General features: G+C 43.2%; 1 protein-coding gene across 2 annotated transcripts; it reads right to left on the reverse strand.

Annotated features, from left to right (window-relative positions):
* Positions 1–23,907: 23,907 nt before the first annotated feature.
* On the reverse strand, positions 23,908–60,430 carry GAL3ST2 (galactose-3-O-sulfotransferase 2). Of its 2 annotated transcripts, XM_069083356.1 has the most exons (4): positions 60,316–60,430; positions 36,333–36,419; positions 34,036–34,294; positions 23,908–25,692 (listed from the first exon to the last, which is right to left on the reverse strand). In XM_069083356.1, exons 1-4 carry the CDS (start codon positions 60,342–60,344, stop codon positions 24,883–24,885), a joined length of 1,185 nt encoding a protein of 394 aa, XP_068939457.1. In that variant the 5' UTR covers positions 60,345–60,430; the 3' UTR covers positions 23,908–24,882. The 2 variants fall into 2 exon arrangements, with proteins under 2 accessions (XP_068939457.1, XP_068939458.1); XM_069083357.1 differs by lacking the exon at positions 60,316–60,430 and having other exon boundaries at positions 36,333–36,448.
* Between the last annotated feature and the right edge of the window lie 8,631 nt (positions 60,431–69,061).

Genomic DNA, 69,061 nt, shown 5'->3' on the forward strand with positions numbered 1-69,061 from the left:
CTTGGGATATCAGAGAAAGTTAATGAAGGAGATTTCACTTGTGCTTGGCCTTTAAAAGGTAATAATTCCACATGAGGAAATGGGGGTAGGATATTACAAAAGGAATGAAACAGGTAAACAAAGTCATGGAGGGTTGAAATTGAATTCCTTTTTGCTGTATTAACTTTTGCAGGGAGGGTGTCAATTTCTCAAGATGTAGAATTGAGAAGCTTCAAGGTACCATTTTTCCACACCAGAACTCCATTCACAAGACCAGCAACCCAGGGAGAGAGTTCTCAAGTTTGTTGAATGGGTGGGATGTGATATTTCTCCTCCAGGATCAAATATGAAACCCTCTGTTGGACTTTCAAAGCGCTTCATACACTGGCCCATTGCTACCTTTCTAATATCCTACCCTACCTCCACCCTCCCCTGCACATTCTGTGATCCAGTGACACTGACCTCCTTGTTTTACCTTAATCATGACACTCCTCTGCCTAAATCAGGTCATTTTCCTTGGCTGTCCCCCATACCTGGAACTCTCTCCCTTCTTATCACCACCTGTCGGCTTCCATCAAGTCCCAGATAAAATGTCACTTTTTGCAAAAAACTTTCCTGGTTCTCCTTGATCTTAGTGCCTTCCCACTAATATTATCATACGCACACACACACACATGTATATGTTAGTACAGTCTTGTTTAGACTTTGAACTTCTTGAGAGCAGGGACTGGTTTTTCAAATTTCCCTTCTTTTGTGTCACTTGCAATTAAGATAGTACCTGGCACATAGTAGGTGCTGAATAAATGTTAGTTGACTGACTACTATATCCTGGGCAATGGATAGAACTGGAATGGAGTGGAATCAGAAAGACCTGAATTCAAATACAGCCTCAGACACTTACTGGCTGTGTGATCTTGGGCAACTCACTTAACCCTGTTTGCCTTCAAGAAAACCCAAAATGGGGTTACAGAGAGTCAGACATGACTGAAATGAAATAACAGCAACAAGATTGGGCTTATGCAGTCAAAAGATTCAAATCACAAGATTCAGAGGTCATATAAGTTAGGGCTTCTTCCCTTTTTTATTTTATGAACCCCATAGCTGGCAATCTGGTGAAGCCTATGGATGGATGAATTATGTTTTTAAATGCATAAAGCAAATTATTTAGGATTATGAAAAACAAATTTTAGTCATCAGTTAAAAAAAAAAGTTTGCAATTAAGCCTAAGGGGCAATAAAACTGTAGATATCATTTGACCACTCAGCAATACCTCTAATAGTACTGTACTCCAAAGAGATAAAAGAAAGAGGGAAAGGACCCATATGTACAAAAATATTTATAGCAACTCTTCTTGTGATGGCAAAGAATTGGAAATCAAAGGGGTGACCATTCACTGGGAAAGGGCTGAACAAGTTGTGGTATACAATTGTAACAGAATACTATTGTGTTGTAGGATAGGAAAAGGTGGGTGGGTTCAGAAAAACCTAGGAAGATTTCTATGAATCAGTGCAAGCTGAAGTGAGCAGAACTAGAACAATGTACACAGTAACTATGAGCAACCGTGAAAGACTTGGGAATGGAGTGCCCATGGACAGCTGGGTTTTGCAACAAGCTAAGAACTCTAAGAGATTCATGCCACCGTGGTGGGAGATGGCATATCCTGTACGAGGGGGCAGGAGGGGGGCAGCTGAGCTGGAATGAGGAGTTTGTAAAGGGCAGTAATGGGTAATACACAGTACCCAGACTGGCAGGGATTTTCAATGCCAAGCAGAGAGGTTTGTAGTGTTGCCCAGAGGCAAGGGGAAGCCCTGCATGGTAGAAATACACGGTCAGAGCTATGCTTTAAGAATCTCATCGAATTATAAACTCAGAGCTAGAAGAAACCTGTCGGATCACAGGATGACCGTGTCTTAGATATTGAGCCACAAGGAACCTCGGGGGGTCATCAGAGTCAAACTCATTGTATACATGAGGAAACTGAGTCCCAGGGAGAGAAAGATTTGTGGTTTTGTCATTGGTAACTTAGAGTCAGAATTCAGACCTGGGTATTCTGACTTCTAGCTCAGGGCTCTTTCCGCCGAATATTGGGGGAGCCCCCTTGCCAGCAGCCTTGACACCGCAGTTTAGGTGGCCCCAGGACACTCTCCCTTCCATGGGTCTAATGCAGTCACTGTGGCCAAAGTCCAAGGAAAGTCTCAGTAACCCTTGGGGTGCCCTTCATCAGCTATGCTAGGGAAGCTCACGTTCCTCTTCCAGAGGCCCAGGTTTTCATGAACCAGTTCTTCTACTTTAGCCCAAACGCTGATACCAGATCCTCAGGGCCCCTGCCCTGAGGAAGAAAGAGGCCCTTTCATCAGTGACTTCCCAGTGCAGCTCCCTTGTCCTTCGCCTTCTGGCATGGCTGTAGCGAGCCAGTTTTCTTACGTGTCTGGCCCTTTCTATATCATGGGGATCTCACACTCCCTTTTCTTTCATTGTCTGACCCAAGATGATAGTTGCACAGGTCTAACAGGGTGGGTCTAGCCCATGGTCAGGGGAGCTCCGGTCCTGGCAGCCACTACAAAAACCCTTTTAAGTTCCAGCTGAAATACAGATGATCTGGGGGAGGGGAAGAGGAAGTCCCAGCTCTGTGATTGGGGCGGGGGGGAGGAGGAGGAGACACTGTGGGGAGAACTTCCCTTAAGAAAACAAAGGGTGTGCTCCGAATCCCAGAACTGTGTTATAATGATCCAATCCAATTTTAAAAGTCCTTATAAAGCTCTACTAGGTCCTTCACGCTGGGAATACAAAGGCAAAAACAAAACAACCTTTGCCCTCAAGCGCCTTACATCTTACTGGAAGGAAACAATGTGTCCCCAGATAAAGACACACAAAACATACAGAACAAATACTCAGTAATGGGTGAGGGACAGGGAGTATGAACATCTTTGGGGAGGGGCATCCCATAAGGCCTTCAAGAAGAAATGGCACCAGAGCTGAGGCTGGCAGGAAGCTGCTCTGGAGCTCCAAGAAGGAGACTCAGAGGAGGTCTTTCCAGGCATGGGGGAGTGCTGAGCAAAATTGTGGCTGCAGGAGATGGAAGGTCATGATTGAGAACAAGGAAGGAAGGGAAGGGAGGGAGGGAGGAGGGAAGGACGGAAGGAGGGAGGGGGGAGAGAGGGAAGGAGAAAAAGGTGAGAAGGAAGGAGGGAAAAAGGGAGGGGGCCTGCACCAGGGTGGCAGCTGTATGACTGGAAAAAAAGAGGCATATGGGAGAGATGCGAGAGCCTGAAGAAGAAGCTACACATCCATTTGTTGATGCAAAAGACATTGGAAGCAATGACTTCTGCGATCCTCTCCAGCTGCTGCTCCTGGGCAGCTCCTGCCCTTTCCCTCTTCTCCATCTTTCCTCAAACACAATCTCAGAGCTGCTCGGGAGCCATCAGGGCAACGCCCCACATGAACAAGCAACTCCTCGACAGACAACATCACCTGTGCTCATCCAGCCACTGCTTGGTGGCCGCTAGCGAGGGGGAACCAACCTTTCTTGTAGCGACAGGCGGCCCCCAGCTTAACGTCTGCTCTACCAATAATGCGCTGTCGTCTAAAGAAAATTGTTTACTTGCCTTGTCTCTCATCTGTATCAATAAGGTGTACAAAGTTCACAAATCAAAAGATCAAGCAGGTGCAACAGTCTCCACAAGACACTTTCAGATGGACTGGTCCTAGCCCCTTCTCTTGAAAGAATTTGCTTTCAAAAAGAAAAAGCAGCTGTATTGTGCAGCCCCTCCTGAGAAATCTTCCCTTTTCACATCACCGCTGGATTCTCTACATGTACTCACTTGATCCATGAAAGCAGAAACTCATCCAATGGCAATCTTGTCAAATCAATCTTGTCAAAAAGTGATACTTGCAGAGCCCTGGAGAAGTGAGGTGAATATGGCAGGGGAGTGAGAGGGCATCAAGAATCTATTACCAGTGTGCGGAAAATCAGAATTGCTGCCTCTTCAGGAAGGGATTTAGGGCTTCCACTGCCCCTGCTTCCCAGCTACCAAAGGCTGATTGTCTGGCTTATTCCCCACACAATCACAGACTATTTTGGGTCAAAAATAAAGGTGATTTAATGGAACGTTGCAAGCATGTATATACTTCCAGAAAAAAAATGTGTACTTCAGTAAACACATGCAAATCCATCCATAATAATTCTAGAAATTGAGAACAAAATCCTTTTAAACACAAATTCACTGACACCAATTGAATGTAAGTTCTTTGGGGGGTTTGTGGGGGTTTTTTTGTAAATTTGTAAAAAGAATTATTTTAAACTTAAATACAAAATAAGAAAATTGAAAAAGCATTGCCATGTGCAGAGTAGAGCATAAAAGAAGATTCAGAATATAAAGCAGTAAATTTCCACTTCAATAAAGCCTATATAATAAATACTACCCATTGTGTTCAGTTGCCCATCTTTTCTTCCTTGTAGGTTTTATTTTGTTCTCTGCTATGCATTTTTTACTTTGTTTTTATTTTCCCCCTTCCTCCCCTCCCCACATCCCCCACACACATACACATGTGCATATGAATTTAAGTTCTTTGTAAGCAAAAATTGGTCTGTTTTTGTCTTTGTACCCTCAGTACCTAGCCCAGCCTCTGGCACACCACAAGCCTTTGATAAATGCTTACTGATTGATTGAATGATTAATAGATATAAAAGCATTCCTACAAGGATAACAGAGGACGCTTACTAAGAGGGGCCTGGACTCGGCCAAACCATTAACACAGTTGCCAAAGAAAAACTGAAAGAAAAAGTAGAAGCAGACTGTTTATTGCTTACCAAGAAGGAAGTGAAAAGGAAACTGGAAGCCGAGGTACCCGTGCATATCAGACACGCTCCCAGATTCAGGGAGGAGTCTTGGAGGGTCAGTCAGAGAAGTGTCCTCTTGATGAATTACAGATACAGTCTCATTCCAAATCCACTGTGCCAATCCAGCCAGGTCACAAGTAGTAGCTTTCCTTCTTGCTGGGCCCTATAACCTGCTCTAAACAGGTGAGTTAAAAGCAACATTATGGCTCTGTGTTCCAAGCCCAATCTGAACACCAGTCAAGGTACCCCACCCTTTCAAAGATCAAGTCCATTTTAAATCAGGGATATCCAACCCTACTAAAACAAGAAAGACAGCTCCGTCCTGGCCTCATTTGCTGCTGCCATCACTTTTCCAAGATCAAAATAAATGGGAGCAAGGCACCTCACATTGTTCCAAGAAAGCATCAAGGATTCCATTAATAGTTGTTATGCTATGCTAAGGCTACCCAAGCAGATTCCTCACACAATAAATAAGCCTTCTCAGGCCTTGGGTAATCGTTATGGAGACTTGGAATCCCCTGTTCTATGAACTGGTGTTTCTCTAAGTCTGGAATAGACATTCTACGTCTACATCTCTTATGTCAAACCAACATGTTCCCTCAAATTCCTGAGACAACCATGGGAATTGCCAATGCCTCTGTGGGATCCCAAGAGGAATATAAAGCCCTGGGGATTTGGGATTACATACAGAAGCAGGAGTGATAGTTACTATGTAATCCATTGGAAGGAGTCTGCTGCTAAGATAGTCACAGATGTTCACAGCCACCACACATTGAGATTCTGCTAGAGTTATCCACAGAGGCTTTTATGGGTGGCCAAACACCTTCCTTCCCTGGGTGGAGAAGAAAGGCATAAAGAAGTAAGAAGTGTGCCAGGAAAAGGCTCGCGGAGGGGGTGTTTTTACCACAGCTACCTAGGGCATTTTACCAGAGTGGAGGGAAGAAAAGTTAAGTGGTTTAATGAGCAATCGTACCACCATTTCCATGATCCCTTGCAGGCTGGGGCATCCAGAGGAGCTGCAAGAAGGGGATGGACCTGATTTGACTTTCCATGCACATCAAAGAACAAAACTGCAGCCTCCATGACCCAAGGCTTTCTCTTCTATTTGGAGCTAAGCATATTCCACTGTGGACAGCCCTAGTGGGAAGACAGACGAGAAGGTAAAGGAAAATTATTTGGGTTTGTCTGTGTCTCCTGCCTCACAGGGGTACTTTGTCCCCACCCTCCCACAGTCACCCTATTTGATTCAGTCATTAGTGGAATATTGGAGGAAGCCTTTGAGACTCCTCCCTAGACACGCCTAAGGGTCATTGTTTGTGATATTGCCTGGTGCTCAAGATGGTCAGTGCCACCAACTCCCTCCATCAAAAGAGGACTCCTGCGAGACAGGCAGGGGCTTCTGAGCAATCCAGGAGCCTTTGAGCTAATTCCTTAATCCCAAATCATATTTTATTTCATTTTTCTTTTCAACATTCTCCTCTCACCTATGCATTGAAGTCACCAAGAAGCAGCAGAAATGTTGACTTAGATTAAAGGATCTGGCCAAGCTTTTTGTAGATGTTTGTATGAAATAGCATATGGGGGGAGTGGGAGGGTATACACAGGCACATGCACATATGTGTGTATGTATGCATGCAGGGTGTGAGCCTAAATATGCACACTGTACTTTTATAGATACATGTGTCTGTATAACCTGTAAATATATATGTAAGTGTGTGCATGTGTATGTGTGTAACATATATGTACTGTTGCACTTTTATGTCTGTGTATACATGTGTATGTAAATGTATGCATATATATTACGTATATATGCATTGTACACTTATATATGTCTGTGTGAGTGTTTGTGCTATCTGGTGATTTAATTGTTTCAGGCAGGTCCTAGCAAGGAAACTGCTCCTAGAAATACAGGTCCCCAGCTGCCTTGCTGTTCTGCCTAAGGCACCCAAAGCTTCAGGGATTTTCCCAGGATCACACAGTCACTGTATGACATAGGTAAAGTGTGAACCCAGGTCTTCCAAATTTAAGGCTAGTGCTCTATTCAGCAAACCACACATGTCTCTGTCCCCTCTCTCCTTCCTTCTCCCACTCTCTTCTCCCTTCCTCTCCTTCTCTCTCTTCCTCTCCCTTTCTCCCTCCCTCTCCTTCTCTATCTTTCCCTCTTTCTTTCCCCTCCCTTTCTCCTCTCTCTCTTCTTCTCCCCCTCCCTGTCTCTCCCAACTCCTGTCTCTTTCTCTCTGTGCCTCTCCAAGTCTATCTTTTTGTCTCTGTCCACACTCCTGTGTCTGTCTCTCTCTCTCTCTTTTTGTAGGTATGTTTGTGTGTATATATTTATATGTGCGTATATACATATAGAATAACTCCTTCGCATGACTGCCCCATTTCTGAATCTTGCTCAGTCTCACTGTAGAGAAGCCCTATCTTACAGAGTTGTGTGTACAAAAACATTGCCCCACCCCCCTGGCCAAGCCACGTCAGCACATCTGTGCTGTGCATGGTAGCCCACAGGCTAACCTTGGGCTGGGACAGTCCCCTTTATCAGCCCCTTAACCCACTGAGCCACGCGAAAGCTCTGGGGAATACCTCCTGAAGCAGGAAGGTGAAGAGCGGCCCTCCGAAGCAGACTCCTCACGTATAGAGCCCCAAAGACCAGACCAGCCTCTGGCCCATTGGTGCTTCACACTTCAGGCTGTCACTGGACTCCCCCTTAGGAAACTGGACTGAGCACAGACTGGTTGGTGGAGGGGGCAGAGCCAAAGCAGCCCCGTCTCCTTCTGCACAGGACTGCCTGGCTGTGGGTGTAGACCTCTGCGGGGATCGCTGAATAAGAATGAAACCATTAGACACGTATGCACAAGCACATTATTTCCATGCTGAGGTGAGCAGTGCTTTCACTGCCACGGAAGCTACTGAGGTAGGAACAACTGCTCATTTCACCGAGATGTGATGCCAGAAGAACCTGGGTTCAAATCCCACTTCAGACACCTGCTCAGTATAAATCACTCTAGTCTTTGACTAAGCCCTCCTTGGTCACTGTTCGGGCCCTGATTGGCTCAGAATGAATGTAAATAACAATTGTTTCCTTTTTTACCAGAAACCCCAAGTGTTTTCCCTTCCCCTAAAAAAAAAAAAAAAAAAAAAAAAGGTCCTTCTTTGCCTCATTTTTATTAAGCTGCCATCACTGCATGGGGCTGCCTCAGTCAAACTGAGACCTGTTAAAGACCTGAGCTTGAAAAGTCCTGAAAAAGCTTGAAAAGGTTGCCCACTGCATCCAGGCCCATCTCCAGGCATCCTGAACCATGTCTGACCACTGAACCCAGATGACCCCAGAGGAGACAGTGAGGCTGGTGACTCTGCCCAGCCCTATCTCACTTAAATCCAAGTCACTGCCATGTCATGGCATCCCCTCCCTGGTGTCATGGTCCTGGAGAATGAAGGACAAGCAGCAGACACTTACTAGAGGTGTGACCTTTGGAAGTCACTTGATCATTCTCTGCTTCAGTTTCCTCATCTGTAAAATGAGGGGCATCAGAATAGGTGGACTAGATAGAACAGATCTTTCCCTTATCCTTAGTGAAAGCTATTCCTTCCCAAGCAATGTGTTCTCTTGTCCCAGCCTAAAACACCAACTTCACAGACATGACTTTCCCTGTACTTATGCAGAAGTACATCTGAGATCCATAACAGGGCAGAAGTAGTCACGTTTTCTCAAAGATAGTAAGTGGAGGATATTCGGGTTCTACCCGACTCTGTTCATCTGGAAAGACTCCAGGAATGAACCAGTCAACGGGCAGTCCAAGAAGCAGCTTAGCTCAACACTGGGCATTCTGGATAGGGAAAACAAATTCATAGCACTGTCCTTAACACCCCTGAGCCCCTCCTTTGAGTGGAGAGAAAAGAAGCAACCACATGAAGCCATTATGAGCAAGACAGGATTAGAAGTCAGAAGCAGTGTAGATTAATGGGTTACCATGTTAAGCAATGAGAAAAATAGGACAATAAAGAAAAAAGTGACAGCTTAGCAACATGAACAATGAGAAAATAGATCACCTGTTTCGCTTGGCTCTTCCACAAGGACTGGAGATCCAGCTACTATTGATTATCTTTAAGTCTTTAACATGTTAAGGGATTAACAGCATTCTCTGAAGAGTCTATATGGACTTAGGAATGCAAGGTGTGTTAGGAAGACAACCTGGGTTCATATCTTGTCTCTGACACATTCTCTATGTGAGTTTGGACAAGTCACTTAATTTCTTGGGGCTTCATTCTTTGTAAAATGAAGGAGTTGGAATTGATGTACTCTAAGGCCCCTTCCAGAAGGGACTGCTTTCTGGTCATGGCTGGAGGGAAGGACAGAGAAAAAAGATGAAGGGACTTCTTTCTTTAGAGAAATGTTTTGACCTTTATTTTGCAAAGAAAATTTTAAAAATTCTAGTGAAGAGACTTCATTTGGTATCTTGAAGTAACTGGATGTGGTAGGGCTGTTTTATATGACTGAGAAGTCAAGAGTTACAGATATACAAAGATGAATTTAACAGTAACCTTTGTTATAGCTTAAACTTCATAAATAATTGCCTGTGTATAGCACCCCCCAAAGGACAATTCCCAATCAGATTTGTCGAAAGTTCTCTACTTCCCTCCTCAGGGTGATAAGGGACTGGGTTTTCTTTTACTGTGGTTCACAAGCCCCCATCTAACATGCTCTGCATTAGCAGTCAACCAGCTCTTAGAAAAGCAATTTAGTAAGAAATACAGCAAGGACAGTTATTACAGACATGCCTCCCCTGAACTCAGGAGAAATTCTTCTGTTGTACACAAAATGTCCCTGGGATCAGTAGGTTCAACTCAAAAAGCCCATGTGGCCAAAAGGTATACACAGCTCCTGGCTACTGGAAGCCTTTTTCCCTTTGTGAAATCTTTCTAAAGTTCCCCTTCAATGTGACTCTCTGGATACAAGGACCAGTGTCCTTGCCAAGGCCAGAACCTGTATTAGTATATTTGGTTTTTCTTTAATATGTCTTTCAATCTCCTAACACACACTGCTGTTAATCATGACTGCTCTGGGGACACTGATTTTGGCCTCTGACAGACATTTCAAATATTTTGAGCTTTTTAACTTCCCAAAGTCATCATCTGATCAATGAGGAAAGGAGAGAAACAGAGTGGGGGAGGGAGGGGAGGGCTTTAAGTTTCCCTCCTTTCTTGGATGCTCTAGGAAATTGTGTAGAATTGATAAGTAAGTGGACACATTATCTTCATACCACTCCTGGAGTTTCCAGCCTTGTGACCTTTGCAATTCAGGAGTATTAGAAAATGCCCAACTGAGTGTCTATTTGGTCCCTCACGGCTTAACAATCTTCGGGTGATAAAATAACAAAAATGATGCCATTTCCACAGAGGGTATGACTCACCCACATCCAGTGGGGTCAATCCTCAGATGACAATGTTGTAGAAACTCTGAAGAGAATCTGGGCCTACAATTCATGACATGGGGATTGAACTCGGAATTCCAATAGACACGGGAGAAGAAACATGAGTAATGCCAGTTATGTCCATTTGAGGAAAGTTCTCTTGTTTTGATCCAGAGCTATGGTTTTATCGGCATAAGACCCCTCTGGCATCTATGGATACAGACTGGCACCTGATTTGCAACTGAGAGGCACGGAGAGTTGCTTTGGGGAAATGAAAGGTGATACAGCTTGCCCGAGGTTGGGTTGAACTTTCCAAGGTAGTTTGTTTATTGAGAGAGGTGTAATTTAACCAAACATTAACCCAGATGGTGTGAGGCAAAGGCAGGAGAAAGTTAGTGTGTACAACATCACAATGGCCTGGGAAGTTCCCCAGACTACATGAGTCCCTGCAATGGTTAACTTTTAGTGTGTGCCCAGCATAAGGTAGGTGGTTAATACATTTTTCTTAATTATATCAGTAATCTCAATCACCCTCCTGCTCCTCCCAAATTAAAACCTATGATCCTGTGAACTAAAAATCACTTCCTTATTACTGAACAAAAGATAACCAAATCATTTCTAAGGGCAAGAACACAAGAATTAAACTTTCTGTGATGTGGTGACAAATTTGTCTGTGCAGATAGAAGAAATGGTAAGCAATGGAAGCAGGTACCATCTGTGAAGCGCATGTAAAGACAAACCTGCCCCCTGCCCCTGATAGACGGCCATTACTGGCAGCCCTTCCTAGTTCCTTGGTCCTGGGAATGGGAGGAAGGGGTATATCAGAGAGGATTGATATGGAGGTGGGTAGATTCACTCCCTCACTAGCCTTTAAAAAGAAAATAAATTGGGGAAAATACTATTAAGGAAAAAAAATAAAATAAAAAATATAAGCCCTCCCTTGGTGAGTTCATTTTAAAACATGATTGATAGTCTATCCCAGTTGATGTTGTTTATGACTGCTCTTAGAAAGGATTAACTGCCATACCCCTTTGATAAGCAATGATAGAAGCTGTATCTACAGCCCAACGTATAACAAAGAAGCAGAGAAGATGATTCTCTTTTGTCCAGAACCAAAGTTAATGACACCCATTGCTACTTAGTAAGACAAAGTTACTAAATAAAGAAAGGAGATTTCTGACCAAAAAAAGGAAAGGAAAATTCCCATCTTCAGGGTGATTGGGGGGTTGACTGGAAGATGTTCCCTTATCCTCACGTGGGAAATCAAGTGTTCTATATGCCTCCAGTATATAGGACAACTCCTAAGGTCTCCAACACGTCCCTAGTCAATGCATTAGTTAATGCAAATGGAGAGTGGCATTCTTGTTATACATAAGGCACCTAATTTTCCTCCATTGGCTCCCTGAAAAACCATAGGGCATTCTAAAAGGAGAGTCAAACTCATCTGATGAGAGGACAAGCAGGCTAGATCAAAAAGAAAGAAAACAAAAGCAAATGAACTCAAAGCACGTAGAGGGGTCCCCAAAAGGAATTAAGCACTTGTAGTTAATGGGAATCAGCCTGTAATATCCTAAATGGGTCCCCAAGATGTCACTCTTAGCTGGAAGGCCACCTTTCCCCTAAAGGAATCATAACTCTGGATCTATATGGAACCCAGATTCAATCTTGGGGAAAGCTTGACTACAAAACGAGGACACTCAAGCTTTTTCTCTATTTCTCTGGTTCATTATTCCCTCATTCCAGAGTCTTGAAATTTTTTTCTAAATAAAGGTAAAGAATGTAAAAGGTAAACACATGTCTAGGATATCTCCAAAAGGGATTAACATGGATTAACATCATATTTTTAAAAAGTTATTCAAGGTACAAAGTAGTAAATATCAGCTATAGGATAGCTATTTATTTTCTCTAACACAAAAGAGGGCTGCTAGGTGGTAGAGTGGATAGAATGCCCAGCTCAGAACCAGGAACACCTGAGTTCAAATATAACCTTGGTCACTTACTAGCTATGTGACCCTAGGCAAGTCACTTAACCATACTTGCCTGCATTTCCCTATTTGTAAAATGAGGTAGAGAAGGAAATGGCAAACCACTCCAGTATCTTTGCCAAACTCAATGTGGTCACAAAGAGTCATACATGACTGAAAATGATTGAACAACAACCATCACTAAAAATATATAAGACTCATAAGTGAGCATAGTATATACTTAAAGCATAAATACCCATCACCTCTATTAGATAGGAAAGATTCTTGGGAGACTTGTGAGATTCCAGAATAGGTTATACTTTAACCTCAGACTGTACCATCCCAAAAGCAACTCAAGGCCCGGGTCTTCTAGCCCGTCAATCAGGGCATGGCTCATCCATCCTCCAATGTTGCTTGGGAATTTTTAAGGATCAGTGTTCTGTCCAGACTGATGTGAACAGCACTTCTGCCTGTGATTATAGTCCCATTTTCAATCATCTTATTGTCTGAATTCTCAAGGATATTTTGGGGTTTGTTTTTATAGTGCAGGGATTTGTCATCTGAACATTTATAAAGGATAGTGACCTTTTAGTGTATAATCTCAGCCACGTGGGCATGTCTTCAAGGTATCCAGTAGATTCTAAATTTTTGCAACCTGTAGAGCTGCTAATCGCCAAGTAAGCATCATCTCTGACAAGAATTATATAGTTACAGGAAGCACTATCCACTGAGAACTCAGGTATTCCTGACTCTAGGTCCACTGCTCTGTGCCACATCATTTGAGATTATGAGCATTCAGCACAGTGATATCTATTTTTAAATGTCATTTTGGAATTTTTAAGGGTCAGTATTCTGTCCAGACATTTGTGAACAACAATTCTATCTGTGATAATGCTCCCATTTCCATACAGCCTATTGTTCTCAAATTTCTTCATTCCAAGATGCCTTTGCACTCTTACAAATACCTGTGGGCTGCTCCCCTCAAAGAGCTTTGGTTTTTATGAGTTAGAGAGATCGATATTTACCTAATTAGAAATTAAACATCAAGATGAGACAGTCATGAAAATGGAAGGTTAGGGGCAACCACGCAACTGAACTCCCCCAACATTTCTCTCCAAACAACTTTAAAATAATGCCTCAAATCAAATATTAGAGCAGTAGAGACTTTTCTAGCCTAAGAAAACTTGAGAGAAGAAGTCCGTGCCCCTCAGGATGGAAGCCTGTCTGCAGTCCACACACACGGCAATAACGCAGCAGCTTTGGGATCTCTCAGTCCAGAGACAGTAAGAGAGTTAGATAACTGATCAGAAAGAGATTACAAGGGACCCTTTTCTGGCATTAGGTACAACTATCACTGACTGACAAACCTGTTGCCAATATGCAGTTCCAGGGTGGAGAGGAGTGATGGGGGTCAGTCCCAAAGGAGCAGAGACCCTGGTTATAGTTTCAAGGAAAAGAAAATACTAATGTTTGTGGCTGCAGGAGACTAAGGACCCTCCCTGGGTACAAAACAGACCAGAAGAGCAATGACCACACTTCTCCTAGGACCGCACCACCTTAGAAGCATGAAAAACTTGTAGACTCACAGAGCTAACTCTGAAAACAGCAACACAAAAAAGCCTGAAGCTTGGGACAATGCCTTCCCACCCCCAGGTGAGCAGAGCCCAACTTTAACATAAAGTTCAAAGTCAAGGAATAGCTAGAATAAATGAGCAAACAACATAAAAAGAACTTGACCATAAAGAGTTATTACGGTGGCAGGGAGAACCAAGATATAAACTCAGAAGAAGACAACAACGTGAAAACAGCTACCAAAAAACCTCAAAGAAAAATGCTAATTGGACCTACACCCAACAAAAATTTCTAGAAGAATTAAAGAAAGAGATTCTTATCTCTGACTCAGAGGAAAAGTTGGGGAAAGAAATTACAATGATGCAAAAAAATTATGAAAGAGAATTAACAAGTTGGTTTAAAAAAAAAGGCCCAAGTACTGAAGAAAATAGCATCGTAAAAACAGAATTGACCTAATGGTAAAAGAGGCACAAAAATCCACTGACGGGAAGGACTCCTTAAAAAGTCGAATTGACCAAATGGTAAAGGAGGAACAAATGCTCATTAAAGAAAATAATTCCTCAAAAATCAGAATTTGGCAAGTAGAAGCTAATAGCTCTAGAAGATACCAAGAAACAACGAAATCAAAAGAATGAAAAATATGAGAAAATATGAAATGTTTAGAAAGACGGGAGTTTCGAGCATTATTGATGAAAAGACAAAGATGAATTTTAGAAATGGGAATGGAAATTCAAGAGAAGGAAAAAAAGACAAACATCAAAGAAAAATCCCAAGGGTCTCAATGGAGCTGAGCCGTCTACATCCCTGCGCGGGACGGTGCAGCCTCTACTGGCTTTGTCATCACGAGGGCAATGAAAGAGATTTACATCAAGGGCGCATTATGTTGTAATGATCTCCAAAAAATGAGGGAGGGAAAAAGGCATGCACTAGGAGAAGAAGAAAGAGATAGGATGGGGACATTTTTTCTTACACAAAAGAAGTGCACAAGGAAAAGTTTTTACAATGGAAGGGAAAGTAGGGGGAGGGGTCAGACAATGCTTGAACCTCACTCTCATTGTAATTGGTTCAAAGAGGGTAAAATATATATGCATAGTCAGTTGTATATAGAAATGTAACTTACCCAATAGGGAAATAAGAGGGGAAAGGGATAAAAGAAAGGGGAAGTGGGTGATAAAGGGGGGGGAGAAACAGAAGAAAATGGGATAGAAGGAAATATACAGTTAGTGATCAGCTGAGAAGATGATTGGGCTGAGCTCACCCATAAAATGGAAGCAGATAGCAGAATGGATTAGAAAGCAGAATCCAAAAGTATGTTGCCTACCAGAGAAAAAATTGAAACAGAAAAACACAGAGAGAGGTAAAATAAAGGGCTGGAGCAGAATCTAATATGCTTCAGCTGAACTAAAAAAAAAGGCAGAGGTAGCAATTGTGATCTCAGACAAAGCAAAAGCAGAAAATAGATCTGGTTAAGAGGGATAAGCAGGGAAACTACATTTTACTAAAAGGTACCATAAACAATGGAGTAATATAAAGGAAAAAAATTACAGCAAGTTTCTCTGTCAAAAGGTCTCATTTCTCAAATATATACTGGGCATAGAACTAAGTCAAATTTATTTTTTTTAAATGAGCCATTTCCCAATTGATAAATGATCAAAGGACATAAACAGGCAATTTTCAAAAGAAGAAATCAAAACTACCTATAGTCACATGAAAAAAAAATGCTCCAAATCACTGTTGATAATCTAATTTAGAGAAATACAAATTAAAACAACTCTTCAGAGTTACCACTTCACACCTAGCAGAAATGACAAATGGTGGAGGGTGGTAAACTAATGACCTGCTGGTGGAGTAGTGAAATGGTTCAGTCTGTAATTATGCCCACAACACCATAAAATTATGCATACCCTTTGACCCAGCAATACTACTACTATGTCTGTATCCTAGATCCTAGAGATCAAAGAAAAAAGAAAACGCCCTATATATACATAGATATGTATATATACAAATATATATATACAAAAATACTTTATTATAGTAGCACTTTTAGTGGTGGCAAAAGATTGGAAGCTGGAGGGAGGCTCATCAATTGCAGAATGGCTGAACACATTATGGCTTGTGATTTTGATGGAATATTACTGTTCTATAAAAAATGATTGGGGTGATTTCAGAAAATATGCCAAGATCTATATGAACTGATGCAAAGTGAAGTGATAACTAGAAGATCATTGTGAATAGTAATAACAATGTTGTAAGGATGATCAACTATGAAAGACTTGGCTACTCTGATCAATATAATGATCCAAGACAATTCCAAAGGACTCGTGATGAGAAATGCCATCCACCTCCAGAAAAAGAGAACTGAGTGCAAACTGAATTATCATTTTCTCACTTACTTTATTTTACTTGCTTTTTTAAATATGGCTAATAATGGAAATATGTTTTGCATAATTTTACACGTATAATTGATATTATATTGCTTGCCTTCTCAATGGGTTTGGGGTAGGAGAGAGAAAATCTGGAACTCAAAATTTAAAAAGAAAAGAACATTAAAAATAAATTAATTTAAATGTTAAAAATATTTAAAATATCTTAGTATTACAATATAAATCGTTCTGACCTCATAGACGCCATGAAAGGGTTTCAGGGATCTCCAAGGTTCTCCAGACCACGGTTTGAGAACCACTGCTATAAATAGTTCTGCATGACTCAGCCATTCAATCAATGCTCCTTTGTTGGTTGAGTTTAAGTGGATATCACTCATGGAGAGATTCCACCACCACCACCATCATCATCATCATCATTATCCCTGATTCCAGCATCGCCCCTGAAGTCATCATTCACAGAAGTAGCCACTGTGGAAGCCATCCCCACCAAAAATGGACTAACTTAGCACCTGTGTGGCAGGCAAGCCAGACTAGCTGAAAGAGTGAGGCACCATGAAGGAGGGACCCCAAATGGCTTGTTTCAAAGAATGGATGCCGTCACCACCAGCTCAACTCCTGACCAACTTCCACCAAAGGCAGAGCTGTAGCCTCTTTCTCCTTAGTAGCCACAGACCAGGGAATGAATGCCCCCAAAGGAGGCGTCGAGGAGGTGATGGCTCAACCTCAGAAATGGAAATGTTTTTATCGGCAGAAACAGCACTAAAGATGAAGCACTATCACCCACTGTGTGGCTGCACCCTAAGAATCATCAGTCAGTCTGTCAATAAAAGTGTATCAAGCCCTTACTATGCACCAGGCACTGTTTTACGAGCAAGGGGTACAAGAAGAGACAAAAGACAATCCTGCCCTCAGGAAGCTCACAATTTAATAGGGGAGAGAACACGCAAACAAACATACCAGAAGTGACCTGTACACAGGGTCAACAGGAAATAATGAACTGTCCAAATAGGAATCATGAACACTAGAAGTAGAGTGACTGGAAAAGGCTTCCTGCAGAAGATGGGGTTTTAGTTGTGATTTAAAGGAAGCCAGGGAAGGCGATAGGTGATGAGGGGGGAGATCATGTCAGGCAAGGGGGACCATCAAAGAAAATGCCTGGAGTTAGAGGATCTGATTCATGAAACCTCCAGAAGGCTAGACTGAAGAGTGTGTAGCAGGGAAGAAGGTGTACGAAGACTGGAAGTAAGAGGGGGCTGCTTTTCCATCTGACATGCCACTAAAGCCTCCTATTTGTTCTCTCCCCCAAAAAAAAGATGTCAGTCAACAAGTAATAATTAATCACTTACTGTGTACCAGCCAATACTGTGCTAAGTGCTGGGGATATAAAGAAAGATAGAAACATAGTCCATAACTAAAGAGCTCACATTCTAATGGGAGAGAAAATACGCCAACAACTCTGTACATGTTAGATTACACATGGCTATAGAAGGTATTCTCAGACAGAAAACACTAGTGGGGAGGTGTGGGCAGCTAGGTGGAGCTGCAATGGATAGGTCAGGAAGACCTGAATTCAAATTTGACCTCAGACACTGATTAGCTGTGTGACTCTGGGCAAGTCTCTTAACCCTGTTTGCCTCAATTTCCTGATCTGTAAAATGATCTGGAGAAGGAAATGGCAAAACACTCCAGTATCTTGGCCAAGAAAACCCCAAATGGGGTCACAAAGAGTCAGACAGGACTGAAACAATTGACTAGTAATAGTGGTGGAGAGATGAGGGTGCAGAACTAGGAAAAGTGTTCCACAAGAAGTGGAATCTTGAAGGAAGCCAGGGAAGTTAGGAGCGAAAACTGAGAAGTGCACGCATGCCATGCATTGGGAACAGCCCAGGAAAAGGTAGGGAGTCTGCAGATGGAAGGACAGCATAGCTCAAGACAGAAAGTGACCGCCTAGGGATGTAACCTCCCTGAGGGCAGGAACTGTTCCACTCTTTGTCTTTGTAACCTAACACCTTTCACAGTTCCTGACGCAGTGTAGGTGCTTCATAAATGGTTATTGATCGGTTCATGAAGGAGTCACGTCAGATTAATTTCATTTCCTTCTTCGATGGAGTTAGCAGAGGTAAATACAGAAGTGTAGTTATAAGTCCTTTTCATCATGGAGGCTGCTGGGAAGTGGAATTTTTCCTAGCTGGAAGGAAGACATAAAGGATCATAAGAATCAGATGCCATGAAAAATAGGAAAAGCCCAGCAATGTTGTCACCCTGGGGTGCAGACCCCTGCCAGGTCAGCAACCAGTCAATGGCAAAGGAAGGATGCTATTCCTTCCAACTAAATATGATGAGTTTGTCTGGCTCACCAACCCCTTTCAAGAGTGACTCATTTACACAAAATTTGCTGCCACAAAAGATGGTGAGGTGCAAGCTAGTACAATTAGAAAACTTAAAAATAGGTTAAATGACCAGATCCAAAGAGTTATCACTAATGGCTGCAGGTCAACTTGGGAAGAGGTCTCCAGTGAGATGCCCCAAGGATCTATTCCTGTTATTGCTGTTTGGTAATGTCCAACTCTTTGTGATCCCATGGACCACAGGACTCCAGGCCCTTCTATCCTCCACTCTCTCCTGAAGTCTGTCCAAGCCCCTGAAGTCTGTCATTGCTTCTGTGACACTATCTCATCTCATCCTCTGCTGTTTCCTTCTCCTTTTGCCTTCAGTCTTTCCCAGCTTCAGGGTCTACTCCTGGCCCTGTGGTATTTGATATTTTGTCAGAACTGTGCAAAAAGGCCTATATGGCTTTTTTGTCTAGAAAATTTTCAGATGATGCAAAGCGGTAAGAGAAAGCACTTACACCCCTAATGACAAAATCAGGATCCAAAAATATCTCGACAATCTACAACATTGGGACAAATCAATTAAAAACTTAATCGGTTAAAATAAAGTTGCTGTTAAGTAGTGTCTGACTCTTCATGACTCCATTTGGGGTTTTCTTGGCAAAGACACTGGAGTGGTTTGTCTGTCTCCAACTCATCTTACAGTTGAGGAAACTGAGGCAAAGAGGGCTAAGTAACTTGCCCAGGATCACACAGTCTGAGACCAGATTTGAACCCAGGAAGATGAATTTTCCTAACTCCAGGTCCAACTCTCTATCCACTGCAACACATCCTCGAGAGCAGGGACTGCCTTTTCTTGTCTGATTCTACCCAGGACTCAGCATGGTGCCTGACAAATAGTAAGTACTTAATACAGGGATTGGTAGTGTGACATCACATACTGTTAATACAATCTTTGGTATCACTAGCAGAAGCCTAGCCCTCAGAAATCATGAGGTGATGAGCTCTGCATCTTGATCAGCCCCCATCTGAAGCAGTGTGTTCCAGATCCCACCATCAAGAGCAGAAAGACCTTGAGGTCTTGCCATATGAAGAGAGGCTGAAGAAATGAGCAATGTTTAGCCAGGTGAGGAGAAGACTTAGGATAACTAATTGCTATATTTAAAGGGCAATACTTAAAGAATTAGACTTCTGGTTCTTGTCCCCAGAGATCTACTCAAAAGGGAAATGAGCTCATTTCCTTGGGGGCGGCTTCCAGAACAGCACACATTTATGGAGAGGTTTGAAGTTTGGAAATTCACTTTGCAAGTACTTGGTCCTCATCCCTGAACTACTCCCACTCTCTGTCGCCTTCATTCCTACCCACATGCTGCTGAATTGGAGGAAGTCACCCAGCCATGCTGACTAGATCCCCTCAATCCACTATGATTTTATCTAATGCCAACTGAGTCCTCATTGCAGCAAGGCAATGTTTTTTAGTCCTAATTGATTCTCTACCCCACTCACCATAGGAATTATTATGAACCTTGACTTTTTCTCAAATTTCCCATATGCTTCCTACCCCCACACTCTCCATGTGGCTGAAAACTTTGCCTCATACTTTACTAAGAAAACCGGAAGCATTAGCTCTCAGCTGCATCTACTGTCCTCTTCCTCTCACATCCCCCATTCTTTCCTGCTCTGGTCTTTGATAAAGAAATGGCCCTTCTCTACCTCACAGTCAGTGATTTTACATACACCTTTGATCCCATCCCATCTTCCTCGCCAAATTGTCCCCGATATAACTCCCATTCCTTCATTATCTAATCAGCAATTTCTCTCTATCTATTGGTTCTTTCCTTGCTGCCTATAAAAATCTAAATTACTTCTATAAAAATGAGTCAATAGTTAAGGAGACATAAAAATACTGAAGAAAAGAACAACTTAAAAAAACTTTTGGGGGAGGCTAGGTGGCACAGTGAGTAAAGCGCTGGCCCGGAGTCAGGAGGACCTGAGTTCGGTTCCAGCCTCAGACACTTAACACCCACACAAAAAAAAACTAACCATGTAACCTTGGGCAAGTTACTTAACCCCAATTGCCCTCCAAAAGGCCAAAAAAAAAAGAAAAGAAAAAGAAAAAACTTTTGCTAGATGTTATGATCCCCACTGAACACCCTCCCATATCTCTCTTCCCCACCTCAGTTAGTCAACAAGCGGTCAATAAGCATTTAAGTATCTACAATGTGCCAGGCACCGTGCTAAGCACTAGTAATACCAAGAAAAGACAGTTTTCAAGGAGCTCACAATCTAATGAGGAAGAAAATAATTCATTTGATCTTTGATCTGCTAAACTGCTTGAAAAAATGTCTGTACTTAATGCTCCGTTTCCTCTTCTCTCATTCTCCTCTAACCTCTGCATCTCAGTTTTCTGCCTCACCACTCACCTGAAACTTCTCTCTCCAAAGCTACTCATGTCTCTTAATGTCCCAGTTTTGTGGCCTTTGACCGTTCTTCAATCTTCTTGACCTCTCTGTAGACTCGGAGTTCTCCATTTTCTCTTCCTGCACACTTTCTCCTTTTTCAGTCTCCTTTGCTGAATCGTCCATGTCAAACCCTCCAAGTATGGGTGCCCCCTACGAGGCTCAGTCCTGGTGCCTTCTCATTGTTTTCCATGCTTTTGCTTACCTCATTAGCTTCCATGGGTTCAGTGATCACTTCTCTATAGATGATTCCTAGTTCTCTATAAACAGCCACAGTCTCTCTCCTAAGTTTCAGCCCCACATCACCAGACATCTCAAAGTCAATGTGCCGAAAACAATTTCTTATCTTCTTCCCAAACCAACTCCTCTTCCACACTTCACAGTTGCTGATGAGGACCTTACTACCCTCCCGTTCAGCCAGAGTCAGAACATTGGTCTCAGTAAGGAGTCTCACTTTCATCACTTCACGAACCCAATCAGTTGACCATCTTATTTCTTTGTTCACTCTTCTCTCCACACACCCCTACTTCATGCTCAGACCATTGCAACATCACCCTAATTAGTCTCATCCTTCAAGTGTCTTCCCACTCCAGTGCCTCCTTCACTCAGCTGCCAAGGAGATCTATCACAAGTAGGACCCCCCACCACTCAATAAACTTTGGTGGCTCCCTATGGAGTCCATGATCAAACACAAACTCTATTTGGCATTTAAAGCCCTTGCAGACCCAGTACTTTCTTACCTCTCCTATCTTCTTAATAAATAACTAACATTTGCACAGCTTCCGTAAGGTTGCACAGACCTTTACATATGTCGTGTCATTAGATGCTTACAACAACCCTGAAAAATAAGTGCTATCATCACCCCTGTTTTTACAGATGTGGAAGCTAAGACTGAGAATGATTTGTCTAAGGTCACATATCTAGTAAGAGTCTGAGGCAGGATTTGAACTCAGCTCTTCCTAACTCCAGGTCCAGTGTTCTTTCCACTGTATCAACTAGCTTTCTTTTTAATGTACCACTCTCTTCTCCATGCTCAACTGGCCTCCTTACTGCTTCTCACCCCTGCCACTCAGTCTCCCCTCACTATCCCTTTGCATTGGCTAGTTTTCATTACTGTAATGCTCTTTCTCTCTGTCTCTCTGTCTCTCCTCTCTCTCTCTGTCTCTCACTTTCTCTCTCCCCTCTCTGTCTGTCTGTCTCTTTCTCTGTCTCTCTCTCTCTCTGTCTCTCTCACACACACACACACATATACACACACACACACATCTCTGTCTCTGTTTTTCTGTCTCTCTCTTCTTGGAACCTCTATTTTTCCAACAAGCTTCAGCTCAAGAATCACCTTTTGCAGGAGTCATTTCCTGACACACACCTCCCCCCTGCTGCTCATGCCTTTCCCTCCAAGGCAACTTTGTGTCTGACTTTTTTATGTGTCTCATACATGCCTACATGTGTACACGTTGGTTCCCCATTAGAATGTAATCTCCATGACATGGGAAGACTCTCCCTTTTGTCTTGCATCCCCAAGGACTAGCTCCATGCCTGACACATAATGGACATTCGTATTAGCTGATTGGAAGCAGTGCATGACCACAGCAGAAGCGCATAGACTTTAGAGTCATAGAAGCTGGGTTCTGCCCTCACCTCTGATGCTTCCTAGCTGTGTCACTTTGGACAAGTCCTTTAGTCTCCCTGCATGTCAGTTCCCTCATCTATAGAACAGCAGGGGGAGCCGTGGACTAGATGGTCCCTTTTAACTCTATGGTCCTATGAACCCATAATTGAACTGGGAAGGTAGTCTCCAGTACAGTGCCACAAGGTTCTGTTCTTAACCCTGTTCTGTTCAAACTTATATAGTAATGATTTGGATGCAGATATAGATGGCATACTTATAAGATTGTGGAGGCTGAGAAGCATTGCTACCATGTTGGATGAGGAACTATTAAGATCTAAAAAGATATAAATGGTCCAGAATTCTGGATTGAATCTAGGAAAATGAAACTCTCTAGGGATAAGTATCAAATACATTTGCAAAATGAGCTGACTGCCCAAGCTCCACACTGACTAATGATTGCCAAAGGAGCTGAGGCTCTGAGTGTTCTGAAGGCTCATGGAGCTAAGGCCATCTTGGGCTCCATTCCTTGAAGCCTACAAGGCAGCAAGAACATGGCAAGTGGGAGCCATTGTGGGCTCTGCTCTGGGCAGACTTCATCAGGAATACAACGATCAGCTCTTGGAGCCATCTTTTGAGAAGAACAGTAATAAGCTGTGAGTCTAGAGGAAAACAAGCAGATAACAAAGGGACCTCAAAGCTATGCCATAGAGGTCAGTCAAAGGCACAGGAGATGTTTATTCTGGACCAGAGAAGACGTTGGAAGAACTTGATAGGTGCCAGCAAGTACTTGGAAGCTGTCATGTAGAAGAGGGATTAAATTTGTTTGGCCTGGCTCCACGAGGGAGGGCTGGTGCCAACAGGCGGAAATACCACAGAGACATATTTCAACTTGACACAAAGAAAAACTTCTGAACAATTACACCTGTTGAACACTGCTTTGATATGTAATGAATTCCCCAATATTGAAAGTATTCAAAACATAGACTGAGGGACTGCTTGCTGGGGTTGTTACAGAAAGGATTCCCCCTTAGAAATATATTCAAAGCAGAGGCTTGGGAGGACCCACTTCTGACTCTGAGGTGCCAGTGTGGTTTTGTAAGATGACCACAATTTAAATCTGCCTTGATTCCAAAGGCATTTAGGACATCACAGAATGGACCATTATTAATGAACCTCAGTAAATGTTTTATCATAAAAGCATTGGTTGGCAGAAACCTGGGCACTGGAATGACCAGTAACAAAGAATGACTTACCCATAGCAATCATTTTTTACTATGTTTGTGAAATGAAGACCAAGGTTCAAATCTGTCCAAGGTTTAATCATTTATTCTTTAAATTAAAATATTCCTTCCCATAGCATTAGAATACAGTAGAATGTGAGTTTCCTTGAGACCCAAGACCATGTTTCTGCCTTTCTTTCTATTTTCAAGTGCTTATGGGCACATAGCAAGCATTTATACATACTTGTTGACTGACTAAATGACTTACTAAAATCCCTGGAGCTAAAAATCCTTTTCAACTGGACAGGTGTTTTACGCAGTAAGAGTTCCCTATTGTCTGTATTTTCCAGCCTCTAAGTAATTGGCATGATGTGGTGCATAGAAGGCTGGTCTAAAGTCCAGAAAGGCCAGGGTTCAAGTCCTGACTCTGACCCAACCTGGTTGTGTGACCCTGGATCAGTCACCTAACCTCTCTAAGACTGAATTTAAAACAATGACAGATCTGGTAGAGGGAGTTTCCTTACTGGGAGGTCCCTACCCCAGTGAAGTCCTAAGTTCAGTCAAAGGGAAAAAAGCAATCAGACTTAAAATCCTATCATCGAGTCCATTCATCTGAAGCTTCCATGTTCGATACAAAGTATTCTTTGGGATCCAGTGTTGTGTTCCTCACTATCTACAGCCATTCTGGAAATGTCACCTAGAATTCTTGGCTTGCATGTTCTCATGCAGAAGTTCTTCTGGGAGGAGAGGGCCATGAGCTCAGTGACCTGGGAAATAGAGCCCCATTTTCCATCTTCTCCAAGCTAGCCCCCTACACACACACACACACACACACACTCCCTATACCCTCAAAGGAAGAAAGCTGTTATCTTAAGGCAACATTCCATGGTAGATTTTCTAAAAAAATAAAACTCCAGACTGAGTTCAGAATTGTCTGGGCCCCCCAGAGGTCCTTCAGACCAAGGTGTCCCCAAGTGCCCTTTCTTTCTTGAAGCTTACCCTACTGGCCACACCAGAGCCAGATGAGCATTCAGGGATCTGGAAGTCACCCTCTAACAGGGCACTCAGCCCCCAACCTTTGTGCTTCCAGGTGGACACAATCCCTCCACCCTCACTGCATCCTGACCTTCTTGGGGGGCTTTTCGGGGAACTGCTGAGAGTATAAATGGGCCATATACTGTAGCTCAGGCATCACCATCCTCTGACACATGGTCATGGTGTCATTGTCTAAATTCTGTTTGAGATTGTAGCCCAGGATGCTGGCCTTCCCAGACTGGTAGGGCCTGAGTTTCACGTCTTTGATTTGTGTCTTATTCTTTGCCTTCCCATCCTGGATGCAGACGTCCATGAGCTCCCTCTGCCTCGCCCTCAAGAGAGCCACTTCCTTCGGCAGCCTCTGCAGCCCGACCACCTCCCTGATCTTCTGCCAGAAGGTCCTGTTGAAATGCTGGTAAAGCTCCCAGTCCAGAGCACACCACTCCTTCACTCGCTCCTGGTTCTCCTTGGTCAGGTTCTGGATTGTATTCTCACTGCGCGAGTTGAGCTTGAAGTAGACCACGTCATCCAGATCCCAATGCAAGGTGCTTCTCAGGAGGACCATGGACTCGTCGAAGTACTCGGAAATCAGGATCAGCTGGAAGTGCTGCTGGATCTCCTCGATGACCCCCTGCACGTAATCTCTGCCGCTCCTGTTGTTGTCATAGCCAAAGTCGAACCACATGTTATTCTTGGCGTGCATGTTTCTTATAGATGGGCTTTCATTGTAGTATCTCAGTGGAGATAGCAAAAACTCATTCAGACTCTTTGTCTTCCGGAAAGCAGGTGAATATCCTTTGTAATACACAAAAGAGGACTCCAGCTGGAAAATTGGGTTTCTTAATATGGAAAAGTAGAAAGTGTTGTTTGGCATGACTTTCTGTACCTTTGAGGGAAAAAGAAAGAGAAAAGACCATTAGCAGGCTTGGCTGATCCCCTGATGCCCAGAGCATGAAACAGCCTCGGGTCAGTCCTCCAGGCAGAGGACACCTAACCCAGGCTGAGAGGTTGAGCAAAGCATCAAGCACCTTCCTGGAGGAAATCACATCTGGGGGCTGCAGCCACTGCCCAGATGTCAACCCCCACCCGACCCCACCCCCACAGGGATCTGTGCAAGGAGCTCAGGAGAATCATTCTTGCTGTCATATACATTATGATGGAAAGTAGGTTAACTGAAACAAAAAAAAAACGCAAGAAGTGATGCCGAATGCTGTCCTCCTCCCACGATCTCCAATCCCTGCACCCTTCAGTTCTCTCCCAGGACAACACCCTTATGCTTGCTACCCCCTCCAACAGGATTTCCCATAAAGTCACAAAGAGTTGGACACAGCTGAACAACAGAAATTGATTCACTGTCCCACAGGGGCTTTTCCAAGCCTTTCCAGCCCTCCTCACGTCCCTTACACTCCTATGGCACCTGCTTTCCCCACCCTCTCAGTGTGGGACCTTGCCTCATATTATCTCTTAACCTTGACTTGCCTCGGTTTCCTCAACTATAAAAAGGAGATTATAACAGCACCTGCCTCCCAGGACTGTTGTAAGGATCACATGAGATTATACTTATAAGTGCTTAACACAATGCCTGACACAAGTTGGTACTATATACATGCTGATTCATTTTCCCCTCCCTCATCCCACATCACTCAGATGTTTTCTGTCCGTCTCCTCCATCAATCCTATCTCCCTCTACAAGGCGGCCCTTCTCCTTGCCAAGACCAACCCTTCTTCCATATGCATTCTATATCCCATAGGCCCCCTTCTTCTCCAGCAGTTTGATCCCCCACCTAGCGTCCCCAGTCTTTTACTAATCTCCAATGCTCCCATGCTACACTGGCTGCTTCTCCTGTCTCCCTGCCTTTGCACTGGCTCTCCCTCATGCTTAGAATGCTTTCCCTCCCCACCTCCTAGCTTTCCTGGCTTTCTTTAAGACTCAGGCCAAGGAGCCAGAGCAGCAAAGTGACTTCTCCATAAACCTCTTCTAAATGCATCTGGAAAATGCACCAGGGGCAGGTGGATGGCTCAGTGAGTGGAGCACCGGCCCTGGAGTCAGGAGGACCTGAGTTCAAATCCAGCCTCAGACACTTGTCACACTTACTAGTCGTCTAACCTTGGGCAAGTCACTTAACCCCAATTGCCCTCCAAAAAGCAAAAAAAAAAAATAGGAAATGCACCAGACCAGATCCTGATTGGGAAATCCAGAAAAAAATCAGAGTTGTTCCTCTAGACCAATTCAATATCAGGAGACGGGGAAGAAGGACTGAAGACACTGGGGATGGGGTTGGGCCAGGAGCACACCACAAGCTAGCTCTCCAACACCCAGGGAGAACGTGAGCACTAGAACAAGAGGAGGTCCCGGACTCATATTAGGGTATGTCCAGACCCATACTGGAACACTGTAGTGGGGAACAGGGGAGAAGTGGAAACCGTCACCCACTAGTCAGGTCCAAGTAAGAGATTCAGAGAGAACTGAGACCTATGACCAATTAGGTCCTGAGCAGTGTAACAACACTAGAAGCCAACAGCAGCATCGTTGTGACTCAAACCCCAGCCACAGATCTGGGTCTCATTCCCAGAATCTAGCCCCATCTGCAGAGTAATCACTAGGGCAGGAATCCCAGCCCAAAGGGAAGGAAGGCTACAGCTGTGCTGCCTTAAACCAGCAGAATTTCCCAACTGTCTGACAGGGTAAAAGTTCAGCAGCAGCAGCAGCATCCTCTCATGCTCAGACCCAAACCCAGGTCAGGAACTCAGAGAGCTCAGACCGCGAAGCAGCAATCAGACTCTGCCCTGGATGAGAGCACCAAACACCAGCCTGTCCCTGAGATCCCACAAAAGCACAACACTCAATATACCAAGAAAGCAGAAACAGGAGGAAGCCCAGATAATCCCTCCAGAAAAGCTGCAAAGTCTTACCATCAAGTCCAGAGACAGAAGGTGGGCTAAAAGAATGGGCAAACAAAGCAAGAACCAAGAACCTCACCACAGGGAGCTCTGAGCTAATAGTGGCAGAGACCCTCAATACACAAATGTGGAAGAAGAGAATGACCCCAAAATATCTATGAGCAAAGTCTCAGACAAGAACATGGCTCAAAAAGAATACAGAGAAGAGATGAAGCAACAGTTTAAAAAAAAGAAAGCTAAAGAAGTTTATAAATGGAATAAGGGCACAAGAAGAAAAAACTGGAAAATAAATGAGAGCTATGGAAGAAAGAATTGGAATGAAAGTTAACAGCTTGGCACAAAAAAAGACAAAACCCCAAATAACAAACTTCCTGAAAATTCACAGTGACTATAAAATAAAATCCAGTGACTCCATGAGGCAATAAGGAACATTAAAACAAAGTCAAAAGACTGAGAAATAGAAAAAAAAATGTAGGGTATCTCATTGCAAAAGCAATTGACCTGGAAAGCAGATTAAGGAGAAAAAAATTAAGATTAATGGTTCCTCTGGAGCCCATGACCCAAAAAGGAGACTAAACATCTTGTTTCAAGATATCTTAAAAGAAAACTGCCCAAATCTCTCAGAACAAGAAGGCAAAGTAGAAATAGGAAGAAGCCACCAGTTAGCTCCTGAAAGAAACCACCATATAAAAACTCTCAGGAATATCATAGCAAAAACCCAAAACTTCCAGGTCAAAAAAAAAAAAAAATACCGCAAGCTTCCAGAAAAAAAAGAATCCAAGTACTGAAGAACCATAGTCTAGATCACACATTATCAGCAGACACCATCATAAAGGAGTAGAGAACTTGGAATATGATATTCCAAAAGTTAAAGGATATGGGCTTATAGCCAAGAATAATTTATCCAGCAAAACAGTATAATGCTGCAGAAGAAAAAAAATGGATCTTTAACAAAATAGAAGCATTTCCTAATGAAAAGACCAGAGCTGTGGAGAAACATTGAAGGTCAAATACAAGAGTGAAGAGAAACATAAAAAAGTAAACATGAATGAACAATGATAAAGAATTATAGGATAAACTGCTTACATTCAACTCTAGGAAGATGATCCATGGGTCTCTCCCCACCCCATCCCTAACATCATCATGTCCATATATACAAGCATTTAGGAACAGCTCTGCTACATCCTGATGATCTTAAGAAAAGAATGGAAAGAGAGGGGAAAAGGAATACACTGGGACCTGAGGGGAGGAGAGGGAAAAGAAAGATAGGGGAAATTATCTCATGTAATGAGAATGAAGAAGTAGACATCTGTACCAACAAGGAGGAAGGAGGGGGTAGGAAGGGGAAAGAGGTTAGCCCTTGAACTTCACTCTCATTGAATTGGTCAAAAAGGGGAGAGAGAGAGAGAGAAAGAAAGAAAGAAAGAAAGAAAAAGAGAGAGCTGTACATTTTGTTCAACAGTGAAATATGAAGGAAAGGGGAGAAGAAAGTTGGAGGGATTCAAGGGAGTGTCATTTAAGGGAGGAATTAGTCCTAAACAAAACGAACTCTAAGGAGGTACATTTATGGTCCTTTTTGATGTGGCAAAGAACAGGAACCTGAAGTGAACAGGAATCATAAACTGGGGAAAGGCTGAACAAGTTGCGGTATATAAATGAGATGAAATCTGATTGTGATGAACTCTTCTCCGGATAAAGACAAATCAGGACCAATGATTAGGGCCAAGGATTCCGAATGTGAAATGAGACAAATATTTTTAGGGCACAGCCAATGGGGAAATGTGCTTTGACTATGTTTTTCTTGAGTTCTTATTGGAGTGGGAAGGGTGGCAAATTGGAATGGGAGAATGAGATTAAAACAAAATCTTTTTTAGGACAAATCAAACACAGATGGGTGTGTGCACACTCTCACACACACACACACACACACACACACACTGCTAGTACCTTCACTCAGCAGTTACCTCCCATTCACTCTGTGTAATCCTGTCTGTGCTGTTAGTTGCATGTTTCTTCTCCCATTAGGATGTGAGTTCGTGCATGGCCAAGACCTTGTTTTCCTCTTTCTTTGCATCCTCATTGCTTAGCACATTGCCTGACACGTGATAGGTGCTTTATAAATGCCTGGTCACAGACCAATTCTAATGAGCAAGCTTGTCCCCAAAACGTAAGAAAATGACCATTCCTCACTTTTGACCAAGGCGGGGGTTCACAAGCATAGAACACCACAAACCGTCCCACTTAGTCTATAGTTTGGTTAATTTTACTGAACTGCGTTTTTTTGGGGGGGTGGTCTTTCTTTTTTATTCTTTATTACAAGGGATGGCTCTCTGAAAAGACAGAGATGAAATGAAGGTGATATAGAAACAAAAATTATGAGGGGTTTTTTTTTTGACAAATGTTCTGTCTACCCTTCATGTGTACAAAATCTTCTCCACTCCTCCACCCTCAGCTTCATCTTGTATCTTTCCCCTCCACCTCTGAGGTCCACCTCATACTCACAAGACCCATTTCATTCATGGCTTCTAACAAGCACCAATATGTTGAGTCAATTGGATTCCATCATCCTAATAGCCACTGTCTATAGCCCTTCAGGGCTTTTTCTCAGGGCATTTCACAAGCTCAGGATCACAGGTCTAGAGGAGAAAGGGAGAATTAAGGAGGAAGAAGCCAGGGAGTCAGGGTAGCGATAGAGGTGAGAAGCAAACATAGGCTCCATCTCGTAAGCACCAAGACAGAATCTGAAACCGTGTCCCATGACTCCAAAACTGGTGATCTTTCCATCGGACCACATCGCCTCTCTAACTTCACCCCGAAGAGTCCTCATCTTTAAAATGGCCCTTACCTCCCAGGGTTACTTTGAAGCTGAAATGAAAAAAGGAAAATAAAAGGCTCTGAAAACCTTTCAATGTTCCTGCTCCTCCTCACTCCTGGTGCAAAATGCCTGTGTAGACATTCTATATTTACTTATCACTATATAGGTGTGTTCTCCCATTAGAATGGAATCTCCTTAAGGGTTCAAATTGTTCAAAGGGCTCAAAGGTTCCAAATTAGTTCAACTTGGTCTTCGTACCCCCAGCGCCTAGTATAGTGTCTGCTTAATAAATGTTTGTCAGATCAATAATAATAATAGCAAGCATTCATAAAGTACATTAGGTTTGAAAAATACAAACATTATTTCATTTGGTCATCACAACAACCCTGGAAGATAAGTGCTATTATTATCAGCATCTTACAGATGAAGAAACTGAGGCAGGCACAGGTTAAGTGCCCAGAGACACACAGCTAGTAAGTGTCCGAGGCTGGTTTTGAACTGAGGTCTTTCTTGAATTGAACCGTTGTTCAAAACATCTCCTTAGTCGGATTTACAAACACCAGTTTTTTGAAGTGCTAGCTATAAGCAAGTAGAAAAATAGGTAAATTCATTCATGGAATGGGAAGGGCCAAGCAATAGTCTTCCTAAAAATCTGACTGTTTTTTGCCCAAAAACAGTAACCTGTGTGCCTTGGGCTGCTCCTTCTACCAGGTAATTTCCATTCTACTAGAAAAGGGACAAAAAAGCTATCTTACAGGGAGAGGAACACTGTGTACTCAAGGTATGTCTGACCCTGTATGATAGTGATGAAAGGAGACCAGAAAGCCACTCCCTCAGAAGGACATCTGAATCATAAAAGAGCTAGAATGAGTCCAAAAGGAAGGAAGCCAGGATTCTGTAGAGGCATGAAACCAAGCCATGCAAGGATCAACAGCTGAAGGAAGCAGGGGTGTTTAACCAATAGGTGGGAAGAAGGGAGGGGAAACATGAGAACTGTCTTCAAATATTTGAAGATTTATCACATAGAAGAGGTAGACTTATCCCGTGTAGATCCAGGGTGGATTGAATATCAGCAAACAAGCTACAGACACAAGTTGACCTTAATAGAAGGACAAAACAGGTGATGGACAGCCTCCAACACACACCAGATGTGTGACCCTCACTAAGGTATTTAACTCAGACAAGTTGCTAAGACTTCTCTAAGTTTCTGGCACCCTGAGCCAGGAGATCATTTACTGGGAAAAGGGTTCATCGTTTATCTCTATTCTCCAAATGAACCCAGCAGAAGGCAGCAGGAATTTAGTGGAAGGTTCAACAGAATCAGTGTAATGTAGGAGATAGGGAGTCGCTCTCAAAGCCAGAAAGATCTGGGTTCAAGTACCACCTCTGACTGGTGTGTGACCCTGGGCAAGTCACATCGCTCCTCAGTGCACTAAGAAACTCTCAGACACTAAGTGGCACAGAAGGTTCCAGACTGCTTTGATAGAAAGGCTTTTCCTCACCTGGGAGTTCACTATGCTAATGAAATCATGGGTCCAGTCCCTGTCCCTATCCCAATGGGGGTCACAGCCTTTAAAATAAGAAGATCTGTTAGAAGTAACAGATGATAACAATAGGGTTTTTGCCCTACAACATTTATAAAGCCTCTTTAAGGTTACAAAGCTCCCTCCTCCAGGAAGGACAAGGAGAGATATGAAGGATGGCTTAAAACACAAGGGAGGTAGCTTTAGGGACCAGTTTGATGATTAATCAACAAACATTTCTGTATGTTTTCACAGCTTAACTTCACAACAACCCTATGAGGTAGGCGCTATTATTGTCCCCCTTTTACAGATGAGGAAACTAAGGCAGGAAGAGATAAAGTGACTTGCCCAGGGTCACACAGGTAGTCACTGTCTGTGGTAAGTTGTGATCTCGGGTCTTCCTGCCTCCACAAGACCTGGCCAAGACCTGGAAATGAGCAGAGAATTGCTTGCACTTGGGTACATGTATTCTGGTTCTATTTTAAGTTCCTGGAGATCAGAGAACGTCTCATTTTTTTGTATTCCCAGAACTTCACAGATAACCAGAGGATGTAAGCCTCTCCTTCTCACTGGGCTGTGTCCCAAGTGGTGATTTGATTTCCTCAATCACTCATCACCTCCTTGTGGGCTCCACCCCTGCCAAGCTTCACCTCCTTCACCCTAACCCCCTTTCAGGTTTTGAACCATAATCATATCAATTCTGCCATTGTTCCTCGAGAGGATGTGTCCATCTACTCCCCTTCGGACCCTCTCACCTTCCCAATAATTTTACAAACTTAAATGTCCAATTCTGTCCATCACTCCCCAGGACTGTTATCTTCCCTGTTAAAATGTAAGCTCCTTGAGGGCAGGGGCTAGCTTGGCTTTTGTATTTGGATCTCCAGTGCTTATGCCATATATTTGGCATATAGTAGGTGCATAAAAAATGATTGTTGATTGATTGGCACCTAAGGGTAGGCTGACTAGAAAGGGGACTTGGCCTGGCAGACAGAAAGACTGCCAGGGCAGCAGCCATAGTAAAATCCAGGAGGGAGAAGGAGAGGAACACAAGGTCCAGGGAGGAAGTTGTGGGGGTCACATAGCAACCAGTCAACAAGCATTTGTGAAATACCTACTGTGGGTACTATGCTAAGCTCTCCAGATATAAAAAAAAAAAAAAAGCAAAATCAGGGCCCTTGCCCTTAAGAATCTCCCAGTCGAATGAGAAAGACAACAGGGGTTCCTACTAAAAACTATCATGTTTCCCTAAGTCTTTTCTTCTGCAGGCTCTCAATCAGACTAACAACCAATCCCCAGCTTATTTCTAAGCTCCTACGGTGTGTCAGGCACAGCGCTGAGCTCTAGAGATACAAAGACAGACAGAAAATAGCCCCTGCCCACAAGAGTTTATATTCTAACAAATGATGGTGACTATAAGGAATAATCTTATGATTATTTATAATGATTTGAGACAATGTTAGACTTGAAGTCAGGAAGGCCTGAGTTCAAATCCTGACTCAGACACTAGATGTGAAACCATGTCTCTGAGCCCCAGTGTCCTCGTTAACTGAGGAATGGGACTGGACTCCATAAGCATCTTGGCCGCTTCCAGCTTTAACACTGGGATCTATGATGCTCTTCCTCTAAGGAATCCTCATAATCCAGCCACAATCGCCTTCCCTGCCTGGAGATCTAGCCTCACTTAAATCTGTCCCCTCCCCTACCTAAAATTCTGACAAAGAATGAGGCTTTCAGTAACTTTTCTCCTTCAACCCCGCTCCAGCTCAGCCCCCAAAGCATCCTCACTCATTAGCCTGACTAACTCCAGCTTCCTACTCTTAGTAGAATTCCTCCTCATCAGCTCCCTGCCCCCATCCGTCGGAGCCCCTCTCTAGCTGCCCTCCAACCAGGTGACACTCCCTGGGACCCAGCTTTAGCCAAGTGGCCCCCCTGGGGAACGTGGATGATACGGCATCTGCCAGGGGAGGGCAGCATGGGCCACAGACCTCACCTCAGTGGGGTTAAATCTCAGGTGATTGCACATGACGTTGAAGGTCCCATTCAGGATTTTGAATCCCTCCACATACTTGGTCAGGAACATCCAGGGATAGCCCAGGTGGAAGAGATGCCCCACAGGCAGGGCCACTGTGAGGTTCCGCTTCTCTGCAAACCGATACAGGATGTTCATGACGGTGCTGCTGGCTGTCTTGTGGGTCTTGAGGAACATGATGTTGGTCACAGGATGGAAGGATTCCTGGCCACTGAAGAGACTGGGGAGAGAAGAAGGGAAGATGTCTTCCCTCAGTATCTACTGCTGTTATTGATAAAGTCCTCTTGTTCACTATGAATGAAAGAAAACCTTGGCTGAGAATTCCTCCAGTCCATGCCCGTCCTGAGCTCCCACTGCCTGCTGACCATCTCTGTCGGGATGTCCTGTAGGAGTCCCAGACTGCAAAATGGAACCCATGACCCTCCAAACGTCTGCCCCCTCTGAACTGCCCTGTTTCTGCTGAGGATACCAACATCCTTTTAGTCTCCTGGCTTGCAGCTAGATTCATCTTAGATTCTCCATGGTTCCTCATCCTATATAGTCGATCAGTTGCCAAGTCTTGTAGATTCTATCTCCATATCTCCTGAAAGGCCTTTCTCTATCCTTCCAACTTTCCCACTCCTTCACTCACATTAAACTTGGTCTTCATCCTTGTTTTCTCCTTCTTCACCCTCCTATTCTCTCAGACCACCTTTCATCAGCCAACCATCCCCTCTGTGACCTGTGCATTTCATGATACATTAGCTGCCACCCTGGCCTCACCCCTGAACCCCTAACTGCCACTGAGTCAGATCTCAACCTGCCCATCCTCAACCCCAGCCAGCCCTCACTATCTGATCCCTCTGCTCCGATTCTTGTCCTGTCTCTAACTTGAAGGGCAAATTTTGAGCCCCCTGCTTTTCAGAATGTTTTATTGGTAAATTTTCCACAAATCTGGAGAGGTCAAGCCTTCTACTTAAATCTTCCCCTGACTCCTCACAGTAGCATGGAGGTGATTCTGGATCTTTGAAGGCTGAACCAAAGAAGACCAGGCTCTCCTAGGTCAGACCAGGCCAGAAAGGCTTTGAGTTGTCTCTCCAACTAGAACGTAAGCTTCTTGAGGGCAGGGGCTGGGTTTTGGTGATTTTGTCTTCTCTGTATCCCCAGGATGCCTAGTACTTAGCAAGTGCTTGATAAAATGCTTTTCAGTTGATGGATTTTGTTGAAGAAGCAGCCTAGCTAGCTAGGTTCTAAGAGTTTCCCCAGCAAAAAGGTCTAGAGAAAGCAATGCTTTGGCCCCTGCCTGGTACCCTGGCACATTCAGACACCATAGAGGGGATGAAAGAACAAAACTGAACCCAATGTTTAGACAGTTGTACAATGACTTACTCACAGATCACCTGGGGCTATTTCAGAACAAGGCAATGAGTATGGGGTGATAAGCTGGGAGTTCAGGGGAATGACCTGGGGAAGAGGCACCCAGACATGCACCATTGGTCCCAATCAGTCCATCAGGCCTTTTCTCTGCCCTAAATCCACCACCACCTTCCAGTAAGATCATGGTCCTCTGGCTGCCTGTAGTCCCCTCTCTACTAGACAGCCCAACACTGTGCCTCTGACTCACCATGAGCCTACAGACCCTGAGGCATCCATCTCTCTGCTGATAAAGCTCGTGAAAGGCTGGTAGTGCCCCTGTTACCCTAAGCTGCCCAACTGATTCAACAAGGCTACTTCTGCTCAAAGGAGTCTATCAATTTGAAGCCAGCAGGAAGCATATCCTGGGCAGCTAGGTGGTGTAGAGGACAGAGCACTGGGTCTGGAGTGAGGAAGACCTGAGTTCAAATCCAACCTCAGATACTTACTAGCGGTGTGACCCTAGGCAAGTCACTTCACGCTGTTTGCCTCTGTTTCCTCATCTGTGAAATGAATTGGAGAAGGAAATGGCAAACCACTCCAGTACCTTTGCCAAGAAAACCCCAAATGGAGTCCTAAAGAGTCAGACACAACTGAAAAGACTAAACCAGCCCCCTTATTCTACAAATGGAAAAACTGAGGACCAAACAGGTGAGAGAGTTTGTCCAAGGTCACACACAGGGGGTAAAGAAGAGAGCCAAAGCTCACACTCAGGTCCTCTAACCCTAAAAAAAAAAAGCAAGCACTCTTCTCCCTACCCACTGCCTCCCATGCAAACCATGGGGTCGTTGGATATCAGCCAACAATCCTGTGGGTCAAACCTACATCCACCCCCAAGAGCCCCTCTGGATCAACAACCAACTTACGGGACCAGCAAACTGACTTGCGTGTTGAGGAAGCTTCCCAAGAGAAGGCTCAAAAGCACCAAGAAGATGATGGTGACATGGAAGTACCTGGAATGACACCCGATGAGAAGAAACATTCAGCCTTAGCAAGGGTGAGAGGATGCCCTGGCAGCGTGTGGGACTTGGGCTTCCCCAAACCAACTCCTCCTCTGCCTCTTGAAATCCCTGACTCCTTTCAAGGCCCAGGCGAGCCAGAAGTGCCTGAAGAAGACCTTTCTTGACCACATCCAAGGGTCACCTTCTGTCCACTTTGTGTTTTGTGTTTTGCATATATCTGGGTAACCCTCTGTTTCCTCCCCTCTGCTGCCCTCGTTCCTTCCCTGGCTGACCTCATGATTCAGCTGCCGGTGTGGGAGACTTTTCCCATCCCATCCCCTCCCCACCTCCATCCCCAGTTGCTAACGCCTTCTTGGAGATTACCTCCCATTTCCAGTATCTGTATTTGCATGTACACAATTATCTGCATGTTGGCTCCCCCATTAAAATGTGAGCTTCTGGTGGACAGGAGTTAAGGTTTTGCCTTTCTTGGTATGACCACCACCTAGTCCATAGTCCAAGAAGATTCTGTAGGCATCCAGAAAGTAGCCATTCAAGTCCCAAGGAACAAGAGCCAAGACCACTCAAGACATGGCATCTCCTGGACCTCAGGATGCTCTAGCTGCCAGAATTCTATTCATCCTCCTCCCTGAATCCCTGTGATTCAGGTGAAGGCACCATGTGCTAAGACAAAACCCCTCATTCCACAGGTGAGGAAAGTCAGGTCCAGAGAAGTGAAGCAATTTGTCCAAGGTCCCTCAGTCCCCCAGCTAGTAAATGATAGAGCTAGGATTCGAACCCAGGTTCTTTAACTCTAAAGCTTTCCACTGCACTACCCTCATCCTCTCATTTGATCATGACCAAAAAGACATGCATCTGTGGCCTTTACCTGAGGCTCATTGGTTCTCATCTCAACAACTGCAATTACCTACAGATGGGGCAAGGTCTTTCCCTATTGGTAAAACAGAATGGTTGGAGAGAACTCCTCTGTATGCAGAAACCCAAGATTGGAAGGGGCCCCTCTAGGGTTTCTGGCCCATCCCCCTGTGTGGGCAGAAGACTTCCCATGCATCCCAGAAAGAGCTGTCCAACCTGTTCTTGAAGCCCACCAGGAAGCTTTTACAGCCTTTCTTTATGATGCCATCCAGATGAGGGTTGCACAACCCTTCCACCAGGAAATCCTGGTCCTGTAGCTATGGGGGTTTGGAGACTGAGAAGGTTATCTCTAACCACTAGGCAGTCTCCTTAGTGAAAGGTGCTGGGCAAACTGAAGATATGATTACCATTTTCCTCCCTTTCATTAAACCAGAACAAGGAAATGTAGTGTCACGGAAGGTGGATAGAGTTAGAGGCAGAAGATCTCAGGTAAGATGGAGTCCACTGCAGAAAGTCCCTATAAAAAATGTTCTCTACTGACATCTTCATCTGGAGGCCGCTAAATGGTACACTGCGCTTGATGTTAGAAGATCTGAGTTCAAATCCACGAAATCAGACATTTATTAGCTGTTTAACGCTGGGTGAGTCATTTAGTCTGTTTGCCTCAGTTTCCTCAAATGTAAGATGGAGATAATAATACCACCTACCTTTCAAATGAGATATTTGTAAAAACACTTGCCAGAGTGCCTGAAACATTGTTGCCAATCAACTGTTTCAGTTTTGCCCTACTCTGTGGGATTCCATTTGGGGTTTTCTTGGCAATGATAACTGAAGTGATTTGCCATTTCCTTCTCCAGCTTATTTTATAGATGAGGAAAAGGAGGCAGGGTTCAGTGACTTGCCCAGGGTCACACAGCTAGTGAGCATCTGAGGCCAGATTTGAACTCATGAAGATGAATCTTCCTAACTCCAAGCTTGGCACTCTATTCAAACATAGTTAAGTATTTAATAAATGTTTGTTTCCTTCCTTCATCAAGAATTCCCTCAATTCAGATGTAGATGATTCTCATAAATAATTTGTCTAAATGGGAAAGTAGGCATATAGGTTGGTAGTTATTGGGGTTCTTTCTGTCATCTTCTGGGGATATTAATAAGTCCGAGACTTTTCTATACCACTGGTATCTTTCCCCTCCTTCAGGTACCTTGTAAATCAGTCCCTAAATACCCTCACAATTATGTCACCTCCAGCTTAGATTTTCTCGGTATGCACTTGGCCCAGTCAGACTAATTTCTCTACTTTTGTACTGGCAAACACTCAGCTCCATAGGGAGAGCCCTGGCTCAGTTCTAAAGGATTTGTACCTGGGGATAATGGAGGACATCCCAGGAATACATGGTGTTGGGTCTACAGTCTAGATCAGAGGTTCTCAAACTTATTTGGCCTACAATCCCCTTTTCAAGAAAAATTACTCAGTGACCCTCTGGAAATCTACTTTCTTTAACCCTTTAACATTTTCTTTGAAACTCATGCCATTTCAAATATATATAACTTTTTTTAAAAAAAAATAACGCATCTTAAATTGAATAATTTGTCATAAATTTGTATTTTTTTCCTGAATTAAAATTTTGATGACACAATATTGCATCATGTAACCATATGGCAGACCCCATATAGTATCATCTGGCAAATGAGTCATTACTCACACATATTCCTACCTATGCATGCTGGAATTCCCAACAATGCATAAGACTCTGGTCTGCCAACACTTGCTATTTAAGATCAGTCAGCGGACTTGACCACTGATCAGTTATAACTTGCATTTTGTGTGTTTATGTGGAAAATAATGTAATCACTATCACTTTAACTCTGTTATACAACAGATGAACCGTTTTTCAAAGTTTTCTTCTTTCTTTATGCTTCCATCACCCCCTTATTTTTATTCAATGCCCCCCAATTGCACCCAAGGCTACTGCCGATCATTTCAGCACCCCCCATGGGCAGTATTGCCCACTTGGGGAGCCTATGGTCTAGACCCTAGCTGAGATCCATGTCTAGACCCTAGACATGCTGAGCAGAGGCTCCTGGGTGATCTCTGTGGTCACCATCATTGGGAGCTATGTTGAAGAAGATTGACAATGAGGCCAAGAAGTTGCCTACTCAGTAGGTGAAAAAAGGAGAAATGATTTCCACTCTTCCTCTCTTTAAAACAGGTGGCTTGGGATTCTGACAGCTCTAGCCTGGAATTCCAGAAGGGGGGAGAGGAAAGGGATCCCTGTGCCTTCCCATCCTCCCTAGCACATCTATGCACAAACATGGCAGCAAGAACGTGTATTAGGCTAGATCTCAAGTCGCTGGCTCCTCCTCCTGCTTTGTGTTTCTCCTCCTGAGTATAGATGGTCCTTATCTTGGTGGCAACATTGTAAAGAGATCAGAAGAGCCTTGTTCTAGGTCCTGGTTGGCTGACAACTTCTCAGAAGAGGAGACTCACCACCAGTACTTTAGTACAGATGAAAGCCCAAGCCATGCTATGGATCTCCAGGAGATCCCAACCTGTGAGCCACCCAAAAAGCCTATGTCATCGGTAAAAAGAAAGTACCTGTTCAGCAGTCCCATAAATCCCCCACAAGTCTTTAGCTCCTGGGAGAATATAAGAAAAGTAATGTGTTATGGCACCATGTTGATTTGTTTGTCAATGTGCTTGAGTCTGTGGTGTGGGAAGCATTTCCTTGTGGTCGATATGAATGGGCCCTAGACCTGATATCTACTACTTCACACACTAAGTAATTTTCAAGAAAGGAACTTGCCCATCCCTTTTGTGGAGATCCTACACATTAGTCAAACTTTAGCTGTCTAAGGGGCAAAATGAGCTAGAGAGTATGAGAAAAAGTGATCTCCCTCTTTCTGAGGTCAGACTCCCAGGTCTGCTTGAGCCAGGAGTCAGGGCACTTTTGGGTAGGGCGGATTCCCTGGCGGGGTTGGTAACATCTGGACCATGAACATGCCCCTGAGATTTTCCCAGTAGCACAGAGAGGGCTCTTTCTCAGCAAGGTTCTGCTCTGGACTTGCAAAGGTCCCAAAACGCATTCCAAGAACAACCTGACTGCAAAGGTGGTGGAGGAAGTAAATAGCTACCCTATACACATTATTTCTTTTTCCCCTTGAATACCTTTCCTGAAAAGGGACCTTGGTAAGGAGACCCTGGGCATGTACCAAAATTAAAGCTTCTCTTTAAGAGATTTCCCTCTGATTTCTCATATTCCCACCCCAGAACAGAAATTAGTGGCTGCAGCTGCTTAGCTACACACACAACACACATACATATGTATACCCCACATATATATATATACATATATACTACACACATACATCACATATACACATCACATACATTACATATCACATTCCCCAAATACATATATATGCAGACCCAACGTGCACATGCATGCATACTACATGTTTACATCACATACACACTCCACACATATTATATCATACACATGTACAGCCCACATACACACTACACACATATATCACATACACACCCCACACATTACATCACACACATATGCATGTACACCCCACATACATACACCACACACACTCACACACATACCTCCCATATCTCTTCTAATCTGCACATGGCCAGAGTGCCAGGGGCTGTCACATGTGTCCCATCTGTTTTGCCTATCAGGCACAGCTGAGGGTGGGGTAGGAGGGGATCATCACAGAGACAATGGGCACAGGTATTCTTAACTGAAATAACTTCTCTATCAAAGAGGACAGAAAGGAGCCTGGGAACAGAGTCAGTAACCTCACTTAGAAGTTGTTCCCCTAAGAGCAATCAGTCGCCACGCTTTTGATAGGTGCTGCCTGTGTGGCAGCTGCTAGGTAAGGAACAAACTGGGCTGCAGATGCCAGCATTTCAAGTTGGCAGACCTTCTTTGCTAGTTTCCTAGAAACAGTCACCTCTCAAAACAAGAGACTAGAAGACCTCTCAAAGGCCTGAAGCATTGATTACTCCATCTCCACCAATGAGGAGAATTCTATGTAAATAGTCTTTGAGGAAAATGAAAATGCTAGAGGGGATATGGGGAAATGGGGACACTAAAGCTTTGTTGGTGGAGCTGTGAATTGGCCCAGCCATTCTGGAGCACAATTTGAAACTATGTCCAAAGAACTATAAAACTGTGCATATCCTTTGACCCAGCAATACCACTACTAGGTCTGTATCCCAAAGAGATTGAAGAAAATGGAGAAAGACTCATATATACAAAATATTTCTAGCAGGTTTTTTGTAGTGACAAAGAATTGGAAATTGAGGGATACCCATCAATTGGGGAATGATTGAACAAATTGTGGTATGTGATTGTGATGGAATACTATTGTGCTATAAGAAATGGCAAAGGGGCTGGTTTCAGGAAAGCCTGAGAAGACTTATGTGATATAGTGTGAAGTGAGCAGAACCAGGAGAACATTGTCCACATCAGCAATATTGTATGATGATCAACTGGGAAAGACTTAGATATTTTGATCAAGGCAATGACCCAAGACAATCCCAAAGGACTCGTGATGAAAAGTGCTCTCCACCTGCAGAGAGGAAACTGATGGAGTCTGAATACAGATCAAAGCAGATTTTTTTTCACTTTATATTTCTTGCTTTTTTTTTTCAAAACATGGCTAATGTGGAAATGTTTTACATAACTTCATATATATAATGGGTATCACATTTCTTGCCTTCTCAATAGGTGAAGAAGAGAGGGTGGAAGGGAGAAAATTTGGATATGAACATTTTAAAATTTAAATAATTTTTTTAAGTTTAAAGTCTATGCACCCCTTCTCAGAATGTCTTTGAACAATTGGAGAAAATACTCAATTTCATTTAGGGGTTAATGAAAATCAAGATGTAATTGTTCCTGTCCAAAGTCAAGAATCCCCTGCCATCTCTCCATAGAGCCCAGGTTAAGAACACCTGTTCTAAGGTTATAAATGACAGAGAAGATGTTGATCTGCATTTGGTGAAGGTCTTCTAGGCCAAAGAGTTCTCCACAAATCTTCTAGACTCCTTCCTTCCCCCCCCAAAAAAAAGAAAGCTCAGATGAAAGTCCAGATCAAAGTTCTGACACATTTATTGAAACAAAAAGAAATAAATTTGCAGCTAGAAGGAGAAGATAGTTTCCCTTATCACCTCGGAGGACCTAACTTAAGGGACAGGGTACCAAAATCCAGGCACATGAAAGTGAACTAAATCATACCTTGATTTTTACAATGGAAATCTTAAGGGAACAAAGCAGTTTGTTCAATGTAAAATTTGTGTTGGGTCTTTTTTTTCAGCAGAAATGGAAATATGACTTTGTCTTGTTTGTATGTATGGTCTTGAATTATTGGTTTTAAGGAAATGTGATTGTTTCTGTCCATGAGTAAAGTCCACAAGTAGAGAGTGTATGTCCTATAGACACTGATGATAAGAAAGATGAACACATCCCTGGCAAGGGGTGGGCAGGCAACGGGCAGACAAGCAGAGTGTGTCACTCCTCCACCTCTCAGGGGAATGACCTCCAGCTTGTCCAGGGGATCTCCAGTGCTGAGTCAGGGGAAGACATGGACAAGAGGAACACGGGATGGAGCATAAAGGAATGGGCTATGAACACCATCATTAGCGGGAACATCCACACGGATAAGAGTGGATGTGGCGTAATGTGATAGAACAAGTCCAGATCTCCTTTCTGCCATTGACTACCTCTATGACTGTGGGTAACCTCTCTGTACCCCAGTGTGGTAGGGTGGGCTTCTGCAATCCTTCCCAGCTATAAATCTGTGGTTCTGTGGCCATATATACAAGCATGTGCATAGACAGCGGGAAGAGGCTGTGTGGACGGGCTCGGTTTTCCCAAGTGACACTGGAGCAGAGCCACAGAAGCCTCCATCAGGCTTCTGTAAAGCTTCCAGGAAGCAAAGTGTCACTGGAATTAATCACTCGTTAGCTCGCGAGGGAGCTCTTCTCCATTGCCATTTGTCAGCAGCCCAATCTCCCAAACCTTTGGACTTAACACGGGCCAAGGTAGAAAGAAGTGCTTGTTGGCCCAGGTTCTGAATTCTAGGGTATGACATAGAAAATGGTCCCAAATTACTCAAATAAGAGAGTTCTTCCTCTTGGCTCTTGAACTCCCACTCCTGCTTTTGGCATCTCCCTTTCTCATTCATGACCCTCCATATCTATTTGTTGTGATTACATTGTCACAGACATGACTCATCCATAGCCATGACTTTATTGGACAAGACAAAAACAAGTGAGGCATGATGATGGATCGTTGTTGTCCTTCCTTCTCAAGGAGGACCAGTATGACTTCATTATGTTGGGGCCAAGGTGTGTCCCACTGTGGTTGATCAGGCCAATATGAGCTTGAGAGGCTCTACCACAGGTTGGTACAAATAGTCCATGTAAACATATATATCGGTGTCTACCATTTCCTCAGGTGCCTTCAACCAAACTGGATGAGGCACTAGGGATGCAAATGGTATCTTACAGAGAGTAAAACAGTGCCTTCCCTCAAGGAGATAACATTCTATCTACTAGAGTGGGACAGGTCACTGTCCCCCACTTTCAGTGGATAAGCTGTGTGGTCTGGGGACTCACTATATATGAGACTTCTGAATATCTGTATAGAACATGACCATGACCCTGAGATTCCACTGCTGGGCATAAACCCAAAGGAGGTCATCGAGAAAAAGAAAGGGGCCACACACATACACCAACATATATGTGTGTATATGCATATATATGTATATGTGTATAGATATAGGTATAAGTATAGGTATAGAGATAGAGATGATAGAGATAGGGATAGAAATAGGGATAGGGATAGATAGATATAGATGTAGATATAGGTATAGATATGTAGAGAGAGAGAGATAAATATATCAGTACATCTCATAGCAAAAAAAATGGAAACAAAGTCAATGCTGGTCACCTGGAAAAGAAGAGACGTCCTGGCATAGGTGAATATCATGGGGGGCTATTGGGTTATCAAAGCTGTGAGTACAATGAATACACAAAAGCAGGGAGAGCTATAAACTCATCAAAGAAATAAACGGATCCAAGAAGTAATGTAAATAGAAACAATACAAATAAACTGAAGCAAAGTCAATAGAAAGACCAAGGCGATGGAAACCAAAGCTGACTCGTATACGGCCTTGGCCATCGCTGCCACTCCCCGTGACTCACTGGCCTCCTCTGCACCCTAGGAAGCTCCCTCCCCTGAGGCCCCATGGAATGAGCCAGAGTACCCACATTCCAGGTCCTGGCTCTGCCCCTCCCTTCCTGCATGGCCTTAGACAAGTGACCTCAGCTTTCTGTGCCTCAGTGTCCTCATTGCAAAATGAGGGAATTGGACTAAGTGATTTCTAAGGCCATCCTTCAGGCCCCTTTTAGTCCTAAATCTATGAGCCCAGACCTTTCCCTCTCATATCCCTTCTCAATTCTGGTGCTCACTGAAAATTGAGGCAGGTATGCTGGGAAAAGAGCGCTGAATCCAGAGTTAAAGGAACTAGGTTTGGCCCCCACCTCTGATGCTTACAAGCTCTGTGACTCTTGGGCCTCCATTTCCCCACCTGTAAATTGGGGGGAAGGGAGGAACTAGTTGGTCTCTGAAGTTCCTTCCAGTTCTAGGGCGATGATCCTCCGACCTAACCCTCTTCTGAGGACTCCATCTCCCCAAAACTGGCCACTCCACTCATACACAGAGCCAGGAGAAGAAATCCCTTTTCTGCTCCCACTTTTAGAATCTCCTTTTGCCACTGTCACTCAGCAACCATCTCTCCTCCTTTAAAGAGAACTCCATCCCTTTCCTCTCTAACCCCTTTCCCCTGTCACCCGAGGATAAAGTCCCTCTCCTTCCTCCCAATGAGTTCAGTGCCTGCTGTCAGTCCTCCTCTCCACCCCTACCCTCTGCCTCCCTAAAACACCCTGACTTTTTAAGTTCTCAGCCTTCTCAGTTGCCATGACCTCTGCCTTGCATCCATCCCAACTACACACAAGTGCAGACATACATTAAACTCCTGTGTCCCTCTCTGGAGCTCAATTGAATTCCTAGTTAGGGCTCTGGTTTTCATATATTAATATAATCAAGGTTTCTCCATGGGCCAATTCACTGGAAACATTGATAAGATCATTTTCCCTGGGGTAATCTTTGGGGAAGTTCCTGAAATAAATGAAATATGCATTTGAGTCCCCATTGCAACTTAAAAGCATATAACCCGTGCCTCAAAGCCCATTTTAATAGACTTGATTTTAAGGCTTTTTTTAATTATTTCAAGTTCCAAGAAAAATAATTTTTTTAAAGTCTGCTTCAATCTGTACTCAGAGTTCATCAGTTCCCTCTCTGGAGGTGGTCAGCATTTTTCATCATAAGTCCTTTGGAATTGTCTTGGATCATTGTATTAGTTATAACAATTAGAGTAATTAATCACAACCCTGAAACTGTGGCTCCTATGGAACCACAATGAAGAGCTTCCTAGAGGTAGGGGAGGATAGTGAGTCATGGGAGAGGGTGAGAGCTGAGTTGGTAATGGAGTGGTAGTGGTCATGGCTAAGGCTACACCAATCTTTCACAATTGATGATCTTACGTTATTGCTGTTATTGTGAACAATGTTCTCGTGGTTCTGCTCACTTCACTTTCTATCAGTTTGTATAAATCTTCCCAGGTTTTTCTGAGATTATCCCCCTCATCATTTCTTATAGAACAATAATATTCCATTATATTCCTATACCCCAACGTGTTCAGCTATTCCTCAATTGATGAGCATCCCATCCCCTCAATTTCCAATTCTTTGCCACCACAAAAAGAGTTACTATAAATATTGTTTTACATATGGGTCCTTTTCTTTTTGCTTTGATCTCTTTGGGATGCAGACCAAGTAGTAACATTGCTGAGTCAATGGGTATGCACAATTTTATAGCCCTTTGGGCAGAGTTCCAAATTGTTGTCCAGAATGGTTGAGCCAGTCCACAGCTCCACCAACAGTACACAATGTCCCTATTTTTCCACATCCCGTCCAGCATTTGTCATTTTCCTCAAAAGCCATTTACATAGCAGATTTACATTGGCAGAGATTGATTATTCAATGCTCCAGATTTGCATGAAGTCTTCTAGCTTCTTGCTTTGAGAGAGAAGATATATAGTTGCAGACTCTCTTCAGGTCCCTGAAAAGAGGGAAAGACTCTGAAAAGAAGCTGACATGACTGAATATTTTCTTTTAAAGCTGGAAGTCAGAAGACCAAGATTTCTCTTTACCCAAGCTTTCTCCAACTCTGGCCCTCTCAAAGGCATGGGTCAATCTCCACCAATGAGAAGAAAGACCCATGCAGATGGGCTATGAGGTGAGATAGTAAAACTCTAAGCAAAGTCTCCAGTAAGGGCTTTTAAAATCGCCATTAAGCCATTGATTACCAGGAGGGAAAGACTCTTTTAATTTCAAACAACTGGAGTTTCAGAAAACTGAATGGGAGTTTCATTCAGCACAGACCTGAACTGCAGTTTTGGTCTCCACCAGACCTCTGAAGGAACTGCTCACTTGAATCCTAGCTTAGAACTGCTTGGACAACTGAGAGATGAAGGGATTTGCCCAAAGCCAGTCTGGTTCTGAGGGGGGCCTTGAAGCCAGATCTCTCCAACTCAGCCCAGCCCTCTAACCTCTAATCAGCCTACCTCAAGCTAAAAAGAAAGAGGACATTTTAAACAGCAGCTCAACATACTGAATAGCAGGCGTAGCCTAGCAACCCTGGGAGAAGTCATTGGCATAACTTTGATCCTTCCAGCGATGTGATATTTCAAGAATCAAAATCATGTGGCATCCCCTGGGGAATAGTCATGTTTAAAAGATGGGTTTTTCTGCAGGGGAAATGACTTCAAGTTGTTGACAGTGGCACACAATTTCCCAAACACAGATTCATCCTTTTCAGATTTTGGTCATTGCCCATCCCAGACATGCACACTGCTCACCTGCCAGTGGACTGGCCTTCCACCCGCATGCCTTAGTAAGGTCCAGGGGCATCCTCCACCTAGTGAATTTATCTCTAGTATAATTGAAAGAGCACTAGCTCTGGAAAAAGGGGGTCATGGTTCAAACCCTGCCTCTAACACTCACTACTTGTGAGACTGGGCAAGCTCCCTAACCTCCCTATAAAGTAAAGATATTAGACTAGTTGGTTTCTGGATACCCCTATAGTTCTGGATCTATGATCCAATGACCCTAACTATGAAGTCAAAATTAGAATTATTATGCAAAAATCTGTGGGTGCCCCTCCGCCTTTGAAAGTCAGGAGAAGAATGTTTCTATCTGAGGTCCTAGGTGTATATACATGCAGAGAATACAGAAGGGCTTCTAGATTTTTTATGACCTGGATAGTTAACCAATAGCACATTGGAATGGTTGTCTTGGAAATGTTGGTCTCAGCCCTCCTGTCCATCAGGGCTTCTACATTTTGGCCAATAGAACCAGCCAGTAAGTTGACTCTATGGCTTAGAGAAGGTTCATATTCAAAGCTGAGTGCTGACAATTGGTAAGGCCCAACTGGAAATACAGCCAGGCAGCAGAATGGCCAAACTTCCTGGTGAGTCTGTGTCCTCATATCTACCTCTTCCTGCCCGACATAGGTAGAAGGGAGGAGGCATGGAGACTGGCTTGGGTGCATTTCCAAATGAAGTGAGAGAAGACAAGATGCTGTGGGACTTCGAGACTCAAGGTACCCAGGGCTGCTTCCTAGAGGTCAGTTGATTGACCACAGTTTCCCCTCCCTCCCTTCTCTGGGATCTGGACAAAATCTGGGACTGGGCATAATTTGATGGTCACCCTGAGGAGTAAAAGAGATGGGGAATGAGTCATACTCATCCCCAAGTTAGGGTATTAGAGTGACCAGAACCAACCTTCATGCACTGTCTAGAGAAAAGTCATGGGTAGAGTTGCATGGTGGGAGATGGACTTCACCACCCATGATAGGACATCTCCAAATGAGGCCTGGGTGTGGGTATGCTTCTCATAATGGAAGAAAACCCATGGAAGGCCAATAAGAACTACAGACAAGCAGGACAGCTTTGAAAGTTACGGGTTACATTGGGTTTTTTGTTTGTTTGTTTGTTTGTTTGTTTTGGGGGGGGGGGTTGTACTTAAAAGAGAAAGCAAGCCGAATGTAATAGAGACCACTGGTTCCATGTACAATCCTTTTTTAAATTTATTTTACTTTGTATATAGAAATATTCAGGGTTTTGTTTTGGTTTTTCTTTTTGTTTTGGTTGTTTATTAAATTCAGAATTTGGTCCTTCCTGAGATGCCTCAGAGGCCATGACTCTACGAACATCCAAGCCTGCTCTTCTCTGCTCTTGTGCTGAACTTGGCTAGGAGTTCCCAATTTATGCCTGTTTTATCTTAACATGTACGAGTGGGCAGTGTTTGTAAGAGTGAGTGGAAGGCGCCTCTGTGGCCACACCAATACATACTATCAAGCAAGGGGTGGAATGAAACGCAACCTAGCGGAGGAGACAAGTAAACTGGGGGAGCACCTGTGAATTTGGGTTACCGACCACGGTCCCTGCCCAGGCACTACCAGAGCTTGTGTTCACACTGCTCTCACTCACTCATCATTGGTGGATTCAAGCATCGTGTGTTGGCGATATTTGTTGATATATTTGAAAAATATTTCCAACAGGTTGAAGCTATTGTTGCTCTCCAAAGTATGAAACAGTGCTGCTCCTGGTCACTGCAGCCACTCAAAGCTAACAAGTGTTCTGGTAAGGTTGTCTCTCAGGGAATAGAAAAAGAAAAAGGAAAGGAAAGAATCTGACGACCTCCCAAACCAACTGACATTCATACAGCACCAACTCTGCTCTATTTCCACTTTCAGTTGGGGTCTCCAGGAATATAAGTACTCTCAGGGTTGGGAATTGGCACTGCCTGTGGCACCATCCTTCTAAAATTATAACTGAGGAGTCCCCACTAGTGTTTTTTCTGTTAGCAATTAGACTGCAGACAATTAGCTCTTAGAAAAGGCATTTATTCACATGGCATAGGAAGAATGATAGTTACAGACACCCTCTCTGATAAAATTGGGGGCGCACTCCCACAAACACATACAAATTTTGACCTGATAAACCTGGATCACAAATTTAAAGTATAATACCAATGAGACACACAAGAAACAGAGGAAGTTTTCAACTTTCAAACTATAAGGCTTCAATGTCCTTTCTCCTTGTGGAATTGAAGGACCTTGAATGTCTTTACTCTCATTATAGAGTCACATGAAGTTCACTGCTGAGCTAGCTAGCATGAGATTTCCGCTGGATGGGTCAGTCCTCTCAAGACTACCTAGGTTTATTCCTCAGTAGGCATAGACTCCACTACCTCCAACTTCAGGTTCAGCTGCAATATAGTCCTCAGCCAGAATGTACTCTTTCAGAAAGAGCAGAGATCCTTAGCTTGGAACTGAAAGAAGCCTCTCTACTTCTTTTTTCTGAGGTTTGAGCATAGAGGCTTGTGATCTCCAAGACAGGAAATGGAAGATCAGAATCATTTTGGTATCAGCCTTTTCCTTTGACCACTTTTTCTGATTCAGGCCCGAGTTCTCTTAGTAAGAAACCATACCCTGATTTATAGTGACCATCCAGTATATTACCCAAATCCCCACCAGACTAAGCCACCAACAGGCAAATGCTATTTGTTGAAATTACCAAGCAGCTCTGGGATTCAGGGCTCCCACATTTTTAAAATTAAGTTTCTCCTATCAGTCTGTGGAAATGAGCCCTGGGGGAAAGGTAAAGCGCCAATCTATGCCCCCAGAGCAAGTTCGTTATCTCTGCTGATTTTTTATATGGAAATGTACTCTTAAAGCCTTAGATACTGTCCAAGGTACAAAATGATCCACTCTCACATGAGGGAGCCTCACCCTCTACTGGGTGCCACTGCGGTCTAGGTCAGAAGAGTTGGCTAAGAGCCCCAACTTCGCCACACATTGGCTTATGACTTAGAATTTCACCTCTGTAAAACGGCACTCATATTCCTTTGTCTTCCCTCACAAGAGTGCTGAGGAACTCAAAGAAAATAGCACTTGACATGTTTTGCATATTTCACCTATTTGCAGAGGCACATCCCAAGTACCTGGGGAGCAAAGGGGGAATTCCCCAACCAACACTGTTCCTTCCAACAGTGAGTACAGGAAGACAAGGTGGGGGGCATGAGCATGCTCCTTTTTCTCTTTCCCTCCTCCTCTGTTCCTTTAGAACAAGAAACCTGACTTCAGTGGGGACAACAGACTTGGGTGGGATGTTCTTGGACTGGGGCGCTGGGCAGAAATGAGAAAAGCTACGTGTTTATAACTATACAAACCACAGGCAAAAGCCTCCTAATGCCAGTCAGTGTTGCCACTTCATTGATCATATCAAAATCACAAACTGTAGGGATGACAGAGCTAATTAAAACTACGATGACTAGTCCTGAAATTGTAATCTAGACAGCAAGTCCACTAACTGCTACCTGGGTGTGGCAAAGAAAAGAAAATGGGTGTGTCACTCGCCTACTTTTCTCAACCTTTCTTCTGCCTCAACTTCCCCTGAACCCAAACACATAGTACCCTCTGAGTGCTCCAAATGCCCCACCCTTCCCACATTTCCACCCCGATTTCATGTCAATGCCAACTTCCAAAGATGCCATCCCAGTTACTATTGATTTGATTATCTGATTAAAACAAATCTAACTCCATGGTTAATGCAGCTGAATTTTCTTAGGGGCATTTGGATTTTGAAATCCTCTTGGGCATTTTAGCCCTTCCTAACTTTCCCTGCCTCCCACCTTTCTGTTTTTCTTCCACCTTGGCCCCACATACTTTTCCATCTAATGACATTGGCTTCCCTGTTGTTCCACACTCCCCAACTCCAGGCATTTTCATGGTTTCTCTGCCATACTCAGAATTCTCTCCTTCCTCCCCTCCTTCTCTTGTTCTTCCTGCCTTAAAGCTCACCTTCTACAAGAAGCCTTTCCCAAGCCTCTTTAGGCTAGTGCCTTCCCACTCTGCCTAGCTGCAGTTCATCCTGTCTGGAGTTCGTTTGTGTACATAGTCTCCCCATTAGACCTCGAGCTGTTTCACAGACTGGTTTTTGCCTTTCTTTGTGTCTTTGTGCTTAGCACAGTCAGGTCAGTCAGGTCCAACTCTTCATGACCCCATTTTCTTGGCAAAGATGCTGGTTTGCCATCTCCTTCTCCAGTTAATTTTACAAACAAGGAAACTGAGGTAAACAGGATGAAGTCAGTTGTTCAAGATCCCACAGCTAGTAAGTATCTGAAGCCAGATTTGAACTCAGGAAGATGAGTCTTCCTGACTCCAGAGCTAGCAGTCTTTCTACCAGGCCATCTAGCTGTCCAACCATTTCTGAGGAGGGGAGAAGGGAATTTAGATGAAACAACATTACATGCGGCCAGTTTGTTCCATAAGAGCAATAATATGAATGGATCAAACAACATTAGACTGCAGGGTGGAGGGAGGGTAAGGGTGATAGAATGTTTCAGTGAAGTTAGGTTACAATGTATTGATTTCTTTTTTGTAAAATTATATTAGTCAAGACCACATCAAAATGCAGGGTATTTCTCCCCTCCCAAAAGAGAAGCAAAGGACTATGGGACAGGTCATTTCACACATTGGCCAATGTGCTCATAATATCAATTGTTTCTGCTTAACTCTTTCTCCTGTTGTATAAGGAAGGGGTCAGATGGCAGAGAGAGCTAAACCTCAACGTGACAGTAATAGAAAACCAAAAGTCAGCAACACAACTCTTTTTGTAAACGTATAATGTAGAACGTGCCAGTTTATAGAACAAGGAATGAATACACACACATCCCCTCCCTGTTAATATGGCAAGTTATGCTCCTGGGGCTCAGTCTAAACAGTGATTCACTCATTGCTTGCAAAGAGATCCCTAGTTCATCACTGCAGACCACAGAAATGTAAAACCCCAAGAATGCCCAGGGGACTTCCCATAGTACAATACAATTCTTCCTTCTGGTCAGTCTTACTGTTCAGTCACTCCACAAAAATTCACGAATCGCCTGGTTTGTACTAGGCTGTATCCTAGGTGCTGGGGACAATGCAATGATAGAGGACTTGAAAGTTTGCAAAATGACTCATGTACATAATGCCTACCCAGCAAGCCTTGTCTTTTCTTTAACATTTGCCTATTCTGTTCCATCCCTAAAATTATTGCTACAGTTAAGTTTCCCCTGAACAAAAGCACCTGGCCTCAGGGTAAAGAATTGGGCACTGGAGGTGGAGAGGAAGATAAGTGCAAAGATCACCCCGCTTGCATCTACAGCGCATGGGCAGGCAATGAGTTGAACTCAAAGATGTTAACCATCAAGTGACACTCCCAAGTTTAACTATAAGCCCAGGCATCTTTCATGTACATCCAGGTAGAGAGGGCCTGCCTGGATGTCTGTACAAGTTCTGGGAAGCCCATCTAGATCCTGATGGCTTCCAGTTCAAGGCCACCATTTATCCCAAGTGGGATATCCATGTCATGGCCATAACAGAGCAGTCGGTAATGCTGTAAGGTGGATTTTTGTTATTCTTTTTCATGTTAAGTTCCCAAGTTCCATAACCATAACAACCTCTTGTTCCCGGGTGTTAGATATGAGTTCTCATGATCATGATCCTAAACATCTCCACCGAACTTGCATAGCATTATAGAATAATAAATAACAAACATTTATGCTTAAAATTGTAAATATCTATTGCGACTGTGCAGTGGAATATAACAGGGAGATAATGGAAACTTGTGAGGCTATTGCTGTTGAGATGCCTTCTTTGTCTGTTGCCCTATAAAGCAGGTGGGCACTGGTAAGGGACTGGGGAACCCTTAGGATTGAATGCACAAGTTGGATTGCTGGGCATGCCTTCATTGACCCCTATCAAGGGTTGGGGGGAATCTGTGTTTGCCTCAAGCAGCCCCCACTGAGGCTTGAAGGGATTTAGGGAAGTGCACAAGCTATGCCTGTCTAGGTTGATCCCCTCAAGATGTAGGGGTAGTTGCTCCCCCCTTCACACTGGCCCCTGCGAGGAGGGTAATTAGGGAATGCTATAGGAGTTTCTGCTCCCATTATCAGCAAACCCTCTTGTGAGAAAAATAGACTAGAATAAAGTGAGATTATTAACCCCTCTGAAGCTGTCTTCCTGTCCTTCCTATCTGACCAGATCAAGAGTGAACCTGCGCTAGCAGTCTTCCTGTGTGTTTACGTGTCTTACAAATGTTTATGCTCTCAGTTTCCTAATTCCTGCTCAAATCACATCTCATTTATTTCAGGGTTTAGTAGAGACTATTATAAAATATTTCATTTACAGATGTTATTTGTGTATATACATGCATACACATATATGCATGTGTGTATACTATATATGTACATGCATGCATTTATTTCACCAAATTGGGCTCAGTCCCATTTCCCATTAAGATTTTTGCCTCCTGAACTTCATTTGATATAAAGAAATACAGATTCCCATTATTGAACTTAGCAAAATATCCAGTACATAGTAGGTGCTTAGTAATTGCTTAACAACTTGACTTTATGGATTCTGGTACACTTATTGAATGGACTTTGATGTTAGATATAGATGAGATAGATATAGATATTGATATAGATGATATAGATATCACCAAAACCTCTAGCTTGCTGGTAACCTACTTACTTGGGAGATCTGAACTCCCAGTTTCACTTCCACTAACAGAACAGACATGGCTATAAGCTGCACTCTATAGAGAGTTACCAGGTAGAGAGTTATGACTGCCAATCTCATAGGCATAAGAGGGGGAGTGGTAACTCTCCTCCTACTGATTAAATGCCATAGCCAGTTCTTGATTGAGTGCCAAACCAATGGCCTCTGGTTTTGATCACTCTCTCTGATGGTTCCATCAGCATTACCCGTTACCCCTTTATAAAGCCCATGACCCATCTTAAGCTGGCTTCCCATATGTGTCCTCTTCCTGACCTCTCTGGTATGTTTGCCACCCGGGGGGCCATAGACTCCCAAGCAAGTCAAAATCTTCCAGCTCTCACCCACTGGTGGGTTGCCCAGGGTGAGAAGGAGAAGGAAGTTCCTAATCATAAAGCAGAGTGCTCCCCAACCGAGCAACATACAGAAAGCTTATGGACCATCTAGCTTCCCTCTCCTCTGGATATTTCACAAAGCAAGGAAGCTCAGTTCTCATTTTTAAAAGACTGTTTAAGGGCGTGTAAGTGGCACCGTGAATAGAGCACCGGCCTTGGAGTCAGGAGGAACTGAGTTCAAATCAGACCTCAGACCCTTAACATTTACTAGTCATGTGACCTTGGACAAGTCACTTAACCCCAATTGCCCGGCCTTCCCCCCTCCAAAAAGAAAAAAAAAAGACTGTTTACAACCAGTGTCTCAGATGAAGGCCTCATTTCTAAAATATATAGAGAACTGAGTTAAATTTACAAGAACACAAGTCATTTCCCAGTTGATAAATGGTCAAAGGATATGAACAGGCAGTTTTCAGAGGAAGACATTAAAGTCATCTATAGCTTTATGTGAAAAAAAAATGCTCTAAGTCACTACTGATTAGAGAGATGCAAATCAAAACAACTCTGAGGCACCACATCACAGCTAGCATTGGCTAGCATGACAAAACAGGAAAATGATAAATGTTGGAGAAGATGTGGGAAAGTTGGAACACCAATTCATTGTTGGTGGAGCTGTGAGCTGATCCAACCCTTCTGGAGAGCAATTTGGAACAACGCCCAAAAGGCTATAAAAATGTGCATACCATTTGACCCAGCAACAACACTTCTAGGGCTGTATCCCAAAGAGATCATAAAAATGGGAAAAGGACTCACATGTACAAAAATATTTATAGCAGCTCTTTTTGTGATGGCCAAGAACTGGAAATCAAGGAGATACCCATCAATTGGGGAATGGCTAAACAAGCTGTGGATATGAATGTAATGGAATTCTATTATGCTGTAAGAAATGATGAACAAGCAGACTCCAGAGAAACCTTGAAAGACGTATATGAACTGATGCTGAGTGAGGGGAGCAGAACCAGGAGAACATTGTACACAGTAACAGCCACAGTGTTAGAGGATTGATTTTGATAGACTTGGGTCTTCTCAGCAATGCAAGGACCTAAAACGATTCCAAAGGGCACACAATGGAAAATGCTAGCTACATCCAGAGAAAGAACTATGGAGTCAGAATGCAGAACAAAGCAGACTATTTCCTTTTTTGTTTTGTTTTATTGGGGGGGGGGGATTGGTTCTTTCTCATGTTTTTTCCCATTTGTTATAATTCTTCTATGTAACATGACTAATGTGAAAATGTGTTTAATAGGAATGTATGTGTAAAGCCCATATCAGATTGCAAGCCCTCTTGGGGAAGGAGAGGAAGAAAATTTAAAACTTATGGAAGTGAATGTTGAAAACTAAATATAAATAATTTAATAATGACTTTTTAAAATACTGTTTATCTCCACAGCACAACAATTAAAGCAGTTTTGGCACCTCTACTCAAGCTGATGCCCTAAGGCTACACAAGTTACCAATACTTCCCCTCAGTGCCTTCAAAATACCAGGGAACACACTAAAGAAAAGGCAAGCCCAGCCAAGTTGGCATTGCACGCACATGAGCTCATGTGAACTTCACAACAGTCTCCCAAGGTCTGTCCTTCAGACAGTGTTCTCTCCATTTGACAGATAAGGAAGCTGAGGCCCAGAAAGGTTAAGTGACTCGTCCATGGTCACACAGCTTGTTGTTCTTTTCAGTCATTTCAATCATGTCCAACTCTTTATGACTCTATTCGGGGTTTTCTTGGCAAAGATATTAGAATGGTTTGCCATTTCCATCTCAAGCTCATTTTACAAGAGGGAAAACTGATGCAAATGGGGTTAAGTGACTTGCTCAGGGTCACACAGTCAATGCCAACAACAGATTTTAACTTCAGGTCTTCCTGACTCCAGTGTCAGCCCCGTCCACTCTAGCATGCTACTTTTCATGAAGACCCAATCCCTGCCCTTTGGGAGCTTGTGCAATCACTAAATTACTAATAATAACAATACAGAATCTCAGAATAGAGAACTTAAAGGAGAGGAGGAAAATACCCTAACCTTTACCATTCTGCTTACCCAACCACCTGTTGGACATTTCCATCTGGTTATACGATTATATCATTATCCTGTCAAGCTCAACATATCCCTGATGGGGTACCTGGGGTCTAGGTCAATTTGTGAAACCAACTTGTGAAACCAGTCTGTGAAATTGTAACTGCAATTTGTATTGTAAAATTGTTATCTGTAAAATTCCTTTCCCAACCTCGGACTCTGCCCCTTCCCCCTATCCTCACTAGGCCTAGGCAATACCTTGGGACTCCTTTGTTCTTACTTAATCCCTCATGTCTCCTCTGGCCTGGCCCAAATCTTATCTAAACTATCTATACATTGAGGTCCCACCCATCAGGTCAGCCCTGACAATGGCAGCCCTACCCTTTAAAGGTAAAAGCATGTACCCCTCTCACTCGCAGGTCCCTTAAGGACTCTTGCCCGCTTCTCATGGAAGCGTAACAATAAACTTTCTCAACTCTAACTCCAAGTTAGGCTGAGCTGAATTCTTTCCAGATGCCATTGCAGGTTTCCTGGTCTTGGATGAAATCAGGGTTCCTGCTGAACCTATTGGGATTCCGTCCCTCATCATCCCAAATGGAAACTACACATTATATTCCTTCTCTAAAAGCACTACTCCTCCAAACTTCTCCACATGTTGAGGACATCACTGTCCCCATGCTTCAGGTCCCTATTATCCTACACTCTTACCTCTCTCCCACCCCCACCTCTAGATCCAGTCTATTGACAAATTTCCACCTTGATATCCCTCCTCTTTATCCCCTTCCATCCACCTACAGGATTGCCACTCAAATTCAGAGACTTGCGAGTCATCACCTCAACTGTCACAACATCCTGCTAATTAGATTTCCAGTTTCCTCTGAGCAGTGGCCAAAATCATCTTAAAGCAAAGATCTAACCGTGTCAGTTCACTGTTCCAGAAACTTCCCTGTCTTTCCCATGGATCATTGCATCAGTTATAATCCTTCTGTACAACCTGACTAATGATTAATGTGAAGATATGTATAGATCCTATATTCGAGTGCATGCCGCCATGATGGAAGGGGGGGAGGGAGAAAAAATGAAACTTGGGACTGTGGAATTGAATGTTGTAAAATAAAAGTAAATAAATTAAAAATTAAAAATAAATAAAAATGCAATCTGGGAATCAAAAAAAAAAAAAAAACTTCCCTGGCTCCCTATTGCCTCCAACATAGACTAACTAGAAGTTCCACACTTTGGCATTTGGGGCCCTTCACAATCTGACTCCAGGGGGTGGTTAGGTGGCACAGTGACCAGAGTACCGGCCCTGAAGTCAGGAGGACCTGAGTTCAAATCTGACATCAGACACTTAACACTTACTAGCCATGTGACCTTGGGCAAGTCACAACCCCAATTGCCCTGTCTTCCCCCCTGCAAAAAGAAAAAAACCACAATCTGACTCCAGTCCACCTTTGCAAGCAGACTGTACATCACTCACTCCCCTCCACATACTCTACTTACCAGCCAAATGGGTCTCCTGGCTAGTCTTCAAATTCCACTCTTCATCTGCCATATTGGAACTTCTGCCGTGGCTGCCCCTTATGCCTAGAATCTAATCCCTCCTGGACTCCATCTCTTAGAACTCAGTCCCTAGCTTTCTCCAAGGCTCAGATTGGCAGTTGGAAAAAGTCTTTAGTGGACTGGCTGTCCTCTTGCACTGATGCATCCATGAACAGACTTCCTAACAGCTGGTTCTGCCCAGCTTCTTAAAGGGTTGCTTCATTAAAGCTTGTGAGTAGAGAACACTTTCAGGAACTTTTGGAAGAGAAGCCACTGAAAGAAAAGCTAACCCCAGACAGGGAGCTATGCTTCTGCAGGAAGATCTCTTCCTGGCCTGGGGGAAGAAGATTTTTCTTCCACTCCCTCTGCCCTGGTAGCAACTGCAATGGCCACATAGGCATGAAAGAGAGAGCGTATTTGGTTAGAATGTCCTTTGAGTGTCAGACCAATTTTACTTTTTTGTATGCCTGGTGCCTAGCACAGAGCCTAGTAGGAGCTGAATAAATACTTTGATGTAGCCTGCATCTCAAGGCCCTAGATACCTTTTGTGCTTTACAATTCTTTCCTTAGGCCACAGGTGAGATCCTTCAAACATTTCTATCTGCCAATTGAATAAATCTGGGACAAGATGAGACTGTCTGGGCAGCTATGTGGCATAATGAATAGAGTGCCTGAGTTCAAATCTGGCCTCAAACTCTCTCTAGTCCTGTAACCCTGAGCAAATCGCTTGACCTCTGCCCGCCTCAAATTCCTAACTGTAAAGTGGGGATAATAATAGTACATATCTTCCAAGGTTGTTATGAAGACCAAATGAGATATTTCTAAAGCACTTAATAAACGTTAAAGTACTATATAAATGCTAGCTATTATGCTGTAATACAGCATTAAAGTGTGCGATATTGTACAAAATGTCCAATATTAATACAATACTAAATTATACACACACAACAGAATGTAAGCTCGTTCAGGGCAGAGACTGTTTGGTGTGATTTTTCTTCTCTCCCCAGCCCCTAGCCCAGTCCCCTTACACACAATAGGTGCTCAGTGATGGTGAACTAAATTTAAAGAGAAGGGAAGGAACATTAATTAGAATTGCAATTTGAGTGAAAGTGTATTTGTTGACTGAACTTTATATACTAAACTCATTCCTCACAACTCTTACCCAAAAAGTTGATTTAATTTTTAAACACTGAAAAAAAAAACCACTCTACTTGTTTATTATTCAAAGGGAAAGCAGCCTCCTCCCACCCCCAAAAAAAGGTTTACCTAATGCTCTCTTTTCCTGCTGTAGCAACAAGAGAGCTAGGCTTCGGTGCACTTTGTTTTCTTGCTCCTTAAATGACAAGCTTAAAAGCTCACCTTGGATTCTCTGTGATGTCTTTATGATTTTATGTTCAGATCGCAACCATGTTAACAGGATTTCTGTTAGGGTAGGGGTAGGAGAAGAAGGAAGCACACAGAGTGAGGTGCTCAGAGGGTAGGATTATCACGATGAATCTGGAGATCTGTCCCAAACATTTGTATTCTTCCATTCACTTAAGAATTTAAGAAAAAATGAACGCAATGTCAGGCAGCCTGGCAGTAACCTTGGGGCAGAGAGAGACAGAGATAGACAGAGAGAGAAAGGAGGAGGAGAAAGAAGATTCTCTTCCTCCTCCTATCCCCACTCTTTCTAACAACCTGCGAACATTCTGTAACTTAAGCAGGGGAAGAAAGCTGTTTTTCCCAGCCTCTGAAACGGCATCTTGGGTTGGTTCCAGGCTCTTCAAACAGTCCCCTCTGACTGCCTGAAAGGCAGGGAGAAATGTCGACTCAAAGCGAACATTTCCTAAAGAAATAAAGTTAGAAACCTTCAGAGAGGGCCAAGCCATCCTGACACCTCACACTCAGGCTGAGGGGAGGGAGGGTCAGCAACGCAAAAGTTTGGCCACTGGCTGGATGCTGCTGGACTTAAACGGTAAAGTAAGCGGGGTCACCAGGCGGAAACCGACGAGCGGCGCAGAGGGAGAGGGAGGGAGATGCGCCTTTCCCAGTCCAGCATCCATGATTCAGGGGCCAGGGCAGAGAGAGGTGCCGAAAAGCAAGGATTCATGTACCTACCCCCTGCAATGCAGTCAGAGAACTTTATCTTGCTTAACAGCAAAGGTATCACGGAAACCTGAATCAAAGATGATTTGGTTGTTTTTAGAAAAACCAAATAATAATGTGGGGGCCAGGAAAGGCTCATTCCCTTCCAGCTTATCTTAAAACCTTCTCATTAGAGCTTCCGTATTCAACCTCAGTAAGCCTAAGCCTTCCACAGCTGCCTGGGGGCCCCCGGGCGGAGCCCGGCTTCTCTCTTACCTCCATTTGGGAAGCTGCCCCAAGGACATTCTGCAATGAAAGACTCCAGGGGAACAAAGAGCTGCCTGTGTGCGAATCAGCCTGTGGCTGGAGCGCCAGTAGACTGCGCCTAGGTGTCCAGCTTGGGAGAAAAGACCTCGCCAGCCTGGGGCGGGTTCGGGGAGGGGGGGGGTGTGGCTGAAGAAGCCAGAGATGGAACTTTAATCACCTGGGAGAACTCACCTCAAGCCCAAGATGGGACACTCCTTCCATTTTGCCCAAAACTCCAAAGCCAGTACTTTGAACTATTCCTCTCTCCTGAGGATAAGAAATTTAGTTCTGAAAGGGACCTCAGAGGTCATTCAGTCCGACCGCCTGGTTTCACAAGCGAGAAAACCGAACCGAGGCATAGAGAAAGTGGAGTGACTTTCCCAAGGTCATGTACCTAGTAAGTGTCAAAGAGGACCTGCCAATAGCTGACCCTCTGATTCCAAGTACAGCAGCATCCTTCCGTGGCACCAGGCTTTACTTAGTGTAAAACTGAGGGACGAATGACATTTTAAATAGAAATTTAAAGTTTGCAAAACCCATTACAAAGGTTGATTCCTTTCAAAAAATGAGCTATCTGCCAGGTTCTACCCAGGTGAGGAGGAGAAGAGGAAGGGTAAGCAATATGTTTATGGGGGGGGGGGGGAAGAGGGAGGGAGGGGGGGGGGGGGGGGAGGGGGGGGGGGGGAGGGGGGGGGGGGGGGAGCATGAAGGTGACGCTCTTCCGATCTGTCACCTTCATGCTGAGAGACAGGGGGGGGGGGGGTGACTTGGAATCAGGAAGACCTGAGTTCCAATTTCACCTCTAATACTTCCTACCTGTGGGCAAATCACTGAACTTCTCTCATCTTCAATTTACTCATCTGTAAAATGGAGATAACAGCCTCATAGGATTTGGAGGATGATCAAGTAAGATCACATATGAAAAGTGCTTTACAAACCTTAAAGCCAAGAAAAATGTAAATAAACCTTAAAGCCAAGAAAAATGTAAATGTTGATGGTGGTGGTGGTGGTGATCGTGATGATGGTGTCAGGTGATGACAATGTTGAAACCGGTACCTGTCCTACATACTATTTTGTAAGAGCCTACATACTATTTTGTCCACACAAACAAATCAGCCTAAAATATGTACAAAGTAACTTGGGGGTAGGGAAAGAATACTAACAATTGAGGTGATCAGGAATGACTATGTAGGAGCTAGTGCTTGAACTGATCCTTGGTCCCTTGGATTCCAAGAGGCAAAGGTAAGGAGGGAGAACATTCAAGGCATAGTGGGTAGCCTATGCAAAAGCATAGAAGTGGGAGATGGACTACTGTATAAAGGAAAGAACAAGCAGGACAGTTTGTCTGGGATGTAGTATATATAAAGGGGTTTTAAGGGACAATCAAAGGGATTTGTATTTCTCCTACAGGCAGGAGGGAGCCACTGAAGCTTAATGAGCAAAGGAGTAGCACGGCTAGACTGGTGTTTTGAAACCATCAATTTTGGAATGGTGTGAAGGATGAACTGAAGAGAAGAAAGATGCAAGATAGGAATGTCTCTTAGGATATTATCAGAGTAATCCAGGCAAGACGTAATGATGTCCTGAACTAAGGTGATAATGGTGAAAGTAGACAAGTTTAAATTTAGGAATGCCATGACGAGACAATTGACGGGGCTTGGCCACTAGCTGGATATGGGAGGGGGTGCAGGACAGCAAACCATCTAGGCTAAGAGGAAAATTAGGAAAAGATATGGGGTCTTGGGTGGATTGAGGAAAAATGAGCTCCATTTTGGACATGTTGAATGTCATATGCCTGAGGGTATCTAGCATGCAGTTGGTGACCATGGTGACTGGAACTCAAGAGAGATGGAAGGCTGTGTATATAGATCTGGAAATTATGTGAAGAGAGGTAGTCTTTGGACTCATGGGAGCTAATGAGATGGAACAAAGAGGAAGGGGAAAGAAGAAAAGTGAGTCTTCTTTCACAACATGACTAATGTGGAAATATGATTAATATGATTGTACATGTATAACCTATATCAGACTGCTTGCTGTCTTGGGAAGGGGGAGAGGGAGAAAAATTTTGAACTCAAATTTTTAGAAAAGTGAATGTTGAAAACTATCTTTACATGTAATTGTGGAGAAAAAAAAGAGAAGAACCCTCAGGTATATGTATACAAATAAGAGAAAGAGATTGAGAAAGATCAGTAGTCAGACAGGGAAGAGTGGGGTCAAGAAAGCCCAGGGAGGAAAGGAGATGGGAGCCAGGATCAGACAGCAGCCACTAGTGTCAACCACTACAGAGGGGTTTACAGAAGGGAGACAGTATAGGCTATGCACAATACAAGCTGTGCTGCTGCAGGATAAATGCAGATTGAACTGTGGAGAGCATGCTAGAGAAGCATCTGATTAGATGAGGTTCATTTTATAGCCCCTTGTGACCTCACTGCCATAAAAACTCTTTGATAATCAAGATTCGATCTCAATTTGAGTATGGTGCTACCATTCTGCAGCCTATAGTACAGCCTGTCCAGGCATACCTCAGAGATATTGTGGATCCCTTTCCAGACCACTCAATGAAGCAAGTATTGGAATAAAGTGAGTCACATTAATTAGCAAGTGTTAATTAACTAACAGAAACTACTTTGAAAGAAATTTGTTTAACTCAGGGAAAGCACCTAGAAGGCAAGTAAGGCTTAATTCTGGGTTAATTCTTTTTTCCTGCTTTTAATGAGCTTGTCTTTCTTTAGTAGCTATATTTTTTTTCTAACAACTTTAATAGAGAACTGATTTTGAATATTAAAAATTGTAAATCCAAGTTTAATTGGATCCCAAAACAAAAGTTTGCAAAATATGCTCACTTGTCCTGTCCACCCCAAAATTTGGGGCATTTATCTATTTCCAGAAGGACCGCCTAATCTCTTGTATAATAATAGATTGTCATTGATGAGTCAAAAGATACAGCCCAGCAATTCTATGAGGAAAAAAACAAGGAGAAAGAAAAATCTAAGCCTAGGACACAGGCCAGATGTTTCTACTATCTGAAAAGAGGTCATGTTGTCAAGAATCAAAAAATATAACTCTCTTGATTTGGGAATTATAGAATATGACACTTCTGTGAATGCTATAGCAGAACTCAATTGTTATTTGGATAGACCAGGCTTTTGTACATTGTTACAGGTTTTTGTAACTGCTAAGAATATCTTAATGGATTTTTGGTAGGGGCCAAAATTAAAAGAGGTTAAACTTCTTCAGGCTGCAGATAGATTTTTAGCAGCTCACTTTCTAAGTAAAGGTATAATTAATGATTAACCTATTTTGTAAATAAACCATATTTTTTAAAAAGGAAAATCTAAACTCATATCAATTAACTATTTATTAAGATTTTTTATTTATCATGAAATCACACTAATGTTTAAAAAATTACTTTGCTAAGCAGTACAAATTTTAATAGATTTTTCAGGTTTTCTTATGGTTTACATTTAGTTAATGGGATGTATTACATTTCTTGTCAGCCATCAAGTTTATCAAACTCCAGAATCATGTTGGAAATTGTTTTCTTTGGAAACGGGAAAACTAAGCTGAACGGCTACCTCATTTTCTGAGTTTACTATCTTGAAAAACCCGTGTTCTCTACTGAAATTTGGACACTTTCATCTGTTTTTCATTAGTGTCCAATTTGTTTAAGTCGGGATGCTTTGATTCAAAATGGCCACGAAGATCCTGTTCCTTCGGAAAGGTTATTACTTCTTGTCAAACAAGACACAATATTTTGTCTCTCGACACAATATTTTATTAAGTAAACAAATATCTATTTCTCCAGTCTGGATTAAACATTCTATTTTCTGATTCAATCTTCTGTTTCTTTTTACCATCCATTTTACAAAGTCATCCCATAAGCTTTAATGTCAGAACCAAAAATTCTCCACAGCAACTGCTCACATACAAAGAAATACTGAACTGAGTGTCTGACCTCTGAGAGAGCGTCAGACACTCTTGTAAGTTGGAGGGTGGCCTCACAGCCAGGGAGGGGAAGAAGCCTTCACTCACTTTGTCCCTGTTCAATGCCAGTAATGACCGAAAACCAAGCGAAGATATGTCTCCTGTTCAGACTAGAGGCAGACTGACAAGGGTTAGTTGCATCGGGTCATGTGACCCACAGTCAAGTTACCTGATGGGCACAATAGCAACTAGTGAAAGGCAGGTTAAGTAGAGCAAGGACAAAGCACTCATTACATCTTTACTTAATTTTACATCCTTTACATTTTTCACAGGCCACCCGAAATGCTTTGTTGGGCCGCAAGCAGCCCACAGACCATATGCTGTGCAGGCCTGCACTAATGTATATTACCACAAGTCATCTTTGAAATATCTCAGAACAGTAAGGGGATAATTAGACAAATATGGAGAATTTTGTGGGATAAAGGTATAACTATGAATTAATGAAGTTAAATCAGAAATCTCTTCTGTTGTGTTTTAAGGAAGAGAATTTCAATGGAATCAGTTTTCTTACAGAATGAGTAACTGAACATACTTTAATCTTTGATTGTCTGTTACAACTGAAATGGGATAAGCATCTTCTAGTCCAACTCACCCACCTCACAGGGCTGCTAGTGGGAAACAGTTGTTTGTAAAGTGCTTGGTCCAATGCCTGGCCCACAACTTATATGAAGCACCCTATAAATATTGGCTGTTGTGATTACTCCATTCTCCATGCTCCATGCTGAGTAATTTTACTGTGAGATTCATTTGTCTTGTGGGATTTCATTTACAGAGATATATCTTCCTATTAGGATAATTAGAACTTATTACTACTCCTTGGTTATCTCTGTTTCTCAGTCTGAAGAAACAAGTAGGAACATTCGACCCCTCCCACTGCCACCCAGGATTGCCTCATGTATATGGTCCTTCTGGTTCTCTCTTTAATGAGATGTGTTTGGTATGAATGCTTTTCCAAGTTATAGGGATTACAAGTTTAAAAGTGACAGGATGAAAAACTTTCTATGTAAGATAATTTGGAAATGCATTTGACTAATTTGATGTCATCAAAGAATAAGTTTTGTTTCGTGTTTTAAATTCATGATATTACGAAAGCTATTGCGTTTTTAAATTTTCTTGCATTGTAAATTCTAGGAAACCATCATTTAAGAAATGTTTAGGGAATGATATGATTATGCCGTTTGTGAAATATGGGGGAGGGAGGAGGAAATGGTCTCAGAATTTACCATCCCTGTTACCACAATGTGTAACTAAATCTGACCACTGGCTGTTCTCATCACTCAGCACCTGTACCAGAGTCTGGTCACCGAGATCCAGACCCCACCCACTCTTTCATTCCGATCTGTTTACGAACCTTGGCTTGGCTCTAAAGCCATTTCCCACGAATCCAACAACATAAAAAAAAAGTTCCAAGCATTTACCGGTACAGACGCTCTGTCCTCACACCTGTCCTCAGTGTCTGGGTCCCTATCTCACTAAGGTTCTGTTCTACAGGGCCGGGCTTCATAAACCCTGGGTGAAGAATTCACACTTTCACCTGATCACTCAGCACCTTCCCTCAAACACTGTAACAAAGAAGACCTGTTGACAAGAGCCTCAAACAGTAATCTCTCCTTTTTCAATCGGCCACAAGTATAGCATACATTTGCATAATGCTTTAAAGTTTACAAAGAACTTTACCTACCCACTTAAAGGTCTAACACCACACCTATTCCAACTCAGATTGTAACCGCAGTGCGGAAGTGTTCCTTCGGTTCCTTCTTTGCCCTGGGGCAATCAATCCTACCTTGACTGCAAGACAGAGACTACTTCAGGACAGCCCTTTAACTCTGACATGATCCACCCAACTGCTTACAGAACATTTCTACAGCATCAGTGGAATAAGAACAGTTAAAATCTGTGTTCAAAAAATATTGCTTATCTTAAAAAAAAAAGTCACTTTCTGAGAGACATCTCTGGAAAAACCCACTTGCTCATGGAAGTTGTTATTAGTTTTAGGCCACTGAAGGAATCACTGAATATAAATAAATGATACCTACTCATCAGCTTCTATCTAGGGAAGGAGGTTTAACTCATTAAAGGGCTATTCCAACCAGCTTTTCTCCTCTTTCCCATGGAAGAGATACAGAAAAGGAATTCCAGAAAAGAATGAAGACTTTCTTCAGTGGCAGATCAGGAAAAAGGAACTCATGGTGATGATTCCCTTCCCTAAAGTTCCCACATTCTTTAGAAGACAGAAAAGCCTGGGAAGATATATGCCAATACTGATGCAAAGTCATCACAACCAGGAAAATAACATGTACAATGAGGACAACGATGCAAAATGGAAAACCACAACAAAGTCAGAGCACTGTGCAATGACCGAATTTGCGCCTGCAGAAGAGGGGAGGAAAAGCACATTCTTCCCTTTGCTGCACAAACACAGTGGGGGACTGTGGACATAGACCTTAGCCTATGTTTCCAGTCTTAGTTGATGAGCTGGTTTTCTGCTGTTGTTTTTTCTTTTTTTACTCTTTGTTCCAAGGGTTTGTTCCAAGGTCCTCTGGGTTTTGGAGAATGGAAGGGATGTGTTTGGAAATTAAAATTTTAAAGTAAATAAAGGACCTATATTCAGCAATGAAAAGGGCTGTAAGAAGATATCCAGTCAAGACATCCTAAGGTCTAAGCATTAATAATAATCCTCTTAATAAAAGGATTAGTTCTGTGAAATTTTGATTTAGTCAAGGGGCTGCACTTGAGGACCTAGAGGGCCACATGTGGCCTTGAAGCCATGGGTTCCCCACCCCTGTAAGGTCATAAAGTCTAGGTTTGTGTCATCAAATTAAGAAGACAGAAAGAGTTAGAAAGGAAAATTATTACCACTCTTTGTGTGATAATGAAATGTGGAGCAAATTGAGGGTAGAGAAAGATTAGGGAGAAAGTTACAAAATTGTACCTAGAAGTAGTTTGTGTGTTTGTTTTAAAGCTTGTTCTCAAAGATTTCCCTTGTTTACTCTTTAATATTTGCTATGTTTTACTGGTCTAATACTTGTAAAGCAGCCCTAAATTCACAATCATAATCTAGATATAGGTAGCACTTACACAGCTTTCGAAGGTTTGCAAAGAGCTTCCCATATATTATCTCATTTGATCCTTAACAATAACCCTGTGAGATAAATACTTTTATTATCCCCCATTTTGCAGGTGAGGAAGATGGGGCTTACAGGATATCAGACAAAGTATCTTGCAGTTCACAGGCACAGTTTTTGAGCTGGGAAGAAACTTAGAGGTCAGAAAGTCTAACTCCTTTGTTTTACAGATGGAGAAACTGAGGAAAGAGAAGTTAAGTGACTTGTCCAAGGTTACACAACTTTTGAGTGTCTGGCACAGGGTTTGAACCCAAGTCTTTCTGGTGCCAAATCCAGTATCCTATCTACTGCACAACCCTGCCTCTCAGGCCACGTGAATGAAACAAAAGCACTCGTTCAACCTGGTGACAGTATGTGACATTTGCAGGAAAAAAAGTTGTAGGGAAGAAGAAAAGTTTGTTAACAGCCACCACCATTCTACTTTTGGAAACATTTCAAAGTACACACTTGTTCATCCTTGAAATTAGACATTGAGTCTTAGTAATTCTTTATTAGTGATATCTCTTGGACTAATCCTTTCTCTCCTATTCACGCGGCTGCTACGCCAATCCAGGTGCTTCTACCAAAGACGCTTTGGCTTTAGAATATTTGTCCAAGGAGGGGGGAGTGCATGCTCCCCAGGTCTCCATGGCACCTGTGTTATTTTCTCCATCATTAATCCAGGATAAAGACAGGGATCTGAAAACAATGACCTGAACCTGGCCAAAAACACAGCAGTGAGACCTTTGGCAGTTTGGATCTGGGATTTCATCAGCACATCATCACCATTGACACACTAGGCAAGCTGGCATAGGGTATAGAGAGTTGGCCCTACACGTACAAGGCACGTGACTCGGAAAAAGTCCCTAAGCCTCTCCATGCTCCAAGAAACTCTCAGAGCTTATAAATCACAAGGCAGTTGCCAATCTGCTTTAAAAAGAGAGTCCTCACTGTGCATTCCCAAAACCAAGGAGCTCACAGGTCCAGAACAACAATAGTCATTTGTCATTATCATGACTATTATTATTACTCACATTTACACAATGCTTTAAGGTTTGCAAAAATGCTTTGTATGTTTTTGCACTTGATAAAATGAATCAAATGCTCAAATATAGGTTTATTTTATCCCTAAAACTTATACACCTCAATCCCTTAAAAAAATGAGGCAAATTTCTTCCAGCCTTTTGTCTTCTAAAGAAAAAATGGTCTTTCCCTGTCTTGCCTCCTCCTTTGAGCAGAGTTGCCATTTGGCCAGGGCAGCTAGGGGGTGCCATAGAGTACAGAGCACCACACTTGGGAATCAAGAAGATGCATCTTCCTGAGTTCAAATCTGGCCTCAGACACTTCCTAGCTGTGTGACCCTGGGCAAGTCACTTCACCCTGTTTGACTCAGTTTCCTCACCCGTAAAATGAGCTGGAGAAGGAAATGTCAAACCACTTCAATATCTTTGCCAAGAAAACTCCAGATGGGGTCACAAAGAGTCCAACACAACTGAAACAATTCAACAGCAACAACCCACTTGTTCAAGGGTCTTGCCCTTTCTGGGGCTGCCTTATTAAAAGATGAAGGGAAGAGGGATGTGTAATGCGAATGTAAATTTTAAAGATCTTCCCTGCCCCTAGGCTAA

This window comes from Petaurus breviceps, unplaced genomic scaffold (assembly GCF_028583685.1).
Source record: "Petaurus breviceps papuanus isolate PSGF00001 unplaced genomic scaffold, PetGlider_PUasm1.0 173, whole genome shotgun sequence".
Lineage (NCBI taxonomy): Eukaryota > Metazoa > Chordata > Mammalia > Diprotodontia > Petauridae > Petaurus > Petaurus breviceps.

Bases quoted from the DNA above. Each gene is read 5' to 3' on its own strand.
- GAL3ST2 (XM_069083356.1), bottom strand. From the start codon at position 60,344: ATGTCCTTGGGGCAGCTTCCCAAATGGAG. The intron at 34,295-36,332 runs GTAAGTTGGTTG...TTCTCTCCCCAG, and splicing joins CAAGTCAGTTTGCTGGTCCC to TCTCTTCAGTGGCCAGGAAT. The intron at 25,693-34,035 runs GTGAGGTCTGTG...TTTCCCTCAAAG, and splicing joins TGAGATTTAACCCCACTGAG to GTACAGAAAGTCATGCCAAA.